Raw genomic sequence first — 72,089 nt, 5'->3', positions numbered from 1 at the left:
ACTGATGACAACACCGGGAAGTGAACGCAGAATAACTGGGTGGGAATACTACTAATAGAATAATGAGCTCAGAATAAACACAATTCGTTTCCTACTTGCTCCGCCCAAGTGAAGAGCAGTTCTTCTGGCTGTGTATAAGAAAAATATTCAATATTCAATTAGGAATCTTGATCATTATATCATCAAAGTGACGCCCGCTGGATTTAGCCACTTTGTATCCCTTTCTTACAAATGCAAGGGTAATTTTCATACGAGAGAAGTTGTTACAAATGCTTGGATTCCCCTTTGTCTTTTCAGCGTTGTGGATAAACAGCTTGGAATGACAACTTTCGCCCAATTAAGAAGATAAATATGGTTTCTCTTGTCCCTGAAACGGTACCCGCTGTCTTCACATCTCAGTGATTTACGACACATCACGGACAATAGATTGCAGCCAGACTGTAGTTTAGATTTCTTAAATTCCATGTTTGGAGAAGGGCATTCAGAAGCACTCTCCACCTGAGTGTGAGATCAATTTACGAAAAATCTACAGAAGATGAACAGCCCAAGTGTTGGAAGGAAAACGTGAGCGAACTGGAAAGCTGACCTAACATAACATTCTCTCCTGCTCTCTTTTTGAAGACATCTTCCCGCTACTCTGCAACGGAGATTATACTATTCTGGTCTCCGAAGAGCAAATGTGTGTGAAGGGAGTCACACAGGATTAAAATCAAAATCAGTAGGAAGGGAAGGATTACTCATCGCGATAGTAAGCGTGTTAAATCTCTTCATGCAGATAGTTTTCAACTGATGGATGTGGGTCTGCCACGTTAGTCTCTTAGCAGCCGCTATCCTTCCTGTAAAACTAAACAGTCTACACGCAGCGATGGAATACCTACGGACCCAGGAGAGGCAACTATGCAGTTGATAGCGATTGCGAGCAGTGTGAGAGCACAGGTCCTAATATTGAGAATATGCCCTCGAAAAGAACCAGAGGGATATTACTTTCTTAGTAGGCCATAAACGTCGGAAAATTCCCTCCGTGATCCCCACTCATGTACAGTGGAGATAATCCTTTAGAGATACGCAGGACACCCATCGGCGTCAATTAGAATGACCTGCATACGGCCTCTCTGGAGGTCATAAGCTATTAAAAAGATGGTATCGTAAGCCTTTCCGACGTAGGACACGAAGGACACAGCAATCAAGTGCTTCTTCCGAAGAAAGGCATCCTCAATGGCACTCTCCAGCCTGACCAGGTGACCGATTACAGCGAAAAACACACTGGTAGTTATCGCTAGACATAAAAATGGTACATAGGTACACTCTATCTTACGTTAACCCATCCTGATTTATTCTAATAATTAATAATGTTAAACTTGTATAGTTAACACCCTAGATAAAACTTTTCCGTGGTTTCCCATTTTCACACCAGGCAAATGCTGGGGCTGTACCTTAATTAAGGCCACAGCCGCTTCCTTCCCACTCCTAGCTCTTTCCTGTCCCATAGTCGCCGTAAGACCTATCTGTGTCTCTGCGACGTAAAACAACTAGCAAGATAATACTTTCTGGAAACTGCCGGACTGCGTTGTGCAAGCTGTAGAGCGCTGGTTTCCTGAGCTTTAGTTGGCAGCTCGACCCCAGCTCAGTCCGGTGGTATTGGAAGGTACTGAAATACACTAGCTTTGTGTCGGTAGATTTACTGGATTGAAAAAACGAACACCTGCGGGACAAAATTCCGGCACTTTGGCGTCTACAAAAACCGTAAGCGTAGTTAGGGGACGTTAAACAAATATCATCACCTTACTCTTGTTATATTATTCTTATTTCGTTATGCCCATTCATTGAGCGCGTTGGTACTTGTTCATTGACTTGACGACTTTCGCCTTTCTATTAATCTCTTCATGAACTCATTATGTTACCTCTTCAGTTCTTCTGGCCACTTTGTACCAGTCCTGCTGCTAGTTTTCAACATAATTTTGATATCTCATGATGTAGTATTATTATTTATTCAAACAGTTCATAACATGAGTGCTATTATTACTTTTACTGATTGTCTGCCGTAAAATGTAAACCGTTTAATTCTCTATTCATTATTTATTATAACTGCAGCAGTGGTTATAGAAATACAGAAAAAGCGAAGGTTTGTCAAGCCGTGAGTAGTAAGACGGGACGCTAGTAAACAAATGTATGATATAGCTTATACTTAATCTAAACATTTCCTGTTTCGCATGGACAAAGACAAACACAGATAAATGATAAAATAAAATAGGGGAAGAAAATATAAAAAAGGCGCAGGCACGTCTACAACCCGACACGTCCATTTGGAAATTGCGCTGAACACTAGATCAGCGTGCGACAGATGCTCACACGAAAATTGCCAATAAGTGTGCAGACTGTTACATTTAAAGGGAAATTTTCTCGTTAAATAAATGCCAATACCACAAACCATCGGACACGTATCTGTTTATATTTGATGTAGTTCAAGTTCAAGTTTGAAAAAAATCGGTAACCACATAACTTTCGCCTCTCCGTGTGTCACACAACATAATTCGATGAACTCGGTCATAGTATCCATCTAGTAGAATTCCACTTTCGTTACTAGATAGTAACACAATCTCAATGTCGAAATTCATAAGTAAGCCTCCTACATGGCACCACTTCAGGTCTATGATCCGGTAGCTCAGACCAAACGATCATCATACTTTTACTGAGAAAAAAAAAGTTCGAAGCCTCCGTGGCTCAGGTGGCAGCACGCTGGCCTCTCATCGCTGGGTTTCCTGGTTCAAATCCCGATTATTCCACATGAGACTTGTGATGGACAAAGCGGAGGCGGGACTGGTTTTTCTCCGGGTAATCCAGTTTTCCCTGTCGTCGTTCATTCCAGCAATACTCTGCAACATCATTTCACTTCATTTCATCTGTCAGTCATTAATGATTGCCCTTGAGGAGTGCGACAGGCTTCGGCAGCCGGCACATTATGTATCCATAACGCTATTCTATTACTGACCCGGTCAATGCCTGAAAACAGGCTGAGAAATTCCATTTTCACAAGTTTATTATTTAGAATTTGACTTCGGCTTCTTGTCTATTCATGTCACTTTCTCTAAACTTTGCATTTGCTTGCCTACACTCAATTAACTCGTTGCGAAACTTAGAGAATATTACAGTTGTTGGCAGAATGTAGGTGACGTTTAGGATTATTAATGCAATTTTAAGCATGGTACGCCCCAGTAATTATTCAACAATACAATGTTTCCTTCGTTTGCTTATAATAATTTTGTTGGCAATATACATCGCTGTTTATTAGCCTGTTCAAATGTGTTCCTCATAAAATGTTCAACGTTATTAATGTAGAAATTAACAGTCAAGGCAAATTACGATGTAGTTAATAAATAATGCTTTAATTACATCAAGCACGAACTGTAAATTATTGACGACAAGCATGCATACAGATTACTTTATTTAGTAATAAATAATTTATCATTTTATATATTGTCAGTGTTCGGCGACATGCCTTTAATTGAGCTGTAATTAATATTTAAACAAAACTATATTCAGCATAACTCTCTTCAGTGAATGGTAAACGACATACATTTATGTTCCAGCGGGGTCTCTAGAGCTTAGGTCGGTGGATGCAGAGAGGGTCTCGGCCCACAAGTGTCCACAGCTGGTCCGTCACTTTTGATTCAATTCCCATTGATTATGAATTATATATAACTAAATTTCTTTTCATATAAGGCAATGAGGTCAACCAAAAGTGTAGTTGTAGAGTAGATTGATTGTTGAACAGAAGAACTAAGATTAACCGACCTCCGATTAACCAAGACTCCGCATCATCCGAGGCTGATCTGTAGATGTAATGCAGTTGTTTTTTGCAGTTCATGAACATCTGTTCGTCAGTGGTATAGTATATACCTAAATGAAGGACCATAGAGCATGAAATGTGGAATTACCGTACGTCTGGCGATTGGACACAACACTATAGCCTACTTAATGAGACGGAATCCAAATTATGGAACACAATTCAAATAACATCTGCAATACGATATTCATTTTAGTGCCCTTTAAGTACTTAAAAGTCCGGTTCCTTGCTTGTATGATCAGCGTCTTGGGATTCAGTACAGAGGGCCCTGGATTCGATTTCCGGCTGGTGCGGGCATTGTAGTTGTGTATAATTCATCTAGTCCACCTCTGTGGTGTAGTGGTTAGCGTGATAAACTGCCACCCTCGAAGGCCCACGTTCAATTCCAGGCTCTGCCACGAAATTTGAAAAGTGGTACGAGTGCTGGAACGGAGTGCACTCAGCCTCTGGAGGTCAACTGAGTAGAGGGGGGTTCGGTTCCCTCCCCAGCCATCCTCGACGTGGTTTTCCGTGGTTTCCCAGTTCTCCTGCAGGCAAATACCGAAATAGTACCTAATTTAAGGCCACGGCCACTTCCTTCCCTCTTTCTTAACTAATCCTTACAATCTTCCCATCGTTCCAGAAGGCCACTGTTCAGCATAGCAGGTGAGGCGACTTGGGTTAGGTACTGATCCTCCTTCCCAGCTGTATCACCCCGACCCAAAATCTCACGCTCTATGGCACTGCCCTTGAGGTAAACGGATTCAGAAAGAAGAAAGAAAGAAAGAAAGAAAGAAAGAAAGAAAGAAAGAAAGAAAGAAAGTTCATCTGGCAGGGGCTGCCAGCCGAAGCGTGCTCGGTTCCTCCGGAAGAACATAGGTTCCATTCCCCGTCAGGAAGTCGACAAATTTAAGAAACGAGATTTCCACTTCTGGAGGTGCACATGGCTCTGATTTTCACTCAGACTATATAAAAAATGAGTACCAGGTTAATTCCCGGGGGCAAAGGTGGCCAAGAGCAGAGATGACCACTCCACCCTATCAAGCGCCGAGGTTACGGATAGTGGAAGCCTTTTCCTTCCATTCCTCCCCGTGCCTCAATGGCCTGTCCAGTGATGACTTTACTTTGCTTAATTCATCTGGCTAGGAAACTGGGTGTTAGTATCCGTTGTATTATTAATCTCTTCATACAATACACCACACGACCGACCACCACAGAAACAAGAAAACAATAAACAGGTACAATTGAACAATTAAATATTGACGCATGGGTATCATCGTCCTCGATGGAGGAGGTACAGCTAAAATAAAAAAAAATGATGCAAGACGCTTATTGTTAAACGGCACGTTCCTGACGAATTGTGACTGTCAGTACACAATGCAACTGTCCACATAACAGAATAATATATAAATGGACGAGAAACTGCCATCATCTATCTATATAAATAAAAATTAATGTTTGTTTGTATGAATGTTTGGAATGGACTAAAAAACTACTGGAAGGATCTGGCTGGAAATTTCACAATGCTATTATTACTCCTGAGAGGGTTTAGGAAGTGGTTTGAACGAAATCTGATGGGTAGTTCGGTACAGGGGATGAGAAGGGTGAAAAAAAGGAAATAGGGGAAGGTAAGTAAACTGCATGACAAGTCTGATCAGCGGGTTGCCGAACCAGCAGTGTTTGAAAATTATGATGTGTTTCTTAAAACGTATCTTCTTTTTCTGCTTCTATAAACGATATATAAAAATGAAAAGTCCAAGTTCAGTCCCCATGGCATAGGGGGTGAGAAGGAGTGAAGAAAGAAAATGTCGAAAATGGCAGAGATTACGGAGGAATGTGTGCGTATGTTTCAGCATAGCTCTCAACCAAACCAGATACAAATATAACTTACTATCTGGAAAAATTACTGTAAGGACAAGAAACCCCCAGCACCCCTAAAGGAAGGGGTGAAATGTAAAACTCTTCAAAATGACCAATATTAGTGGCGAATTCATAGTCTTTGGGGTAGCTGAGATGAACCGTGACACTTTGGATGCCGTCTGAGTCAAAGTTCATTCCCAATAGGGATGGGGGTAAGAAAGGGTGAAAGGAATGTCAAAAATGACCGAGTTCACGGATGTACGTGTGCATGTTCCAGCATAGCTCTCAACCAAACATGATTACTCATATGACTTACTGTATGGTAAAGAAAACTGTAGGGTAAGACACCTCTACGGGCGGGGGTTGGAAAGGGGCTGAAATATTGAAATAATAGAAAACGACCAATATTAAAAATGAAAAGGATATATTTTAATAAATGTAGTTTTTCTTTTGCATTTAATTAAACGGTTTAGAAACACCTAACGCGGTTGAATTAGTAAGCGTGGCAAGGGATGCTCGATATGAAGCACTTCAAGGCATGTCATTGTTAGTGTGTAGGCTGTGGTTTTCAACATTATTGAACCCATGGCTCCCCTCACCAACACATTTTTCCTGCGGCTCTCTTGCGGGATACGAAGTAAAATCTAAGAATGTACAATAAAGAACTCCTGGACACAAAGTGCAGTGTGAAAAACCTTTACTAAGTTATAAATAAACATACCAGATAATTCTCTTCTCTTTGTAATATTTTTGAAAATTTATAACTAAAACAAAAATGAACAAAATATGAAACACAAATTATTACGACTGAAGTACATTTCACATCAGATGCTATGTTGGTGTAAAACCTGAGCTTGATCATTGTTGTACAACTTGTCACACATTGACACCTTACTGAAATACAGTTACTCTCATTCCTTCTTGATCTAGATCTGTACTTGGTTTTTATTATAGCTACTACTGAAAACCCACACTCACAGGGATATCAGGTTCCATAAAGAATTCATATCTTCAATGTTCCCTTGCTCAAACTTGGGTACTCTTGTCTTACAGAACACCCAACATTTTGGCAACGCCATGTATCACTACTGAAGGGATTTTGAACCCACTGATACTTGTCGCACTTTTCGGGAAAGTTGGTTTCATAATACTGAGTTGAGAAAGTGTCCTTCAATTACAGAAAAAATATCTGCAGGAAAGTATATTTTATGTTATGAAATGCTGCAAACTTGGAAAGTAGTCCCTTTCTCCTCCTTCATTGGTTTTATTTTACCAAAGAAACACCTTTTCTTTGAAGGCCGGAACTTTGTCAGTAAGCTGAATCAAATGGGTTGCACTTCATTGCAGAGACCTATTCGGGTTCAATTTAAAAGGATTACCTAAATAAGTATATTTCAACAGGAAATCTGTGCCCAGAAAACACTTAGCACTGAGTTGGTTTTCTCCTTCTACATAAGACAGATTTTCCCTGTAAATAAAAAAACGCGCGGTAGTACATTTCCTCTGGAAAGGCATCTAGTGCTGCTATAAAATAAACTGTGAAGCAAGTACTTGTATACGGATAATACAGTGGATCCGAACTGCATCAGGAGTGCTTGTAGGCCACTGTAACGGTCCAAAATTGAACCTCACACCACAATGAGCCCAAATTATTTCATTTTCAAACATGAAGTTGTTCAAACAAATCTTCACCTGTCGTACCTTCACTTATGTCCTGACTTAAAAGACCCACCATTTTCGTATTTTTGATTATCAACAAATCTATCATAGCATATTAAATGAGCACCTCCACTAATGTCAACGGCTTCATCAAGACGCAAACCGAAGTCCTTCCCCATCAAATTTTTCTATAATCTCTTCATGAATATCCTCTCAAAAATCTTGAATTCGACTGCCGATTGTTACGGTCGGACCAAGAAATTAGTGAAAGCTATTTTCCCACGGCCTCACCAAACATATGCGATACCATATCAATAGCACACGGTAAAACTAGTAGTTCTGAAATCGTGTGGGGCTTCTTACATTTAGCTACCCAGTAATCTATCTTACAGGGAGCTGGAAGTCTCTCTAAATGGCGCTTCAATTTGCTAGGTAGCATACATTCAACTAAGAGTACGTTGAAACACAAAACGTACCGTGGACGCCCTTCACTGTTCACGAGATTGCACGTTAAACCAAAATCTAGGTAACCAACATCGTACTTTCTGTACTTGCGTTTCCTGTCCTCATTACCACTTTCCTTGTTATCTTCAATAAGCTCAAGCTTTTTACTAGTAGGCCTACTTGCCAATTAAAAAAATCATACTTTAAACTCAAACTCAATTGAATTCAATTGAAATCAAGTGAAAACAGAAAATCAATACTAGTTGTTTTGAATATTATTACAGTTCGATTTCCAAGTTGTGGATCATACAGGCTGACCAACAATAAAAGTAAACGTAAACGGCTAGTGATGGCGTAACAAGTCTCTTTAACTGGTGTGCGGTTGTAACGGTAACAGCATGCAATCGTTACTGGAGATATCCAGTTACTGGAATAACAGTGACTCGTCAATACTTGTGTGAACTTGGTTAGAAATGGTAGCGTGCGGCCGTGATTGATATGCAGTAGGTGCAGTGTTGCCAACTTATATTTTCAAGATCCACTAAATACTACTTAAAATCCGCTAAAATTCCGCCAAGAAATCCGATATCAAATAATGAGCAATAAAATGAGCAATTTTAATAATGATTTTTTTTGCTAGTTTTTTCTACGTCGCACCGACACAGATAGCTCTTAAGGCGACGATGGGGCAGGAAAGGGCTAGGAGGGGGAAGGAAGCGGCCGTGGACTTAATTAAGTTACAGCCCCAGCATTTGCCTGGTGTGAAAATGGGAAACCACGGAAAACCATTTTCAGGGCTGCCGACAGTGGGATTCGAACCTACTATCTCCCGAATACTGGATACTGACCGCACTTAAGCGACTGCAGCTATCGAGCTCGGTAATAATAATAATAATAATAATAATAATAATAATAATAATAATAATAATAATAATAATAATAATAATAAAAGTAAATGTATGCACTCACCTGATCTGTGAGTTTCACTGGGATTAACCCCCTGCCTGCGAGCCGGTGAGCTAAAACTTGTAGGCGTTTTAAGTGCCGGGTGCAAACTAGGTGAATCCCCTACCTCAAGGGCCACACACAAAAAAGGCCAGTTTATTAAATGGTCTTCCTTCAGAGCATGATTATAAATGTTACTCTCTCACAGTTTCATTATCTGTCGTCATTCGTCAACTAAGAGATAAGTAACCTTTCCCCACGCATTTATGACACCATGATCTCATAACATCAAATCCAAATAACATATTTTCCTCATGTGACTGCTAGCTCCTGACAAGAAATACGGAATAGCTCGGAGACAGACTGGAGTACAAATTTTTAAAAACGTAAAATGCATAAAACACTAAATAGGCGTTTTAAGTGCCGGGTGCAAACTAGGTGAATCCCCTACCTCAAGGGCCACACACAAAAAAGGCCAGTTTATTAAATGGTCTTCCTTCAGAGCATGATTATAAATGTTACTCTCTCACAGTTTCATTATCTGTCGTCATTCGTCAACTAAGAGATAAGTAACCTTTCCCCACGCATTTATGACACCATGATCTCATAACATCAAATCCAAATAACATATTTTCCTCATGTGACTGCTAGCTCCTGACAAGAAATACGGAATAGCTCGGAGACAGACTGGAGTACAAATTTTTAAAAACGTAAAATGCATAAAACACTAAATTCCGCTATAATAAATCTAGAATTCCACCAAAATCTCCGCTGTCCACTAAATGATATATTCCTCCGCCGACAGTCTTCTAATTCCGCCAAATTTAGCGGAAAATCCGCTAAGTTGGCAACACTGAGTAGGTGTCCCACAAGGAAAGTATGCCGAACATGACGATGTTTAAAGACCGATATTATTATAGACGACGTGATTTAATGCTCGCTGCGGGGCTCCTGAGAGTCACCCGACTGCTTATTACCGAGCTCACTGAAAAGGCGATGTTGGACTCTTTATACCGTCAAGTGAATTGTGCAGGGAAACAGCATGATTGTGGGTGTAACAGTATTTTACGTATATTACGTAGCTGAAAGTGTGTTTTACACGCGCTGAGAGCTCAGTCGATCACAGATCAGCCTAGCATGCAGTTCGTAAAGTACTGCCAGCAGCTAGAGCTGGGAGCGGAGCGAGTAATACCGATGAGCAATCCGGTTGTAGCGGTAGAGCACACCACCGTTCCCCACCGCTTACAATTGCAAGTACTCGCGGAGGACCAGTGCACAGCGTAGCACACGACACATGTTTAACAAGGGGAGACCACGACGTTCGTATCACGGATTATCTTAAAACTGTGTACACTTTTAGTAGTCCATTAGGACAACATAATGTGCAAGTTGTAAGGTGTACTACTCAGGCCTTTTCGAGAAAATCGCAAGAGAATTTTCACGACGAATATGTACTGGTGCGTTGCGGTCACGAGCACGAGATGGCGACGCTCGAGTGATTAGCGTTCCAGCTCCGTAATTGCTGGATCGCTGGTTCGAGTCCCGCTCATAGCATTTTTGTTTTCCAGCACTGGTCATATTCTTTCATATACGTTGCAGGTCAAAGCGTCCAGGTGCAAAGCAGTTCCGGGTACCTTACCCGAATTCACTGTCATGTATGAGGGATTTCGCAAATCACGACGGGCATACATTTTCAGGAAAACTTTATTCATTGGTCGTTTACTTGTTGATAATTATAAATAATATATTTTTTGTAGTCCACTTCTGTGGTGGAGTGGTTAGTGTGATTATCTGCCACCTCCGGAGGCCCAGGTTCTATTCCCGGCTCTGCCACGAAATTTGAGAAGTGGTACGAGGGCTGGAACGGGGTCTACTCAGCCTCGGGAGGTCAACTGAGTAGAGGGTGTTCGATTCCCTCCTCAGCCATCATCGAAGTGGTTTTCCATGGTTTCCCACTTCTCCTCCAGGAAAATGATGGGATGGTACCTAACTTAAGGCCACGGCCGCTTCTTGCCCTCTTCCTTGCCTGTCCCTTCTAATCTTCCCATCCCTCCACAAGGTCCCTGTTCAACATAGCAGGTGAGGCCGTCTGGGCAAGGTACTGGTCATCCTTCCCAGTTTTATCTCCGGCCCAATGTCCCGCACTCCAAACACTGCCCTTGAGGCGGTAGAGGTGGGATCCCTAGCCGAGTCCGAAGGAAAAGCCAATTCTGGAGGGTAAACAGATTAAGAAAGAAAAGAAAGAATTTCTAAAGAGCCATGTTCATGCAAATACATCCTTTTATCCATTATATTACATTTTAATTGTAATATATATATGAAAGAATATGACCAGTTATGAAAAACAAAACGACAAGCGGGACTCGATCCAGCGAGCCAGTAATTACGGAGCTTGAGCGCTAACCACTCGACCATCGCCACTTCGTGCTCATGATCGCAACGCACCGGTACATATTTGACGCGAAAAATTCTCTTGCGAATTTCTCGAGAATGCCTTAGTAGTAGACTACGCCTTACTATATACTTGCACATTTTCTTGTGCTAATGGGCTACTAAATGTGTACAAAGTTTGAAGATACTCCGTGATCCGAATCGTGGCCTCTCCTTGTAAGCGTATTGTACCCGTATTCAGTCTGTGCTCATTAAATTTGCGTCTATATCTGCACCGCTTGTTGTGTTCTGTAGATAATGCAAAGTATATTAGATAATAATTGTGGTATTAGCTTGATATTTAATCCTATTTTTAGATGGTATTCATGTTTTAGAATATTTAGGGGAATTTAATACATTTTTACAAAAATATGAACCACAAATGCCACGAAAACTGTCTGATGCATGGCAATTCTTTGAAATGACTGATGATAAAAATCAGCAAAATGCGAACTTTAGGCCGCATTTACGCGACGGGTGGTGGTGTATCAAATTTGTGGGATCATATCAAAAGGCATCACAAGGATGAAATGAGCAGGTCTGCTTCTGCAGCAGAAAACAACATTACTGTATTAAGCAAAGCAGATATGTTGTGAGAAAAAGGCACTGAATAGACAGGTGAAATACCTTTACGTTGTCATACCAATAACGTGTTTAAACGTGGCGCTACAGGACGTTCACTCGGTACACTTGGTTGATGACGTCACAACAACTGCTCCATACCGAGCGAGTTGGCCGTGCGCGTAGAGGCGCGCGGCTGTGAGCTTGCATCCGGGAGATAGTAGGTTCGAATCCCACTATCGGCAGCCCTGAAGATGGTTTTCCGTGATTTCCCATTTTCACACCAGGTAAATGCTGGGGCTGTACCTTAATTAAGGCCACGGCCGCTTCCTTCCAACTCCTAGGCCTTTCCTATCCCATCGTCGCCATAAGACCTATCTGTGTCGGTGCGACGTAAAGGCCCTAGCAAAAAAAAAAAAAAAACTGCTCCGCTCCGCACCACTCCTAGCAGGTAGCCCATTTAGCGGCGAGAGGTGGAGTGGAGCAATCGAACCTACCCGAACACTGCCGAAGGTTTGCGTAGAATTCCGAACCAAGCACACACGCGATCCAATTCACACAAACACACAATTCCTTGAGAGAGGGCGAGGAATGAAAATAACACTAAAGGGGGGAAAATATAAAATATAAATGTGTGACACACCGAGCTAGTGGCAACGGACGAATGTACATTATTGCCAACATATTATCGGAAGCAGATTGGATAAATCATTAACCCAATATTTTACTTCGGGACGTAGGCACGCAACTTGAAAATGATGACAAAGAAAAGACTGTAGAAGAGCCATTTCAAATAAATTTCATATTAACGATATTTGAGACGCAGCTATCAGATTGCATTTGGGACATTGGGGTTTAATTAATTAAGGCCATTGTCGCTTCCTTAACCATATCTCTTGGTAAAATATATCAATCCATAATTCCTTTTCCTATAAACGAGTTCATGCCCCAGTTTGTCCTCTTGAATTCCTTGACGGGACAATCACATTTTCGTCCACCCCTCAAGTTGTACCCCAGATTCTGAGGCACATAGAAAAGTGGACATACTGTCAGCGGCTTGTCATGACGTTCTCTCGTTCCTCGCTCTGTGTGGTCATATTTTTTCATATTTTCATAGTTTCATATTTTTGCGTTATTCTTTACCTTGATTTGATCTCTTCCTTCCGGTATAAAAGAGCGTCTAGTATCGGGTTAATATTAAAAAGTACTGACAGGCGTTCAAAGCCTCTAGAACGTTGCAGGAACCATATCCATAACAATTCTCTCTTTACAGTCTATAGCGGTAGTTGCCCGCTCTTGAATTCATATGACTCCCGGTGATATTTCCTTCATTTTTCACTGTAGTAGGAAAAAATATAGAACAAAAATTCGCTGTAAGATATTTTCACGTAAAACCAACCGTAGAAGAGATACACCGAGTTTTATGCTTTAGGTCCCTTCTGAAGCACTCCCTCCAGGTGGAAGTTTGGAACAACTTATAGTTAATATCCTAATCGACCTCATTCTAAACAGAAATACCAAGTTTAATTAAAATCCACCCATCAATTTTCCTGTGAAGCTACTATAACAGACACAGACAAATATTAAACTTAACTCGTCATAGATCATTACAATGATGTCAGCATTCTTGTCAGAATTTAATATTAACAGATTGCAATGTCGCGGTTAAAAATGACATTATCAAATTAATTGTTCGATCCAGTAAAACATGACACAGTTTCTAGCTTTTGCTTTACTACGCTGGCGTTCTAACAGTGCCAAGTTCCGGAACTGGCACGAGCGGCCCATTGACAGTGGCGAACACTGATTTGCCGTTTTCCATTAAGTATGCACCTCACAGCGGAGATCGAATAGCTCGAATACTATGAAGAACCAGTGGGTCACGTACCAGTAGTCACCAGAACATGTATGAACCAGAAGAATGGCATGTTATAAAAGGAAGTTATCTGATTCCCCAAGCTACTTCCTGCCAGTATACAGACAGGCTGTTCTAGTTGCGACGCAGCAGTATTCGCATCTTTCGGAGATGAGTGGCATCATAACAGACAAAGCACATCATTACAAATTATAGTCAATGCAATGTCATTGTCGATCACTTTAGTCGGCTTTCCATATTGTAGGCCTTCATATTCAGTTTTATTCAGTTTTCTTCCAACACTGTGATATTAGGGAATCTAATGAAAAGTTACTCCCTCTTCCTCTTCACGATTCCTTCTTCTCTTATTCTTCAAGTGATCGGTCCTCTACGATATTTTCTCAGTTTGTTAACAATCTTCAGAATTTTCCTTGTTGATATCGGCTGATGACCATGCTATTTTCATGTTAAGAAAATCACGACAATACCACCACCATCGCTAGTTAACACGATTGAACACTTTTTCCATGTTAGCGATGCTCGGCCTTGGAATGGACTAGCGAACAAAAGTCTAAATTCATGAATTCTGTTATCACACTCAGTATGGTAAAACCGTATAAGGCATAAATTATCTGAAATTGTATTCTTCATATCTTTTGTTAAGTAGTATTTATGGATAGGACCACTAAAAACATAGATATTTGATGATGATGATGATGATGATGCTTGTTGTTTAAAGGGGCCTAACATCGAGGTCATCGGCCCCTAATGATACGAAATGAAATAACAAAAAATTCAAATTCATCCACTGACCAAAAAAAAATGTCATGAAGAATGAATGGATGGACATGAACCCTACAAAGAAACAAAAAACAAACAAACAAATAAACAAACAAACAAAAACAGTGGATCAAACACAAAAAAAGACCGTGAATAATAGTATTACTGACCAAGGGACCACTTATAAAGCACAATGATGCTTGATGTCTAAAGGGGTGCAAAATCCATGTCTAAGGCCCCACAGAATTGTACATGTCGCGAGTAAAGTAGAACCAAGGTATTTGTCATGTGGGGTACTAATCAAAAGTAGCGAAGACTCACGGTGTTCCACACAAGATGGTACTACTCACAAGTATTGTACTTCGTATAGGTAACGCAAACCTATGGTGTTTATCACACAATGGAGCCAATCATAGCCAACGCAAACCGAGGAGGTTCCTCACCTAGGTGTACTAACCACAGGGACTCGCACTATCCCGTGGTGTTCCTCACATAGTGGGTACTAATCACAGGCAACGCAGACCCACGGTGTCGCTCATATAGTGGTACAACTCACAGGCAACGCCCAGACCCGCGGTGTTGCTCACATGGGTACGACGCACGGGTACTGGAAACCCACAGGAGAACCCCCTCTTGCTGCTACTAATCACAAACCTATTTCGTACCTAATGTAGTGGTACTACTCGCAAATACATGCAACCCATGGTGTTCCCCGCATGATGGTACGAATCAAAAGTAGTTTCATAGTCCTAATTCAATCATCCCTTGGTCGCCCCTTTTAGTCGCCTCTTACGACAGGCAGGGGATACTGCGGGTGTATTCTACATGTGCGTCCCCCACCCGCAGAGGGGTAGTGTGTTTGGTCCGCGAGAGGTATTTTATTTCCCTCAAGTCCGCCGGCAAGCCGGTTAGGACCCCCCTATCCGCCACCTGGGACGCGCCACGTGGGAGTATCACCTCTCCCCACGCTACGCCAGCGTAGTAGGTTCGTGGTAGATATTTGAGAATTAAAGTGTAATAATAATACTTGCTTTACGTACCACTAACTACTTTACGGGTTTTCGGAGACGCCGAGGTGCCGGAATTTAGTCCAGCAGGAGTTCTTTCACGTGCCAGTAAATCTACCGACACGAGGCTGACGTATTTGAGCACCTTCGAATACCACCAGACTGAGGCAGGATCGAACCAGCCAAGTCGGGGTCAGAAGGCCAGCGTCTCAAACGTTTGAGTCACTCAGCCCGGCAAACTAAATGCGTGAACAAAATTACTGTCAGTCTAGACTGTAGTGCCTTATTGTTCGATTTTACACACCGATTTTGTTGAATTTCTGTTCACTCATTTTCTCGTCGGTGGTGATACGGACTAATCAACAAAAGTCTAATTTCACGAATAACTCTGTTATCATAGTCGGTACTGTAAAGCTGTATAAGGCACAAATGATCGGAAATTGTATTCTGTATAACTTTCGTTATTTAGTATTTATCTATAGGACGACTAACAGATTTTTGAGAATTAAATTTTAGGCCTTCCCCTAAACTACCATTTCACTCGCCGTGAATAACATTATTTATATCCTAAAGCGTAGTGCCTTATTGTTCGTCTTTAGATACTGATTTTCAGTCAATTCTGTCCAGCCATTTTCTTGGGATGCGCACACATATATACATACATATATTACATACGTGAGTTGGTGGGAAATTAAAAATTGCTTTTCCTGCTTACTGTGGACACGGCCGATACAGAAATAGCCTACCAGTTTTTAAATTCTGAGCGATATACAGACAATACTTTTATTTTATATATACAGATACTTTTAAAAACTCGACAGAAAATTTTCAGATCTCAAGACTACGATGATGCTAATCATGTAAAAGTATAAACTTAATTGCTTACATTGCGACAGAATATATTGTTTCTTCTACGGACTGAATATTCGTCATAAAAGCAACGGATCACTAACTTATTCATAGCCCCCTATCTCCACCACTCTCAAACTGGTAGTGTGATATTCCATTCCAGTGGGTGGAGGAATTTATAACGACTCACCATGCATGACCACCTGTATTCTGACGCTTCGCGATGCATCGTTAATTCTATTTTGTTGATAACTAAGTCCACATTAATTTGCTGACAGAGTTTCAACCATGTTAATGTATTCATAAACAAGAAGTTGCATTCGTATACAGTTCAGTATGGCATAATTTGTATCACAACACAATTAGCACTCAACAGATAACATGCAATTACATCAAGATAATTAGTAAAAAATGGTACCATCGTAAATATCGTGTTAATGAGAGCAATTATAATAAATTCGATGCAAAGGAGTATATAATAGGGATAAATAAATTCCATATTATACTGCACATGGCAAGTCAACTCAAACTATCTCAACAGGTAGAAGTCCATGCAACTATTTAACTCCAAAATGAAGTGCAGTATTCAAAATTATTGGATATTTCTCCACACTGGACCATTTATCAGGGATTATTGAATATCGTACCTTTCTGAGCTTCTTTGTGACATTAATACTTCATTTATTGCTTCTAACCGATAAAACTGATTTTTTAAACATAATTGAGAGGAACGGTCTGTTTTAAAAGTGAAAATATCACGGAAGTTAGCACTCTCATGATTCTGAACCGCCTGTTGGTGTTGTAAATATTAAGAATAACGTAAATCTTGAGCTTAGTTTTGGATCTTCAGTGAAAAGTGACATTTCCGCACTTACCAATGATTCCAATAAAGAAAAAACAAAAGGTCAAATTGAAGTAACATTTATTGATAAATACAATAGTATACCTAAACCGAAATTTTGTGTTAAACGCTGTGGTGTAAACTTTTCGGTGGAAAAATCAGCGTGCCTGAAAACTCATCTGCTTTTATTTGGGATGACGATTGGAGTTTTGTTTAGGTACCAGTGCCCACGCGTGAGCGTGTGTGTCTCCGAAGACCCAAATTGAACAACATTGTTTGCGACGGATATTGCTCCTAGATCACAGGCTGACAACAGAGATTTGAAGACGTTGTTATCGAATGTAGCACCTTTTACTTAGAAAATCTATTGTTCTCTGGACGGTGGTCATTGAAATAGATGGTAAGGTCTTTGTTAGCTATTCTATTGTTAAGATAAAATTTTGTGAACACAACTTTGTTCGTTTCGGACTGATGTCCCCGCTGTCGAAAATAATTCTCAAATGTTAATACATAATTCGTGAGCGTGTAATCGATGGTCTCTATGCTTAAGTGTTGAATAGCTACTGACAGTTCATCAGCACATACACTTCCTAGAAAATGTAGCAGACACAGGTGCGCGTTGTATAGAGACTGAATGGTGGGGGAGCCAATGTAGAGCCTTGAGGCAGTTAGAATTCCTTCCTTGCACACTTGTTGCCATGGATATATTTTTGGGTTGGGGGTCTGTGTATAATTAGAGTAGGCAATGTTGTGTGGACAAAAAACCGACATCGTAACAAGGCAGCCAGTGTACGTCATATGGATGGAAGAAGGACGCCATTTTGGTGGACGGAAAGGCATGCTTTTGGAAGATGTTGATGTAGGACATATTAGACCTATAAAGATGTTGATGTAGGACATATTAGACCTATAAAGAGAAGCAGTAAACAAAGCAATGTCGATCAACTTTAACGGGAAAACATTAAGCACAATTCTGAACACTGTGGAAAGAAGAAAAAAATTATTTCTTTCTTTTGATTTATCGGAACTCTTTATCTCTCCTTTAGGTGGAGTGAAAGGATGCATTCATTATCTGTACCCCGTGCATGTCGTAATAGGCTACTAGGTGAGAAACAACCAAAGAATCTGCACTCACCCTCTCGTCTTGTAAGCCCAGAAATGTATCCATGAGCCTATGTTTTACCGTGTAACGGAGAAATTTATATATAACTTTGTGTTGTGATGTCAAGTAGAAAGAAGTGTAAAATTAAATTCTTAACTTATTTGTACTTTCTTGAAAACGAAAATCCACAGCCTGTTTCTAGTCATTCCACCAGGTCAGGGATGGAATGAATGAAGCCCCATCTATCGACTAGGATAGGGATTGTGCCGGCTGGCGAAGCCTGTCGCACTTCTCTGCGGCAATGATTAATGACTGACAGATGAAGTGAAATGAAATTTATTGGAGAGTGTTGCTGGAATGAATGATGACAGGCAAAACCGGAGTACCCGGAGAAAATCCTCTACCGTCTTCGCTTTGTCTAGCACAAATCTCAAATGGAGTGACCAGGATTTGAACCACGGAACCCAGCGGTGAGGGGCCGGTGCCCTACCGCCTGTGCCACGGAGGGTCTTGCACTTTCTTACAGTGTGTTTTATTTAAACGTAACATCTCAACTAAATTCAAATAAAAAGGTGATATTGACAGATAATGAAGCCTGCAGTAACTTGTAATCGAAGCAGCACATATTTTCGACAGGAAATAGCGCAAGAAATATCTCGAAACTAACGTGGAGAACCGAGCGACTTGTCCAGGCGATACCTTACTGTACCTTAAATAAAGCAACCATAACTTCCTTCACATAAAAACAAAAACACAAGAAACGAAATTGGAAGCAATGCCGGACTCGGCTTCAGCACCATTTACATCTCACAGTCTTCGAGCCGCGGGTGTAGTTAGGTGATCGGCCGAGTGATTGTACTGTTTTACAAAGAAATGAGGAAAGGGTGGGGAAATATTGAGAGGGCGGAGACGAACTAGCCACCCTACCGTCCGTGAAAATTTGACTGGTGGTAAATGGCAAGTCTACGGATTAGATTACAACGATAAAAGACATCTGTCTCATTTTTAACGCGTGAAATAAAATAACGTGTTCCAACTATTATTATTATTATTATTATTATTATTATTATTATTATTATTATTATTATTATTATTATTATTATTATATCCTTTTCTTTTCTTTCTCTCTTTCTTTCTTTCTTTTCTTTCCTTCAACCAAATTTTCGTCCTTCTTTATTCCTTCTATTCATTTTTTGCTTGTATACTGCTAAACCCAGTCAGGTAGAAAATAGATAACCCACGAACCACTTTATGAAGACTGGAATTTTAAGTAAAGAGGAAGAGCAAATAAACTTGCGTGGATATTTGAAATAGACTACGAGATTACTGCCACACGCTTGAATTCTATCATAACAAGTAAATATTTTAAAAAGTCAGACTCAAAGCAAAGCGAATTTAATTTACATACACGCTAATCTCCAAGCCGTATCCAGTTTATTTGTTGAATTTACGATATAAATTGAGGTTTTGCTTACTTATGCATCGGTTCCCTTTTAAGTCTTGGTTGTATGCCAAGAAAGTACATAACCTAAATCATTCATGATAAAATATAAGGTATATTTCTCGTCGGCAAACCAAAGGATTTTAAATTATTTTAAGAAATAAGAGGAGGTATAAGCTAATCCTCGAAAACATCTGACTGAATTATTTCAATTGAAGTCCTCTTTTGATAGAAGATTATCCATCACTACCTAGTGGATATCTTTTCGTCGTGAACATGCCGCTTCGTATAGAAATGCAAAATCTTACCACTTGCTTAGTGACTTTTAAACTGATAAATGAATCCTTTCGTCCAAGGTTTGAATATAAATGTGAGGTATTTACGTTCCTGTCAATTAAATAGCTTCAGTGGAAAGTGAATAGTAAATTTTGTAGAGTAAGAGCTCAACAGGTGGCAATTATTTTCCTTACGTGCCGCAGCTCCACACGAAACCACCTCACATTTAACAGCAGATAATCTGGCTTCTCAGCTCATTTCTCAACTTATCTGAGATCTTTCACCAGCTTCTATTATGGAAAGAAATATTGCACCGTTAAATTTCTATTGGCCGGCATGATACGTGAACAGCTTTCTGTTCCCCCTCCTGCTGGTGGTCGAGAGTTCAACGCCAGCTCATAGCATATATCCTTGAGAGAAATTCCTCAATGAGGTACTACGGATAATAAGACGAAAGAAAATCGCCACTATACTGCGCATAAAATTATCAAATTTATTACTTATCATCAAGAGTCTCCGTGACTCAGGCGGCAGCGCGCCGGCCTCTCACCGCTGAGTTCCGTGGTTCAAATCCCGGTCACTCCATGTGAGATTTGTGCTGGACAATGCGGAGGCGGGACAGGTTTTTCTCCAGGTACATCGGTTTTCCCTGTCATATATCATTCCAGCAACACTCTCCAATATCATTTCATTTCATCTGTCATTCATTAGTCATTTCCCCAGAGGAGTGGGACAGGCTTCGGCAGCCAGCGCAATTCCTATCCTCGCCACTAGATGGGGGGTTCATTCCATTCCTGACCCGGTCGAATGACTGGAAACACGCTGTGGATTTCATTTCATTACTTATCATCATTGCCATGATCATCATCATCAATTTCAAGGAATTAATACAAAGCTGGAACAGGTAGATAATTTCAAGCATCTAAATGTGTATTCGCCCACAATGGTAGTATACTGAGTGAAAAATGAATCTAGTTATACGAAAGCAAATGCAGTGATATCGCAGTTTCCACCAATGTGTGTTCTCGATCGAAATTATTTTACGTCGGTCTGATTTGAAACCGACTTTGCTGTATGGAAGTGAAAGCTGGGTTTACTCAGTGTATCTTATTAATAAGCTAGAAGTAGCAGACGTGAAAGTAAAGAGAATGATTGCTGATAGAATACAGGTGGGAACTAGGGAAAGAGGGTAATCGAAATGAGGAGACAAAGGCTAAATTAGGAATGAATTCTTAGGATGAAGTTGTATGTTTGAACCGGCTTTGGTGGTACGATCAAGTGAGATAAATGGAAGAGGACATGTTACCGAAGAGAATAATGGAGTAAGCTGTAGAAGGAGACCAATATGACGATAATTAGACTCAGTTTTTAATGACTTCATGGCAAGAGGTATAGATCTACAATGCAATCTGCTTCACGTCACACCGACACAGATAGGTCTTATGGAGACTATGGGACAGGAAAGGCCTAGGAATGGAAAGGAAGCGGTCGTGGCATTAATTAAGGTACAGCCCCAACATTTGCCTGGTGTGAAAATGGGAAACCTCGGAAAACCATCTTCAGGGCTGTCGACAGTGGGGTTCGAACCCACTATCTCCCGGATTCAGGCTCACAGCTGCGCGCCCCTAACCGCACGGCCAACTCGCCCGGTGGACAGAACTCTTAAAGGTATTACATTCTATAATAAATTGGTATACATTTTCTTAATTATAAATTCCTCTTTAACTTTTATTTTTTATTAATTACGGTTTGTCAAGGAAATAACGGTAATGGACAGGAAAATTCCGCGACAGTTCCTATTCAGAGGCTGCACAGATTTTCGACAGGAATTAGCGCTAGAGACGCCTTTATGTAAGCTAGCGTGGGGAACCGAGCGATTTGCCCAGGTTTTATAAGTCTTCTACTTGAATGCTTGCATTCAGGAGGTATTTTCTTCGAATCCCACCACCAGCTGACCTGACATCGATTTTCTGTTTTTTTAATTGTTTACCTCCGCTTTACAAACTTCAAATTGTTAATGGAGATATCTGTCACTTACACGATGAATCTTCAGAAATCTTCAGCGTTATACACTTACTACCCAGGATAGTAGCGGAAGAGGGTATTGTTTCAGAAATTTTTTGAAGAGAATTTAAATCATTGCTGATGAAATTAATGTTTCTGACTTGGTTATAATTCTCCATCGAAAGCTAAAAGTACGAAGAAATTAAAACTAAAGTATGAATCATTATACCAAGAACACCAAAGGCATAGATTATATCAGCGTTAGCAGGTTAATAACTGAAAAAGAAAGAGAACTAAGTTTCTGACAGAATTTTTAAACAGCTTGGAATTAAGACGGTTATCCGCCACTAATGGCCAGTTGAATGTTGCAGTATCTTAAGTGTGTTTCTTCAATAATTTGAGAGTGCCAACAGTACCTATAGGTCATACTACTATCACTGCAATACCAAAGAAGCACAGTACTTAAAAGAAAATTCGATGCAAGGAATACGAGACCCGTAATTTATCACTTAGGCTTATATAAAAATTATTATAAATTAATTCTGTCATTACAAAAGTGCAATTTAGTTTTAAAATATTAAAGAAAACTGTAGAATGATAACAATGATAATAATAGTAATAATAATCGTGGAGACATTCTGATTTGATGCCATCAGGACTACCTGCATCTCAATTTCGACGTTCAGATATACTCTACCAGATAGCAGAGAAATGGATTTCTGTTTGGCGATTTATGGTTGAATGCTAGTAAACTTTTCCGGGTAAACACCACGTGTGTCACTAGAGACCTTTCAAATGCCACCATCGTGCAACACGTTTTCAACCCATAAAATATTCGAATACATCCGCCAGGTATGGTCCCGTGAATTTGTGATCCACCACCCAACAGGGATAACAATGTAATTTGAGTATCTGTTGCTTGCTACACGCATATCTCGCATAACATTCTTATCAAGCTAATTTCGAACTGCAGTGACCTGAGCTATTCAGCTCAATAATCCACACTTGTGGTGTACTGAGCCGCACCGTTGTAATGAACATTGTGATCATCACCCATAATCATACAGCGAAGCTTTGTATTGGATTAACTCCTGTCTCTCCATAGTACTGGAAAGATCATGGCAGACATGACCGTAATACCACTCCATTCATTACTACCATTCTGAAAGTCCAACAGAGTATGGCATAAAAGTGTACAGATCTTTTGATATTCTGATGAATTATCGAATAGGAAAGAAACAAAGTGGATCCCATTACAGAGAAGCAAATAATAAAAAGATCATAAACATTACGTTACAAACAAAAATTAACAGAGGTACTGGCAAGTAAAATAACTCCTGCGGGAAAAATTACAGCACTTCGGCGTCTACAAAAAGCATAACAATGTAGTTAGTGGGTCGTAAAACAAATAACATTATTAAACTAACAGAACATTTCTTATGTCCATAAAAGAGTACGAGGTGCTAGCTATCTGGAAGCATACTAAAGTTGGTGGTGATTGTCTTAAGAGAAATAACTGGGCAACCATCCTTCTTTAACAATAACCAGAGGAAAAACGTGTCCGTCCCTTGAAAGAAAGAATATAATGGCGAAAGAATGGGAAGGAGCTCGCGAAACTAATGTCATCGAAATCTAAACAGAACAAGAGTTGACCGATGGAGGTCGCATGGGAAATACAAAAGTAAATAGTCTGTTTAAGGAAATTAAAGCAATGCCATACTCAGCTAAGAGGCATGTGGTCGCCAACCCACTCTTCCAAGTTGAGAACCCCCTGAGGGTTACTCCTACTGGTCACTTATTTCGACAGACAGAGGATACCATCACCTACATGGGAAATTAGGAGATCAGTCATGACTTTAATAATAATAATAATAATAATAATAATAATAATAATAATAATAATAATAATAATAATAATAATCACTCCACTTTCATGGTTTTTTTAAAGAACCCGGACAATTTTTCCCACAAACGATCATTTACGTGCCGGTAAATCCAGCAAACACGAAGCTGGTATGTTTGAGTACCCTCCAAACACTACCAGATAGATTCGGGACTTAATCCGACAACTTATTCTCAGAAAGCTATCGCTGTATCATCCGAGCTGTTCAACCCGGCTAGGATATACTCCTTTACCTTTCTAATTTTATTCTATCTTCCTTGTAAACATATCGTAAAGCTATATCGATTCCAGGACAAAAGAACTAATCAGTACGTTACAAGCTACTTACATTAAAGGACTAGTCCGATGTAAAATGACAAAACTTGAAAGAGGGACTTTGGAATACAGGAACACAACCATGTTTTCTGTATATGAATCTTATCATGGGTTTCGGACGTAAGCGGGTGAGTGTCGAATATGGTGACGTCACTTCTATATTTCCTAGTTCAGTACTGATTTAGACTAGGCGAGACTTTAACCAGTCAGCAAACATAATGCGAAGGTTATATTCGGCGGGACGTTTCATAGCGGCCCTGCCTGCCCCTGACTATAGGCTATACGGCATGGCTAGCAGAATACTGTACAATCGAAATGCAGTGGTAGAACGTAATGTAACCAACGTGGACAAACATGCATAGAAGTGATGTTTCTTCTCTTGCTTATATTAGTTGAGTTTATTTCGTTATAAGAGACCAATTCCTAAGACTAACTTTACTGTTGTGCATGTTTCTTTCCATCTAGTATAAAATAAGAATTTTGTTCTAACGTGGGTGGTATAAATCGACGATTTGGACAGTTTCCAAGGAAATCTGTCATTCCTAACTCGTTACTCTAAGATTAATGTTAAAACCGGTCGGGGAGATCTATTCTTGTTTTAAAATAACTCGATAATGCACTTCTTGTATTCTCGCTGTATTCTCACAGTGTTAAAGAAAATAATCATATTAATATACAACGTGTAACTATTGAAAGAAAATGTTAACACTCTTAATAGGAATTAAAATAGAAAACCACAACATAGCACGACGGTGGTGGTGGTGATCGTGGTTGTCATACGATTCTATGTCAAATGAAGGAATTATATGAAGGGGCAGACTTGACACAGAGAGAAAGAACCAAACATAAACACATCAGGCCGGATGTTTCATACTCTGCTAGTGGCTTTACGTCGCACCGACACAGATAGGTCTTATGGCGACGATGGGATAGGAAAGGCCTAGGAGTTGGAAGGAAGCGGCCGTGGCCTTAATTAAGGTACAGCCCCAGCATTTGCCTAGTGTGGAATGGGAAACTACGGAAAACCATCTTCAGGGCTGCCGACAGTGAGATTCGAACTCGCTATCTCCCGGATGCAAGCTCACAGCCGCGCGCCTCTCTCCGCTCGGCCAACTCGCCCAATTTTCATACTCTGTGGTAAGATACAATACTGATTCACTATGCCATTGAAACCTATGGTCTTGGGCCGATAAACCTAGCTCTTAGGCCCCTTTAAACAACAACCATCATCATCATCATAATAATAATCAAACCTGTGGTCTTCATACTCGGTCATGGAGGGCTTTATTCAGTATGAAGCATTATAACATGTAAACGAAAGAAAGAAAGAAAGAAAGAAAGAAAGAAGGAAAGAAAGAAAGAAAGAAAGAAAGAAAGAAATAAAGAAAGAAAGAAAGAAAGAAAGGAAATAAAAAAGTCGCAAAATGCTTCGGCGTTGTGTGTTTGGCTGAACTTCCAATCCAAAAAAATCTTCTTTTTCATCGGCTTCCTAATCATGAAAAGTCACACAAACGGTTTAAATCCTGAAAAATTTAAATCGTTAGAAAAATTTTTGAACCTTCTAAAACAAATGTTTTTAAAACATCTCACAATGGACGACTTAGAGCCGTCAGCAACGCAAATTTTAATGAAAGTATGCAGAGTCTGTATTGAAAAGAAGCCGTCTATTTATCTGAAGGGAAATTATTCCTTCTTCTTCAGCTTCTTCCCCATTTGTTAGGGTAGCACTTGATATGGATTGGTCATGTTTTACGACTGGGTGCCCTTCCTGACACAACTCTATGTAAAGGCATGTCTTCGCTATTCCATGTTTTGTTTGCTGGTTGGTTGTATGATGTGCTCTATGCTAACGAAGAGAAAGATAAGACAAAATCATACACCCAGTAGATAAGTCAGAGGAATTAGCCATACGCAGTTAAAATCCTCAGTGCGGTCGGGAATCCAACTCGGGGCCCTCTTAAACGAAGACCAGTACGCTGACCATACAGTGAAGGAACCAGATTGAAAGCTAAATCTTCTGACTGTCTAAATCTAAACATTATACAAGTACTTGCCTGTGAACATGGTTTGTTGCCGACGCATTAGCTGAAACTGTTATGGATATTGCGTAAACTAATTCGAAATCTATGGAAAATAGTCCATCGTTTCAATGCAAGTTGGGTGGGACGGTTTTGCGTAACATAGAGGACAAGCTAAGAGGGGCCCGTGATCTACATACATCTTTACGAATAGAAGGCTAAGGATTAAAAGAGGAAAATAGCAGAAAAAATAGCCATATTTTGTGACAAGATGAGATGTGTAAAGTGTTTATTAGCTATAGTTATTTATTTTCTCAACGTAAGTGTTTCTGCTGCAAGCTCATATCAGCGCAACGCTCGCGTTTTACATCTGCCTCACCAACTACGCTGTGTGGATCGAGATATAATAACCTGCTGACCTCTTTAACACCATAGAATGTGAATGCATTGAAACCATATTGTTTTGAGCCCAACAAGAACATTACACAGTCAGATAACGGAGAGGAATTGCCATTTTGAAAAGAAATAGTTGTATTAGGAAGAAGGAACAGTATTTAATAATAATGTTATTTGCTTTACGTCCCACTAACTACTTTTTAAGGTCTTCGGAGACGCCGAGGTGCCGGAATTTAGTCCCGCAGGAGATCTTTTACGTGCCCGTAATTCTACCGACACGCGAAGCTGACGTATTTGAGCACCTTCAAGTACCACCGGACTGAGCCAGGATCGAACCTGCAACGTTGGGGTCAGAAGCCCAGCGCCTCAATCATCTGAGCCACTTAGCCCAGCAGGAGTGTTTTTCTGCTATACTTTAACACTCTAATGTCATGTTAACTGCCTGTTCATACGGCTGGCAGTGAGTAAAGTAAGTGAACTCACGCCTATACTTGGGATAAAATGTAGCATTCTTGAAATTTTTACTTCCATTTTTAGACAGTCAAGCTGAGAAGTAATTTTCAGCAGCAACAGATTGTCAGGCTATAGGGTCTAAATCTCTTTTCAGTTTCCATTCAAATTACCGAAATCACGGACCGATTTCAATGTCTTCACACTGTTCTAAAGGGAAGTATCGCTGACAGTGAAGTCTCCCAGTTGTAAAGAATGCACAAGAAAAGCAAACCAGTGACAAACGTAACTCATTAATGTCAACGACTTGCAGCCAGCCGAACTGTAGATATTGGATGGCAACGTATTCAGCGTTTGACATCCACAGCCAATTGCTTCGCCTCCATGATCGGGTCTGCTGCCACTCCTATGATATAGCTCATTAGTTAGTCACAGAAGACTAAGAGAACACTGAACATATAACTTGCTACGTCTCACTCTGTCATATGTTTGTTGCTCATTTTCTGTAAGTTTAATTTTTACACCAGGATTCTTATAACTCTTGTTGTTATCTCACGAATAGTAATGAATATTATTTGCTACCAATGTAAAAATTTGTTCACGTAGCATTTATTTCTTAAGCAATAAATATTTGAATTTTACTAAATTTAAGTTAGCAAAGGGTGTATCTCCTGCTCCTCAAGTTGTATCAAAGCAAAATCTCTGAGGCTATAAGATTATTATTATTATTATTATTATTATTATTATTATTGTACCGGGCGGTACACCTCTACGCCGTAATTTTAAATCTTCCGCCAATAAAGTACTTCTCTACCGGAGAAACGCTGAACTTTAACAAATGAATTAATTCAACAGTTCCTCAGAAGATGCCACTGTCTGCATTTCGATTTGTTTTTGTTCTTCTGGTGGATCAAGAAGTGTGGACATTCTCTCATAGATGTCACTGCCTAAAAAACTAGGATCATGCACTATGGTGCGAAGGAATGAACTTTCTCCAAGAAATTTTGTATTCAAAAGTTTTTGTCTTTACTAAATTTTGTTCTTTCATTTGTGGGTTGGCAATATTAAGCTTTCTTTCCGCCAGTTTTGAATTTAGCCAATCAGTAATTTCTGTAATTAATTTTCCTCCAATCATAGCTTTCTTCTTCGAATTTCCATGTGTAACTCTTAGCTACCCAATAAAGTTGAGTGGGTGTGTCTTTATTATTCATGAAAGGTCTCGAATCTTCCACGAGGGTTTAAAACTGCTGATTTTCTCGGCTCTTCGCCACTCGAACAACATCTAGCTCTGTGTGTGAATATGTAGCAGGGGGCGGGAAGCGCCCTTTCTTCTCACAGCAGTTCTTCAACAAGGTAATGGCCGTTTAACATCTTTATTTCTTGCCAGCTCAGCAGTTTATCTCTCGGGGCAGGTCCGAAAACTTTAATATGTAAACTATCCTTTGAAATATATAAATCTCTCCGGTCTTTTCATATAACTTTAACTGTAAATCGGGGATAGAGAGTGCTTTACCCTCTCGAGCTCCCCTTCATCTTGAATTTGAGATGACTACGTTTTCGTAACTGCTTCTCAACTTTTCCTTCTGTAATATCTTAAAAATTTGCTTGTACGAGTCACCTCCATAGTATGGGAATAGCCCCTGCTTATCGGACTAGCGCCACTTAGGTTTGAATAAGTTTCATGTAGGAGTGCAAGTACTCGCCTCCATTCATCTTGGTTTGTTGGGCCATTTAATTAATCTGCTTTTTTTTTTTACTAAGGCCCCGTAGGTTGGGTACTAGTTACCCCTGTCTATTTGTAAGTGTGCCTTGTAAGGCAGTTAATAGGAAGGTTGTTGTAGCCTTTGATAGGCGTGAAAAATTGAGAGCGAGTTAGCTCTGTCTGAGGTGATTGTTGTGCCTCTAGGAGGCCCGATAGGTTTTTTGGAGTTTATACTCCCTGTATGAAGGGGTTTTCTGCCCTTTTGATCCAGTGTGTACAGTGGTAAAGTGGAGCTAATAGCTCAAGAAATGTAAAACTGGGGCTAGAAGCCCTGAAAGTGTAAAGATCCCTGAACTTGTGTTGGAGTCTGTAAAATTATACTTGTACCTGATTTTTCATTGTTATTTCACTTAGTGAAAAATTGTTAAATCTTGTTATCTGTTGAAAATATAACCTTTATTTAAATTTTTAAATTCATCTTTCGGACTTGTAGTTGGACCCATTTCAGCCCGCACCTTCTTTCACCTCTGCTGATCCACCAAACCTCGGAACAATTATTATTATTATTATTATTATTATTATTATTATTATTAGTAGTAGTAGTAGTAGTAGTAGTAGTAGTAGTAGTAGTCGTAGTATTATTTCACACTATACCTACGTAAATATTGAGCAAACATGGTATTTGAAGTTCTAAAATACCGGTACTTGTCTAAATTCTAGGTTGATGGAATAGAAAACACATGTAATAGTATGAGACGTGTGTATTTCAACAAAACCCGCAACATGTCTGTATTCCTCAACGTGCACGTCTGCAACATTGATTAGTATTAACAATCAATTACTCTCCTTTTGCGATAGCGACTAGATAAGACGTGCACTGCCTGTTCTTGGCTCATCACATTGTAACAGGCATTTAAATCAATTGGCTAACAAATCAGAAGAGATTTTATCAGCAAGTCACTTCTATCTTAATTCTGGAAACTTTCAATAAGGTTATCGAACTCGGAGCCTTTGAAATGTTTATCATCTAGTTCGTTAGCAGATAAGAGCCTGAGATTGCAGAGAGCTTTGATATGGAGATAGTGAGGTAATTTATCCACTGTACAGTATTTCCGCGACTAGCTATCTGATTGGAACTCAGGATATTGGCAACAGCTGTTGTAATATACTACAATACTCAACATGTGGTCTTATCTGCAGCCAACTTCAAATTATAAGGGACTGTGAAATGTAAGTTACTGATACGTACTAACGCAAGGAATCATGATTTATGAAGTATTTACCACATTTCCAGCTTGTAGCATGAGTATCAGAGGCATACAATCAGGTAAGGCTTTGAGACTGAGTCTATAAATAAAATAAATACATAAATAAACGATCCAACTAGCTTATCCTTTGTTAAGTCTACTACTACTACTAAGACGTATTAATGTATTACCTTTTAGCGCTCAGTGCTGATTGCATTCACATTGGCTCCCAGAATTAAGTTTGGAGTCCCGATTGGCACCCAAATATTAATTTTAATTGGCTTCCAAGGAAACAAATTTACGTACGAATTATCTCCCAAATGCTGCATACATCCACACAGTATCTACATTTCCGTTACAAATTCAATAGACTTTGGACTATCTACATTACATAGGTATGGTTAAAATGCTTTTAGAGTTGAGCAGTACATTTCACTTACGATGTAGCAATTAGTATCATTGAACATTTGCTGGTAATCGAAGTAGTAAATCCACAAGTTTCCCATCAGAAATATGGGCTGAAGTTTCGGATTCTACCTCCCATACAACTACTACACTCATGTTCATAAAGAACAGAACACCTTGAAATACTAGATATAGGAAGTTCATATTCAAAGGAAATGTTCACTACTAGCATGTTTCGCAGAAACGATTAGCATTTCGGACACGAAGGTTCAGCATGTGTCCTGTTGCCTAGTAGGCACTGGGTTCTCCATGGGCACTGATAACTTGTTCCATGCGTGATGGCATCGACGCGTATAAGGCGCGAATAGCGTTCTGGGATATAGCCATCCATGCTGCATTCACCTGGTTCCACAGTTCATCTTTGGTGGTTGGCATGGAGTCACAGCGCCGCAACCGTCGTTTCGCCATATCACACGCATGGTCAATTGGCGACAAGTCCGGTGATCGGGCGGGCCAGGGCAACAGCCTGACATCTTGTGACAACAAGAAGGCACGTGATCTTGCAACAACGTGTTATCGCGCATTGTCCTACTGAAATATGGCGTCTGGGGTGTCGTGTAAGGAGGAGGGTATGGCTACGGGTCGCAGGATGTCATTCACGTAGGTCAAACTGGTCACAGTGCCCTGGACGCGCACCAACTGTCATTTGTGGTTGTACCCAATAGCACCCCACACCATAAAGCCTTGAGTTGGTGCTGTATGTTTTGTGCGAATGCAATAAATGTGATACTTCTGCCCCTATCTGCGGCGAACCAAAATGCGGCCATCATTTTCAAACAAACAGAAACTGGTTTCGCCTGAAAACATTTCCTGCTACCATTTCTATCCTCAGTGACATCGTTCAATACACCATTGCAGTCTGGCATGTTTATGCACATTAGTCAAAGGTAGGCGGAGAACTAGACGACGTGACGGTAAATTAGACCGTAATAAACGGCGACAGACTGTCACTCCTGATAGTGTACGATGTGTTACACTGCTCCACTGTTGCGCCAGAGCCAAGGAGGATGCAGATCTGCCCTGCAATGCCGTTCGGATCAGGTGTCGATCTTCTCTGGTGGTGGTATGTGTGGTGCAAACAGACCCATCTCGTCGTGTTCTACGGAATTCTGTGAACCATTCTGTACACTCCCGTTGCACTGCCGACACACTTCGTCCCACATGAACAGCATTTTTCCGGAGGGATGCATCACGTTCTCTCATGCCAATAATGCGCCCTCTTTCAAACTCACTCATTTGACGGTACGGTTCTCACATACGTCTGCGAAGCATCCTGCACGTCTGCTCAAGTCACACCTTCGGTTTATAGCGACAACGAGAGCCGAAGGCACATTTTACCATTCGGTGGTTGTGGGCCGAGATATCGATGTGGAATTTGAACTTGATAGCCTAAATGGTTCAAATGGTAATCATATCTTCAAAACATACTAATACACATGTTTTTTTAAATATGAACTTCCTATCTCTGCTGTTGTCTTTCAAGATGTTATGGTTTTTACGAACATGAGTGTAGCTGCTATTAATCTTTTAATTCCAAGAATAATTCCCATTTTTATTCCACTCAGCTCAATATTTTGATGATATTTTAATTGGTATCCAAATTAACGCATACATCAAACTGAACAGTAAGAAGCAATATAGAAACACACAAATAAAAAGACGAACTTACTGGCTGAAGTACTGCATGACTGCAATAACATTTTAAGCAGCTCTACAGTTCATGCAAATAGAGGAGAACATTGTAGCAGTAGGCCTGGCCTACAGGTATGGGTACTCTGCTCAGTCGGTCGTCAACAACTGATGAGTTGTGATTGTGTCAAAGCCCTCGACTAGTACTAATCTGTGAGAACACATTCGTAGCTGAAGATGCCGCCGAATAAAGCAAGTTAAAATGACAACCCGTGAAGTGGTTGCTGATGCATATCAGTTTATGAAAAAAGAAGCTGTACCTGGAGCTCCATTGAAACTCAAAGTAACTAGTGTATCATTTGTTTCCCTCTGACGAATGCAGAACGACTTGGAAAGAGTCCAGGCAAGTGATTTCTCACCATTCTCAACACCTCACAAGGAAAGGCCCAAAATATCCTCGAACGCAACTTTAGACAATTTTTATGAGCAATTTGTTCACCGCACGGTAAAATATTTCTACATTACAGATAAAACAATGCCCACTTTGAAGAAAATTCATGCAAAATTACAGGCTTCAGTCATAGTATAGACATTTTCCGTAAAATTATTCGCATCGGGAGGATGCAGGTGGAAGAAGATAACAAACCTAAAAGTACTCCAGGAACAAAGCGGTATCAGGCCGAACGAAACGCTTACTTAAGTATCCCAAAGTACAGGAATGAATGTCGGCCAATTACCTATGTACCAGGGTACCCCTTCCCCGGTTAGTTAAACTGCGCGTCTTCTCTAAGGCCATCTATGCGAATGGACTTCAACTTGTAAACTTCCGAAGATTTTGTCGTCAATCGTTAGATAGAAGGAGTTAAACCATCGATTTGTAATTACTTCACAGAGTAATGTTTATTCTAATGTTTGTAAACCTGGTTCTGAGGATTTTTTTAATGTACCGAAGTTGTCAACATTTCAGCTGGTTCCTCCTCGATTGTTATCAACCTATCAGATACCTGGAAATATGTTCTACCGAGCTCAGTCGCTTAAGTGCGGCCAGTATCCCGTATTCGGGAGATAGTGGGTTCGAACCCCACTGTCGGCAGCCCTGAAGATGGTTTTCCGTGGTTTCCCATTTTCACACCAGTCAAATGGTGGGGCTGTGCCTTAATTAAGGCCACGGCCGCTTCCTTCCCAGTCTTAGCCCTTTCCTGTCCCATCGTCGGTGCTTATCTATGTCGGTGCGACGTAAAGCCAATAGCAAAAAAAATGTGTTCTCTAGCCAATTAAAACCGAGAGTGTGTACAGGAATCCAGCCTATCAGTGAAGAGTTGTGGAAGCTTCCCCTTAGGGTACTATAAAAGGAAGATCCATCGACACATTGTAATGGGGGAGTTTAACTTGACATGTGATAGCTCCTGCAGGTAGTTTGAGGGGAAGGTTTCAACCTCTTTTCTTTTTTTTAATGTCATTTTGTAAACTGATGGTTTCGATGTAGAATTTTCGGCAAGTCTGAGGACTCTGGTTCTATTCGCTACCGAGAAACATGTAATGTACGGGAACAAAGAGAGCTGACCTGTTGTTTCCCATTCAGCGCTGCATTGGGTGACTAAAGTTTTTGAAACTTCAACATTCCATAAAGTTGGACTCGGGCTTAGAGATTCCTCCTTTAGGCACACATTATAGTATAGGGTTAGAGTCTGTATCATTGGCCCATAAGCTCACTTCGGGTTTTAACAAATTATAGAATGGACGCAGGTGTTTCGCCTCCTTGCATTCTGTTTATGGCCGGTTATGTGCACTCATTTTCCTTTTTCCATTGAGGCCATGTAGTATGGGCAATTATGCCTCTCTTTATTCGGTATCTGTTTCTGCGTCTTCGTTCCCTTTAGGAACAATGCTTAACGTTATTGTAATTGTGGGGTAACTGATGAACACTCACACTCTGAAGTGTGGTCACCCGATGGGTTTTCTAGTGTAATTTCTGTGTATCAAAGAAATCTGACTGCCTCTGCGAGGTTAGACTATGGTTTTTTCGGAGCTCAGACTTCTGAGTAGTGTACCTTCTCGTAGCAAATTGTACTCCTGTAAAATATTGTACCTGTCAAGAGCAATGGTGCTCTTTTCTATGTAAATTAACTGCCTGGTAATTATCGCTAGTCTTTGTACCTGATTTTCGGACTTCTAAGTCCCCGATATTGCTAGAACTGACGAGTTCATTAATGACTTGTTATATTGACTGTTATTCATTCAGATTTTCTACCTCTTAAAGTAGAAAAAGGAAAGAAAAAAATTCTAAAATTTGTTGTGCTAAGTTGTGCTCTAGTTAATTCTTTGTCCAGACTATTCAAGCCAGGAGCTTCTTATGCCTCTGTGAACCACCAAAAACCGCATATCAGTCTATATGGATGTGAATTATAGCAACACTTCTCAGACTCAACCATACGGATGAAGTGACAATTAACTGTAGGGTCAAAAGGAAACAAAATTACCATAATTCATGCTGGTTGGGTGCTGTGTTTTGTACCGAATATAAACGCGTAAGATTTAAATCTGGCCAGAAAACTGAGGATTTTCACAATGATATGGATTTCCCAAATTATAAAAGTGGCTCAGGTGGAGATGTACTACCTCATACCACCCTCGTTATAAATAATGCTCCCGACTACAAGCAGTTAACTCGTTCCCAAGTCAAACTTCGCGAAAAGAGGAATGATGTTCTGGTTAACAGAAAAGGAAATTCTTTTTCACCAGGACATGATAAGATCCCAGATATACTCATCAAAATAAACAAATCAGGACAGTTCCCATAGACAGTATTTTAGCGGAACATGGTCATACCGTTTTACGTATTCCTCTTCAACACCCAGAAATGAAACCTACTGAGCTGATACGGGCAAGTGTTAAGAACCGCGTTTGTAAACATAATGTCCTATTTAGAACAGACGCGCTATTAAAACTTACTGATGAAAAATTGCTTTCATTACAAAAGAGGACTTAAAGTAACGCAGTGAGCACGCAAAGGAAATTAAAGAGCAGTACATTTCAAGCAAGGATTTCGGCAATTTCTTTTTACAATCATCCCTACGTCGCACCAGCAAAGATAGGTCTTGTGGCGACGATGGGATAGGAAAGGCCTAGGAGCGGAAAAGAAATGGCCATGGCCTTAATTAAGCTACAGCCTGATGTGAAAATGGAAAATCATGGAAAACTCTCGGCAGTGAGGTTCGAACCCGCTATCTCCCGAATGCAAGCTCACAACTTCGCGCCCCTAACCGCACAGCCAACTCGCTCGGCGATTTTCTGTTTTATATGGCTTGTAAAAGCATCCTCGTTTACACTCTCCTATGCATGCTTGCGCCAGCGGGTGCCTGTCCTCTTTGGCCCCATCTCAGTTCCCTGCCATGCTGTTCTCTTTCTGCGCATTCAGATTTTTCTATCCGCATGGGCTTTATGTAATATAGACAGAAATTTATTAAACTAGGAAGAAAAATGCTGATGCGATGGGGGTGAGTGGGGGTTGATGTAGTGCTACGGAACCAGTTACGATGTAACTCAGGGGCCAATTCGGGCAGCGAAATATGCAATGGGAGTGAGTATAAAAACAATTAAGTTGGATGACGCGACAGTACAGTTGAACTGAGACTGGAATGGTCGCAGTCTGACAAAAGTGTGAGCTAGCCTTTCTACTAAACTTGGAATTAGTCGGTGGCTTGAGACTCAGCATAGACTTAAAGGTATTTCTAAAGTTCAAGTCTCATATACCTGCTTCCTGGAGGGGAGTGTTGATGATGACGGGGGTTGGGGGACGGGCAACAGGGTAGGTCAATATTCATTAGTCACTTGCTGGACTTGCTGACTGAACTAGATGCAGTGGAGATCGCGTCTCGGGAGTGCAAGTATTTACTTTTTAATTGTTCTGGAAGTTATTGATTTAGAACAACACTCTTAATTTCAGGAGATTATATGTATTTATTTACTTCAATTTTGATTAGACCTACGTTTTTAATATTTTATTTTAAAACACAAGTTTAAGTCGATTTAAATAATCATAATAATAATAATAATAATAATAATAATAATAATAATAATAATAATAATAATAATAATAATAATTGCTGGACTTGCTGACTGAACTAGATGCAGTGGAGATCGCGTCTCGGGAGTGCAAGTATTTACTTTTTAATTGTTCTGGAAGTTATTGATTTAGAACAACACTCTTAATTTCAGGAGATTATATGTATTTATTTACTTCAATTTTGATAATAATAATAATAATAATAATAATAATAATTATAATTATTATTATTATTATTATTATTATTATTATTATTATTATTATTATTATTCCGGGGTTACCCGTGGAACGCAGAGGTGAAAGAAGGTGCCTGGGTGAATGGGTCAAACTACAATGTCAAGAAAAATATAAAACTCAAACTGAAGGTTATATTTTCTTAAATAACAAAATTTTCAAAACAATGAAATGTCAGGTACACTGACGAATTCTAGACAAGACAAGAAATCCAAAATTTAGTGACTGTTTTTTTTTTAAACAGGGCTTCAAGCCCCTCACTTTACAATTCTTGAGCTCCTAACTCAAATTTACAAAAAGCACAAATTTACACAAGGGCAGATTTCCCTCAATACATGGAGCACTTGCTCCCAACTCACAATATCAAGCCTCCCAGAGGCACTTTTACAACACTAGAAAAGAGCTGACGTGCTCTCTGTTTTCCAAGCCTATTAAAGGCGATATCAGAAAATTACCATCACTCGTCACCAAGGCACAACTTACAAAATTTGAAACAGGGGTATCTAGCACCCAACCTATTGGGCCGTAGCAGAAAGGAACAGTTTAAGTAAATGGCCCGAAACACAAATTGAATGGAGGCGTGTACTTGCATTCCTAGATACGAATTCTTGAAACCTAAAGGACACTAGGCCGATGGAACAGGGGCTATTCCCAAACTATGGAGGTGACTCGTATAAGAATAAATTAAGACATTACGGAAAGGAAGAAAACCAGTTACAAAGCGTAGTAGTCACCTCAAACCAATATGAAGGCGATCTCGAGAGGGTTTCTCCAGTAGAGAAGTTCTTTTGGGCGCGAGATTTAAATGCGCGGCTTTGAGGTGTACCTCCCGGTTCAATAATAATAATAATAATAATAATAATAATAATAATAATAATAATAATAATAATAATAATGCATACCGCGAAATGCAAAATTAAGTTATTACAATACTGTAATCAAACCTGAGGCACTATTTGCATCTGAAATACTGATCATTGAAGGAAGGCCATTGATTAAAGATGTACAGTATAAAAGCAAGGAAGAAAAATGTTAAGGACAATTTTTGGACCAGCCTGTACAGGGAGAATCTGGATCATAAGGAAATTTCATGACTTGTACGAACACTCAGAGAAAATCTCAGACACATTTAGAAAAAGACGTTTGAAATTTATATGGGCACATTCTCAGAATGAGTAGTTAGAGATTGACCAAAAGAATTCTGGACCTTGCGCTACCGTATCAATGAAAGTAAAAAGCAATTGGCTGTTCGAAGTTGGAAAACATCTTCAGGAAACAGGCATCACAGATGGCACTGTGTTAGACATATGTAAGTTCAAAAAATTAATCGACAATCACTGCTTTGCAACCATCCCAGCGCTAGGCCTACCACCAACAAAACCACGTCAGAAGGTCGCAAGAAAAGCCACAGCGAGAAGATAAAGATACTTTGGGAGAAGGAAAAGGCAACGACATCAGCTAAATAAGTTCAATCGTACTCGTTAGTCGGGCATAACGAAGAAGGAATAATAATAATAATAATAATAATAATAATAATAATAATAATAATAATAATAATAATAATAATAATAATAATAATAATAATAATGTTATTCGTTTTACGTCCCACTAACTACTTTTTAAAGTCTTAGGAGACGCCGAGGTGCCGGAATTTAGTCCCGCAGAAGTTCTTTTACGTGCCAGTAAATCTACCGACACGAGGCTGTCGTATTTGAGCACCTTCAAATACCACCGGACTGAGCCAGAATCGAACCTGCCAAGTTGGGGTTGGAAGGTCAGCGCCTTAACCGTCTGAGACACTCAGCCCGGCAAATAATAATAATAATAATAATAATAATAATAATAATAATAATAATAATAATAATAATAATGTTATTCGTTTTACGTCCCACTAACTACTTTTTAAAGTCTTAGGAGACGCCGAGGTGCCGGAATTTAGTCCCGCAGAAGTTCTTTTACGTGCCAGTAAATCTACCGGCACGAGGCTGTCGTATTTGAGCACCTTCAAATACCACCGGACTGAGCCAGGATCGAACCTGCCAAGTTGGGGTTAGAAGGTCAGCGCCTTAACCGTCTGAGGCACTCAGCCCGGCAAATAATAATAATAATAATAATAATAATAATAATAATAATAATAATAATAATAATAATAATAATAATAATAATAATAATAACAGCCTACAGGTTGATAGATGAGAAGTCAAATCAAAATGCAAGTAGTTATTTATAATAAGACCGTTAAACTATTGAAATAATATTTATTGATCTCATCTAAGTAAAAGAAATGAAAAATCGAACGGTGTTGAGTCTGGATACAGCTCCAAGTTCTAACGTAGAATAAATCTTGCATGATAGGTATTGTTGAAATGACGTATCTAGGCAGTATGGCTTTGAAATATATTGTTGACATACTATTTCTTAATTTAAATAAATTCATACTTCTTCAAGACTATGAGTGGTGAATTATTTTGCACCACTGGGGCAGTCCGGTCAAAATTCTCGATAATTATCAATATCTATAGCAATTCAAGGGGCATTAAACAAATAACGTTATCACATAATGGTTTCCAGTGAGCCTAGTACTAGTGTAAATCTTGTGGACTTTCCATAGCCACAAATCTCTAGTACTACATTATTTTGTGAGCAAGTACAATTCATGGAGAATTAACTTCCGAATAAAACAGGATACGTTATCCGTCAGCCTGAAAGGTTTCATAATTCCCTGTCGCGGTTCAGCTTTTTACGTAATGCCATCAAAGAAAGTACTGCCTAAGCTGACGAAGAGCAGGATTAGTGTCAAAGCCGATTACTCATCAAGGACGGTGAGGATCAAAGAGAGGCAGGTGGTAGCATATAAAGATGCAAATTAATTCCTCACATCTGACCAGTCCTGGTTAACTAACATCTCGTTCCTAGGCAGTCCGATACATACTGACGATGTAGGATGATGGATAAGATTGCCATATTAAAGCAAGAATAATCGTACTAAATTATATCCCAAATTACAAATTAATTATCCATTCCCATTAAATAAAATCAGCACACCCCAACGGCAATGCCTTGCTGCTTTTAATTAAGCAACGTTGGGTGTGGTCAGTACCAGAATGAGCAACTGCTTGGGTTTACCACCACAATCTCAATTAATTGAAAACTACTTCAGCTGTTTTTCACAACGTGTGCGAAACAGAAACGATGTAAACCATAATTTGCAACTAAATTATTCGAAACATCAGTTCCCTAATACACTGACAATACAATTGAAGTATTCGGAAAGGGAGGATAGACTGATTCGGTTGGGAAGGTTGTCATAAAACGGTTGTATTTCCTCGTGAGGTAAACTGGACCAAAAGCGTTGTAACGGGTCCTTGATATCTAGGATACTGTCGCTGGGATGGAGTTGACGTCCGAGTTGGTCGCACACATGTTCTATCGGGGACAGATCTGGGGATCTTGCTGGCTTCGGGGGGGAGTACCTAAGCATCGCGCAGACTGTTCATAGACACATGTGTCGTGTATGGACGAGCATTGCTCTTATGAAAACCGGCACCACATTACTGTCGCATGAGAGGTAACACAAGAGGACGCAGGATATCGGCGACGTACCGTTGTGCCGCCAGATTTCCTTCAATCAGTACCAGCCATGACCTGAAGTCATACCTGATGACTCCCCACAACATGATGTAAGGTGTGACGCCGCTTTGCCTCTCCAAAACATTGGAAGAATGGGACCTTTCCCCACGTCACCGCTATACTCGCAGACGATGGTCATCTGGATAGTGCAAAACCGCGACGCCATTCATCAGCAGTCCATGTTCCCTATTCACAGCACCGCTCCAAACGCAGTAGTTGTGGTGTTAACGGCAGTCTACGCATAGGACGGTAATTCCCTAGCCCGGTTGCTGTTAGTCACCGACTAATAGTGCATGATGACACAGAATGTTGCAAGGAGTCAATTACTTTTTCTCGGATGGCAGGCGCAGATGTCAACCGGTAACGACATGCTTGGTGCACAATACGGCAATACCCCCTTGTGGTGGTTAGACGTGGTCGACTGGAGCCTTGAGGACGAGAATGCATCCTCATGTTCCACGCAGTTCAACATCGGGCCAATGTCACATCCGAATGCTCCCCAAATCTGGATAATGCACGATTCGACCAGCCGGCCAAATGAAGACCCACGATGAGGCCCATTTCATACTCGGTCAGGTGCTGATAATGCTGTCTCACACGAGTATGTGGCATCTCCGTGTCCTTCGCAGTGACCACTCAACATCTTACGTTTTTCGGGCGGGAGTGGAGGTGGTGGGGCGAAGCCCGTTCCCCCCTGTGGCAATCAGTTCAAATCTATGTACATCCTCAGACATGCCGTTAGTTCTAAGAAGAAAGATATAGTAGGGAAGATTTTAAGTGTGATACTATGGAAGTATCGACCTGTCCCCATGTCAGACATGCTACCAGACTGATAGTTATTAGGTTCGCGGTACTAGAGGTTGGTAGTAAGTGTCAGGACAAAACCACATAAGCAGTAATAGAAAAATACCTACGTGTAAAACCAGACATATTGTAAACAGCATACGAAACAATGTGGTTCTGGAATTGTCTAGGTATTGTTGATAGTTGGGAACAGGTACCTTGCACTATTTTCCCGTTCCACGCCAGCCCAGTTGTTGAAGGGATCAGTATTTCTGGACACTGCTGTGACTAACCTTGGCCTTGCCAGTTGCAGAGCCATTCGGCGAGGAATCTTAGGACCTGCCGCACAGCCCGATCCCATTGGGGTCCCTGGTACCCAATCTCCGATTCTAGATACTGAGGTCACACCCGCTGAAGCGGGGACTTGATGGATTTTTACGGCGCATGTCGCCGGGTTTTCCTTCCTCTCTGCCCGGGCTATGACCCTGTAAACCGGTCAATAGCGATGGGAGGGCGGATGGCTCCCTACGCAGCTGGAGCAGACAGTAGTTGCAGCGCACTTGGAGTTCACATCTAACCTGACGGTGCCCAACCAGGGCTGTGAGTAGCCGGCACTGTAGCGAGCCCCCTATACCCCGCGGTCCTCAGGCTGGAAAGAGGGCCATCACCAAGGAGAGGCCTCTTCCTTCGCCGAGAAGACGCCATCGGCAGGAAGCAGACGCCACCTCACAACCAAGAAGAAGCACATGCCGGCCCATCACGATAAGACCACACAGCCACAGCTCAAGACTACTCCCAGGAGCCAATCAGGAGAGGACCTCAGCGGGAAGCGGCAGTCGGGTGAGATCGAAACGTCCCCCTCTGCAGCTCTTGCATTGTTTCCACTGTATGCGATGGGTGACGTTCCTGGTTTTCGTTCACGTCACAGGACCTGGCTCGTCAAGTTACGGCGCCAGAGTGCGGCCACCTCCACCTCCGTGCTAGCGTCCTTGGTCTCCGTCGGAGCTATGGGTTGTCCCTTCTGGGTGCCCGCGTGAAGGCAGCTCTGGTTGTCGTCCTTTTGATAGTGCGGGTGTAGTCTGTGTTACGGCGCCCCTCTCTAGTAGGCGAACAACCTGAAACAGATTGGAGACCTTGATATCGATGTCACGCATCCGCTCCTGGACGTGATGCCTTATGAACAGGACTCCCGGTAGGACATGGTCGTCGATATTCTCTTTTCTCCGAGATGGGGGCGGCGCATCGTGTCCAGGATTAAGTCCATATCAGTGCCTGTGGTGTTCTCCGGCCGGTAGTAGACGAGGAGTGCCTGGTTCTCCGGCTCTGAGTAGCCGCGAAAGAAAGAAGCCGTCAGGGGGGGTTCACACTCGTCCCTGTAGGAGTCCGGCTCCACCATGATCTTCGTCATCGGGGTCTCTGGTTCCCTGTTGTTTGTCATCGTTATATTTCGCACGATAAACAGTGAGCGTGTTAAAATCTTTCATAAAGAGTAGGTTGTGTGGTGCTCAACGTAACTGTCTTACTCGGTGGTGGTTGTAGTGGTTATCTTTAAAGGGAAGTACAGCTAAACAACCCTCTACTCTTAGCTCTAATTAGAAGCGGAAATAGAGATTTCGGACAATTCGATAAACGAATCCGTGAATGGAAGGTAGGGGTCAGCAAAGGAGTGAAAACTACAATCTCTCAAGGCTTTGCAAGTCTAATACCATCCCTGCCGGAAGAGGAGAAGAGTTCACCGCAGGAGACTGGATAGGAAATATGACAGAGTGGAGGCTGTAACAAGCAAATGAAAGCAACGTCCAACTCGGCTAAGGGTCCCATGATCACTATAATCCATATTGCTTAACAATGAGCCCCTGATGGTCACCACCTTTTACTCCCTCTTTAGACAGGGGATGTCGTGGATGTATAATAGATCCCCACCCATAAAGAAGCCATTCTCCGTGTGCAATGTACGGCTGTGTAATATTTATACTATTTATATTTTCCACTAGTATCAGCAACATTTACCATCCCATTTTTGACCCTAATTCATGAAATCTACCGTACTGCTTTTTAACGCAAAAAAAAAAAAAAAAGTTTACACATACAAGGGTCACTGCTGAATTTCCTGTTATCCATCACTAATTCTATCATAGTCTGTTTCAAAAACGCCACACTTGAAACGTGTAAATATATTATGTTTTGGACCATGACCTACTGCATCATCGGCGTCAGAGAAAAATTACATAGCTGGCAACACTTCAAGATACAAAGTAGATTACATTACGAACAGCAGGAGTGGGAGCGATGACATGTCGGTTTTGGCTCGTGCGTGGGAAATAGCTTCTGGCACCCTACAGAGATCTGTGCGCTGTAGTGATGTTGACAGACAGTGGATCACGACCTGCCTACCGATCATATCTGGAGCAGGGATGGCAAACAGTAAAATTCTCAGATTGGTATGATATACGATATTAGGTTGTACTAATCTGTCAAAACATACGATAATTTTAAAACTGTTGATACTACCACACATGTTTTCTAATTGTGCGATTTTTCACTTATTCGTATGCTTAGAGTGCTCACGTCATATACGATTAGCATGATGTAGATGCTGTGAATAAAACCAGGTGGAAGTCTAATTCCCAACCGCAGCAATCAGCTTTCAAGCTTCTCTAAGGATCGAGTCGAACACACGGAGGTGGTAGAGGAGGAGTTTCGTAAACAACCTATTAGGAAATTCCCACTTCTGAGACAAATTTAGACAGTTACCATCTGGCTCTGGCGCCTTGCATGGTTTCGTTGACTGAATGCCCACGTTGTGCCATCTGCGTATCCTCGTTTTCATCATCTTGACAGTGAGTAATAAAATATACTTCTCTTTATTAAAAGTGTTTTCTGCCTATGCCCGCCTGGTGACGTTAAGACAATTTCTAATTCCCAAACTGCGTGTCAAAATCCTGGATTCAATTCCAAATCTCTTCGCAGTGCTCACATGGAAGGAGGACATATTATGACGCTGTTGATGGTGATTCGTACTGTGGATGGAGACGTTAAGCCTTGGGCATACTCCTTGATGTTATTCGACAGGAACAGGCTCTGTGCCGACACCTTATTTCATCCTCTCCCTTCTCATCATCTCATATCCAGACGCGTAGGTTGCCCATGGGCGTCAGATAGAAAGACCTGCATTAGGCGAGCCGAACGTGTACTCGGACACCCGGATTTAAAAGTCTTAAGCTAAATTTAAGCTAAATAAATAAATAAATAAATAAATAAATAAATAAATACAATGATAATCTCTGACATACGAAGATACTGATAAAAATCTATAACTTTGAAGACTTGCAACGATACATTTATTATTATTTATTATTATTTGCTTTACATCACACTGACACAGATAGGTCTTATGGCGATGATGGGATAGGAAAGGCCTAGGAGTGGGAAGGAAGCGGCTGTGGCCTTAATTAAAGTACAGTCCCAGCATTTGTCTGGTGTGAAAATTGTAAACCACGGAAAACCATCTTCAGTGCTGCCGACAGTGGGGTTCGAACCCACTATCTCCCGGATGCAAGCTCACAGCTGCGCGCCCCTAATCTCACGGCCAACTCGCCCCGTACGATACATTTATAATCCGAAGTTTGAAACCCTGATATTGAGTACTTGCAACGTACTTTACCCTTAAAGTTGTTATTGGCCCGGAAGGAACTTCTCTCCCGCATCAACGTAATGCCGACAGTAAAAATGACTGCTGGGTGTGCAAAATTTCACCTTACAGAATAACATAGGCCTACTTGGAAAATCACACCCATTAGGTTAGGAATATAAAATATGATTTATATGGTTCGTGTGGCCTTTTATGTTACTTGAACAAATAAACTGAATCAAATGTTCAAGTAGTGAAAGTTACTCGCGTAGCCTATTTACATTTTCTTTTCATCCTAGTGACATCAAAATGGACCGAAGCGACGTACGGTGCAAAATATTACTTGGATGACTTAGAGAACGAGACTGAAGAGAAGTGAAGAAAATAAAATGTATGAGAGCATCATTGTCGTAAGCTCGATGGTCAGTTCTTTCACCACGCCAATTGAAACAGCAGTCGGTGGAGGCTGACACAACATACCTTTTCTGGTTTCACGCACTAAAGGGAATATAGATATCATTTTTATATAATAATAATAATATTAATAATAATAAGAATAAGAAAAATAAGAATAAGAAGAATAAGAATAGTAATTGTAAAACAGGGGGCACCCCATTTTTTTTAGTTGAAATTTGGCCACAATGGAGGATCTGCTTTATTTTATTATTATTATTATTATTATTATTATTATTATTATTATTATTATTATTATTATTATTCCTCGATACAGTCATCTATGGGCTACGAAAACACAACAGCCCTTCATTCCTTCTTCGAGATAATTTTCCTTACCTTTCCCATTCCTGCCAATGATTCTTCAACATCTGACAGCCGTTCTTCAACAGAACTCATAGGCCTTCCGTGAGGATTGCGAGCCTTTACCCCTACAATTTTTGCTTTATTATTATATTTATTACTGTTGTTGTTGTAACTGTAGCCTGACTCGTTGGCAGAATGGTCAGCGTAGTAGCCTTCGGTTCAGGGGGCTTGGTGTTCAATTCTCAACCGGGCCAGGGATTTTAACCATGTTTAGTTAGTCCTTGCAGCTCAACGACTGGGTATCTGTGATCGTCATAATACACATATTCATCTACACAAAATATATCACAGTACTAACCACCACAGAAACACGAAGTAGTGAATATACGGTTGTCGTCAAGAACGAGACCCTACCGTAAAAATGAGCTTGTCTATGTTAGATAACTGGCATAAAGGCTAGGAAACAATTATTAATATTATTATTAGCGGCAGTTTAACGCCACGCTATCACGTTTAAGTTTTTCAGCAATGTAGAAATGGGAATGGGCTAGGACTGGGAATATAGCGGCCGTACAGCCCCAGTATTAATTCGTGTGAAAATGGGCAACCACCATCTTCAGGGCTGCCGAAGGTGGGATTATTATTATTATTATTATTATTATTATTATTATTATTATATTTTAATGCAGCATATGCTTAAATACAGGGTCTCAAACAGAATAGAAACTCGTTCATCAGGATACCCTTTATCCAGATATTCGGTTTTTTCGTACTGATTATGTATATAATCTCCTATTTCTACACTAAACTCACTCTTATATCAACATTTCAAATCTATGATGAATTATCTCTTAATCTGGAAAGGGCTTCATCGACAAAACGAAAATTCGGTAATTCTAAAATGAGTATTCTGAAATCATCTTCAGTTATTATTAAAATTAAAAATTTTTAATTAATACCGTGTCGATGAAATACTCTTGATTTTAAGCTTTATTTAAGTTTTATTGTGCTTGTTTCTGAACTCTAATTTAATTTTAATTCAAATGATAATTCCTTGAAAGAAAGATACTTTCGGCTCAGTAGGCTTTTGTCAGAATGGATGTTTCCTTAATGTCTTTAGCTTTAAACTGTCAGTAATGTTGTAAAAGTTGACTGTGTAACAAATGTGTATAGACTTAGTTATTTATGCAGTTAACGAATTTTTCGCGTTGTCCAAATATTCAAAATCCCACATTATCAACCTAGGTCCCAAGTTTGTTGGCGGTATAGAACGATGTAACCATCGAGCACTCTCATTTCTGCTGCCGTAATAATGTGTACACCTCCAAACGATAAAAGTAGTAATTACCAACCGTACAGAAGCACCGAACTGAGAAGACTTTGTAAACATTTAGGACAGTAACAGATCTCACTTTCCTTATTAAATAATTTATTATCAATGTAAAGGAAACATATTAAATATTCAGCATCCTTAAGTCTATGATTCGGAAGATTTTTTAAAAAAATATTTAAAATGAGATGTTCTTTTCTATCCGTATCCTTGATAATGTTCTAAAACTACACATTATCAAGGATGGCTCATAATGATTTCAACTCAACTAAATGTCGGCAGCCCTGCAGATGGTTTTCCGTGGTTTCCCATTTTCACACCAGGCAAATTCTGGGGTTGTACCTTAATTAAGGCCACGGCCGCTTCCTTCCACTCCTAGCCCCTTCCTCCCTCATCGTCGCCAAAAGACCTATCCGTGTCGGTGCGACGTAAAACAAATAACCAAAAAAAAGTGATGTTATTAGATTTCGTATTTTCTATGTTTAACCAGTACCGTTTGACGAAACATTAGAAAGTAAAAATCGTACTAGTAAATTTTGAATGAGTGGGTAAGAAAATTCTAGACGGGGAGTTTTAAATTTAATCCCAATGTTCTTGGTTTAATAGTCTTATGAACTCGTGAGTGAAAAGTTCTAAAACTGAGCTGTGCTGTAGTGGATTTTGGAGTAATATTAGTAACGGCTGTTATTTTAAGAGGAAAATTTATTATCCTAAAAGCATTCTGAGCGCGTTCGCTAAATATTTGTGAAGAACGACGCTAGTCGTACTTACACATAGTCCCAGTGCTATTTTTTTCTCTCGCTGTTTAGTTACGGCCGGTTGATTTGATAAGCCTAGTCGTCTGAGCACAAGGAGGGCCACAACTCAATCTCCAAGATGCCCACTCCTACTCCATACTAACTGGTATATCGACTCTCACGAGCACTCACTACGGCATTCACCCGTTGCCGATGGTTCATAAACTTGAACGTATACAAGTAACTTAATCCACAAACCATTCGGTGGAACAAACATGTGGGAACAATGGGAAGACGTTATTTGAAATGAGGAGATAATGACTACGTTAGAAATGAGCATGACGGATGAAGTTCACTTGTAAGTTACCTTTGGTGGTGACGCCACGTGATGCAAAGGGAAGAGAGTATGTTACCTAAGAGAATAATATACTCGGTCATGGAGACCAAGAGAAGCAGAGGAAGATCCAAGTGACAATATTTAAACTCAGTTTCTACCGAGTAAGTAGGTGCGCGGTATGGGTCACATAGCTATCAGCTTGCATTCGGGAGATCGTGGGCTGGAACCCCACTGTCGGCAGCCCTGAAGACGGTTTTCCGTAGTTTCCCGTTTTCACACCAGGCAAATGCTGGGGCTGTACATTTATTAAGGCCAAAGTCGCTTCCTTCCCATCCCTACCTCTTCCCTATCTCATCGTCGCCATAAGACCTATCTGGGTCGGTGCAACGTAAAAAGAAACTCTGCTTCTAATGATTTAAAGGTAAGAGGTATTAAACTAGACGGGCCACAGAGCTAAAGTCGGCGTCAACTCAAGTCCTAAGCAGCCCCTTCGATGTTATACTGGCTATCAACTGAACAATATCCTTCCCCATGTGAGAACTTCCCCTATTTCCACCCACACCCACTCTCAATCGCAGTTCACGTCCTGAACCTGCCGGGCTAAGTGGCTCAGACGGTTAAGGCGCTGGCCTTCTGGCCCCAACTTGGCAGGTTCGATCCTGGCTTAGTCCGGTGGTATTTGAAGGTGCTCAAATACGTCAGCCTCGTGTCGGTAGATTTACTGGCACGTAAAATAATTCCTGCGGGACTAAATTCCAGCACCTCGGCGTCTCCGAAAACCGTAAAAGAGTAGTTAGTGGGACGTAAAACAAATAACATTATTATTATTATTATTATTATTATTATTATTATTATTATTATTATTATTATTATCGTCCTGAACCTGGCGGGTAACGTAACATTTATATAACATCAATAGGACTTTAGTTGACTCCGACTATACTTGCATATACATGACTGCTGATATGCTTTGTTAATTCACGGAGGCTTTCAACAGATCGTAGGAAGGCATAACAGTCTCCATATAATGAAGGTGTATCAACTTTATGAACTTGGAACATACTCTCAACATTCGCAAGACAGAAGAATGTCATAAAACAATGTTTCTTTCTTCAGAAATGCAGAAACACACGAGTAGTTGAGTAACAACATGACACCTTACAACAATAAAGAAACTATTTATCATCATTTCTCTGGACTTGTCAGTACCCCTGTGGCACTGGGAGGAGTTGAAATCCCAGTCATGCTGTGCTGTAGTCTCCCAGCGGGAGGCAATTTGTTCTCATCTCGTCAGGAGCCGAGCCATAAAACACTCAAGAAATATGTCAACAAATGAGAGTTTCAAGAACTTTTTTCAACAAGTCTTATTTCTCTTCTTTCCAAACCACCGCAGCGCAATGCGACCTGAATGATAACTGGCTCCCAATGAGGTGAATCAAGAACTCCCCGTTAGGAGACCCGAGGGATTCATTCCGAGCCACTGTGAGGCTCTCCACGTGTGCGGTATCTTTCAATAAACGTTTCGACAAAGGACAACTTGCCTCAATATCAAACAACAATTGGAAAAGAAAAATGGAACAGGATTTAAGTTCGTCTTCACTTATATAGGGTGATTAAAAACTACACCGACAACACTTTTGAATGTGGGACGGCAAGGATATTTCAAGAGGGGAACCGATGTCCAGAAATGCGTGATTTAGTTACTGTCAAAATTTGACAACACTTCGTATGAGGTGGTGGGAGTGAAGTCCATAGTTTGTCAGTAAACTTTCACAAACAGAACAAGAGCATCACATCGAGCATTTAACTACACAAGAGCTTCGAACTGTCGACCTCAAACTCGGTTACCGAGTCTTCATCGGTATTGCAGAGATTGGCGCCATGGTAAAAGGTAAGGGGTTACTTAGCCGAGGCAGTAAATGCGTGCTCAGTTCACCCGGAAGGACGTGGATTTGATTCCCCGTCAGGAAGTCGAACATTTTAGAAACGATATTTCCACTTACACGATGCGGCACATGGCCCTGCGACTCACCAGCCTACATCAGAAGTGAGCACCAGATTAATGTCTGGAGGTAAAGGTGGCCGGGAACAGGGGGTATTTATGTCTGTCCCAACACTCCCCTCTTCATATTCAGACAACACACCACACTATCAACCACCACAGAAACAGTAATTACATCCCTGCATGTGGGGTTGGCGTCAAGAAGGGCATCCGGTCGTAAAATAGGGACAATCCACATCCGCTACACAGTTCGCACCTGCACGACCTCACAAAGCATGGGAAAAACGGAAGAATCAGAAGAAGAATAAGAAGTAACGCAACTTAATTACAACGCAGTCAGTCATAAATAGGCCTACATTTAGAATTAAAATATTCCTCTAAATGGGGTAGGCCTTTAGCATGACAATAACAAGGCAATCACATACAATTCACATACAACTTAAGTATTTCCAATAACATAACTCGAGGATTTACACCAGATTGTCGGGCTGAGTCGTTCAGACGGTTGAGGCGCTGGCCTTCTGACCCCCACTTGGCAGGTTCTAAAACTGGCAGTAAGGATTGGCAATCACGATCTCTCTAGTTAAGTTTGAAATTGCTTAAACTTACTTGTAATTTTGTCTGTGTGTCCTCCCTTATCCAAAATTTGCTCTGTTCCAACCCTGAACGTATTAGCTTCATGAAACCTGTACATAGTCCGTCCGTTTTTATTGACGTTCTCTCAGTCCGGTGATATTTGAAGGTGCTCAAATACGTCAGCCTTGTGTCAGTAAATTTACTGGCAAGCAAAAGGACCCACTATCTCCCGGATGCAAGCTCACAGCTGCGCGCCCTTAAGGGCACGACCAACTCGCCCGGTCAGAAGTAGTTAGCGGGGCGTTATTATTATGATTATTTTACATCAGACTGATTGGTAAAATGACTTACTACAAGCTTAATATTATAAATACAACCGCATTACGTAACTGTACGTATTCTATGCCCCTGTCCAGAGGGGGTATCATATAAGGCTGTTAAGCCTACTGAAATACACTGACTAAGCAAATGTCATTGGATAGCGGAGCACTGATGCGCAGGTGTGTTGTCTGCGCACCACATGCCCCCTGTGCCAGCGGCAGTTGTACAGGAGACCTTGTGAGCAGTGGTTGTGCATGCGACAGTTGTAACATGGAACGTCGTTGTGAGCAGACACCGTTCGAACGGGGTATGGTAGTCTGTGCTCGACGGATGCGAAGTGCGATTTCGGAAGTGGTGCGGGAATTCGGCTTCACACGGTCAACCGTCTCCAGGGTGTATCGTGAATGATTGAATGCGGGTGTCACCGTCCACAAAAGACGAACGACCGGCCGTCCATCCACTCTCGATGACCGTGACCGGCGACTGGACAATCCGTAGGAACATGGGTTCTATGGGGTATGGGAGCCGGCGCCGCACACGGGTGTCACTGTTAACCCAACGTCATCGAGCACAACGACGTGCATTTGTCGCCAGTCACCAGGGATGGACACTGGAACAATGGCGTAACGTGATATGGTCGGACGAATCACGATTTCAACTGCACCATCCGATGGGAGGCACCGTATATAGCGCAGACCACATGAAGCGATGGATCCCGCCTGCCACGAAGGTGTGGTCCAGGGCGCTGGTGTCTCTGTTATGGTCTGGGGTGCATTTTCCTGGTATGAAATGGGCCCCTAGTTGTTCTAAAAGAGACTTGGAATGGTACGCGGTATGTTGAGCTGCTCGGAGACCATCTCCACCCATTTTTGGCCTTCTAGCGCCCAGACGGTTCTGCGGTGTTTCAAGATGATAACGCGCCGCCACATCGCTCCCACGTCGCCCGGGAATGGTTCCAGGAACATGCAGCGGAGATCCAACGACTGCCATGGCCACCCAGGAGCCCCGATATGAACCCTATCAAGCATATCTGGGATGTCCTGGAACGCAGGCTCCGTGCCATGGATCCCGCACCCACGAACAGACCAGCATTGGTGGCCTCTCTGCAAACGATTTTGGTGTCAGCTGCGTCCAGAGGACTACCAGGGAATTGTCGACTCACTGCAGTTCGCAGGGCCAGAGGAGGCCCCACACGCTATTAGGTGACTATCCCATGACATTTGCTAAGTCAGTGTACTTACACTAACGGAGCCTATACGTCATATTTTCATATTAATCATCACAGGTACTGGATAAACGAGGGATAGTGTTTCTTCGTTCATACGTATCACTTTCATATATTCGAAGCTAAAGTTGAAATTTAGACTAGCGTTTATCAGCAGCTTTCCAGTGCTGCCTACGAATAGTAAGTAAAGCTTGTCAGTAGGGCGTAGCTGGTGGAAGAGATAAGTACCGTGTATAACAATCCCTCAACCAGACTCGAAGAAATTCGAGGAAGATCAGACCTTGTCCTTCCTAACTCTGTACCTTCGTCACCGTGCAAGTAAGGCGATCCTTCCGTCTCATCTCACAAGCGACCTCAATCTGCTGTACAAGAAGCGCGTGTGCTTTCTTTAACACTTCCTAAAGCGAAAATAGATATTGCAGCATATATTATAGATTCACTAAATTATATTACTTAGTGTGTAGTTTATTTTAAGAGTACCTAAGAGATTTTTTCAATATTGGTCCATGCATTTTATCTACAACTTTTCCTACTTCACGCAGAACTTTCGAGCGCCCTCGAAAGGATGCTAATAATTTTCCTTCAAGGCGTAATAAAAGCGATTTTCTGGCAACGAAAAATCGCATATAATCTTTGTATAGCGAAGTGTTAAATCCTGTATACTCCTTTTGTTTTTAATGCCAAGAGTTTTCCCATTATTTAAGTCTATATTGGATAATGCATGGCCAAAATCTTAGAAAAAAAAACATTTTTCTTCCTCTGTAAAACTGCCATGCATATGCATATCGATTATTTTCTGTAGCAAACTGACTTCTATGTACACTTCGAGGGTTCCATTCTTTAATGTGAGTGACTAGCGTATTCACTTTTATGGGTCCAGGATGTACAGTTCTTTCTACTAGATTTCTAATTACATGCCCGTCACACTGAGAAGCTGGAATAGTTACTTTGGCTTATAATAATCTGGAATAAATCAGCTTTCTCATGGCGAAAGAATTACCGAAATTGTTTCGAGATTAGCTTCCATATACCCACTAACACAAAATTTCTCATCATCATCATCGTCATCATCATCATCTGTTTACCCTCCAGGGTCGGCTTTTCCCTCGAACACAGCGAGGGATCCCTCCTCTACCGCCTCAAGGGCAGTGTCCTGGAGCTTCAGACTCTTGGTCGGGGATACAACTGGGGAGAATGACCAGTACCTCTCCCAGGCGGCCTCACCTCCTATGCTGAACAGGGGCCTTGTGGAGGGATGGGAAGATTGGAAGGGATAGGCAAGGAAGAGGGAAGGAAGCGGCCGTGGCCTTATGTTAGGTACCATCCCGGCATTCGTCTTGAGGAGAAGTGGGAAACCACGGAAAACCACTTCCAGGATGGCTGAGGTGGAAATCGAACCCACCTCTACTCAGTTGACCTCCCGAGGCTGAGTGGACCCCGTTCCAGCCCTCATACCACTTTTCAAATTTCGTGGCAGAGCCGGGAATCGAACCCGGGCCTCCGGGGGTGGCAGATAATCACGCTAATCACTACACCACAGAGGCGGACCACACAAAATTTCTCTCTTTATAATATCAGTTTACTTGGCATAGATTTCTATATATAAATAACGTACAGTTCTTAAGTGCTCGAGAACCCATCTCAAAATATTTTTTTCATTTTATTTATGATTTTAATAATGCGTCTTTATATAACTCGTATGTTCATTTCCACAAGTCATGCTTTTGAAAGGAAGGTAAGACGTCGAAGTACGCCTTGTAGAGTTACAAGAAGAATGAATATCGAGGTAGTGAAAAGAGAAGAGGTGGGGAAATAATTGCTTTGGCTATAGGTCGGTTCAAAGCTTCCATCCCCGTCGGCTTATACTATACTTGTATACCGTGAAGTTTTTAATCACTTCCGGGCGAATCCAATTTTGAATCTAGTTCACCACTGTAAAGGTTTCGCAATGTCTATTTAACAAGCCAGTTCCCTTCAAAGTAGCTGTCTACCTGTGCTCGCAATCGATATTCCTGCCGCTGTAGTGTTCTTCAGCAGAAATACACAAAAGTAATAATTACCCCAGGCTTGTTGTTACTGTATATACATCAGCCATTCCAATATTATTTCGAGAACATACAGTTTCGTGAACTAACGCGTGTGTCGCAGATATTCGTTCTTCTAACGCAGGAGTTTCGAAGAGATGAAAAGACAAACTTTAACCTTCTCCTTCCACTGTTTTTTCCCGCATCCTGGTGAGGTCGCGAGTACGAACTGTGTCGCATATGAGGACTTGGGTATGTTTTACGGCTGGATGCCCTTCTTGACGTCGACGCTAAATGGAGGGATTTATTCAATATTGCATGTTTCTGTGGTGGTTGATAGTGTGGTATATCGTGTTTGTATAAATAGAAGTGCGTGGGGACGAACAATAACACACAATCCCCGAATCAGAGGAATTAAATACAAGCAATTAAAATCCTCGACTCGACCGGAAATCGAACTCATGACCCTCTGAACCGAAGAGCTCGGTGTTGACCATTCAACAGAGAAGCCAGATTAAAAGATAAACTTCAAACATATCATGTTATAAATTTGCCTTTGGGGCTACACTTCAAAGTCTGGTCTCATACATCCTTTTTATCTCGGAATGTCCAGCTCCATGGCTAAATGGTTAGCGCGCTGGCCTTTGGCCACAGGGGTCCCGGGTTCGATTCCCGGCAGGGTCGGGAATTTTAACCTTAATTGGTTAATTTCTCTGGCTCGGGGGCTGGGTGTATGTGTCGTCTTCATCATCATTTCATCATCATCATCATCATGACGCGCAGGTCGCCTACGGGTGTCAAATCGAAAGACCTGCATCTGGCGAGCCGAACTTGTCCTCGGACACTCCCGGCATAAAAAGCCGTACGCCATTTCATTTCATTATCTCGGAATAGATATCCAAAGATCGAAAGTAAGATCACTTCAATGTTCTTTCCTTCATTTGTTTGTCTACTGCGATATTCCGGGGAAGCGGCTGTACAGAATCTCTCTAAATTCCTTACTTGAGATACAGTAATTAAGATGATATATTATTTGACTTGTATACAGTGGCATAGAAATACAAAATAGTAAAAACACAGGAAATGTCATCTTACTCCGTTAGTATTGGCTATATCAAAAATAATAATAATACCCCCCTCCCCATCATAGTGCTATAGCCTTGATGGGCCTTGGACTACCAAGCGCCCACTGCTCAGTCCGAAGGCCTGCGGATTACAAGGTATCGTGTGATCAGCAAATGGATCCTATCGGCCGTTATTCTTGGCTTTCTAGCTCTGAGCTGCTACCTCACCGTGAGATAGCTCATCAATTGCAATCACGTAGGCTGAGCGTACCTCGAACCAGCCCTCAGATACTGGTCGGGAATCTAAGTCAGGGCCTCTCAGTGTGTATGCACAGATATACTGCGCGGTGCAAGGTGCAAAAGACGACCTCGCTAGGTTGTCCAGAGTGCAGACCCTCACTCCTCGATTTTGAGCAGTAGTGCTATCTCTATCTATTCCCGAACGCCTGTCTCGCTGCCTCCGTCTGTCTCCTCCTTCCTCACTTGCTGTGCAGCGCTCCACCATCCGAGCAGAATTGAATCGAGCTTTTTTTTAGCACTTCATGATTTTTCTTATACGCTTACACATTAATTTACATTATATACATAAGCACTTAAGAAGGGACATAATACATTGGAAAAGAAAATTTCTATCGTTATCTATCAATCTTTAGCATTTTTCTTGCACCTCAGTGTACTGTACTTAGGTTTATCCTTTTACCCCTTACCTTACTCAACATAATACATGCGATTCACTGAAGAACACAGTCTATGTAATATTACTTTTCATTAGCCTCGATCTGCACTGTAACACTGCATGTCGCTTGACACTCGCATCGCTTTCAAGCACAACTATAACGCACACGAGATGTCTTTGTAAAGCCAAGAATGAAATAGAAATGGCGTATGGCTTTTAGTGCCGGGAGTGTCCGAGGACAAGTTTGGCTCGCCAGATGCAGGTCTTTTGACTTGACTCCCGTAGTCGACCTGCGCGTCGTGATGAGGATGAAATGATGTTGAAGACGTCACATGCACCCAGCCCCCGTGCCAGTGAAATTAACCATTTAAGGTCAAAATTCCCGACCCTGCCGGGAATCGAACCCGGGACCCCTGTGACCAAAGGCCAGCACGCTAACCATTTAGCCATGGAGCCGGACGTAAAGTCAAGACACAGCTGAGACTACAACACTGAAAATATCACAGTATAATTTGGAGTTATTTTATGAATGGACTGGCGGCGAGAGTACCACATCTTGCTATTTTCCGCTTACATTCTTTTAGGTAGCTTCTGAAGGAACTCAGGAATTCCTCGTCGTTGGCTCGAATGTAAAAGAGATACCCCATACTAAGCCAAGTGAGTGAATGTCTATGATAACGTCTGCTGATGTCGAAAGTCAATACTGCACGACACACAGTGCCGTTTTCATGTGTGACATATGCTACAGCGCGAACAAAACTAACTAGCACGAGGTCCAGAAACATGGCGCCGGAGCAGTTTAGGCGAGGACTGGTTTATAAATATCGAATACGCAATGGAGTGATTGTGAAGAAAGGACTTTACTTTCATCTCTAAGCGGAAAAAATGTGTATATATGTGTAAATATTGTTAGAATTAAGCCAAATGTAAAATGTAGAATGTATGAAAACAAGACGAAACCAAAGATTGAACACATAGGGTAATGTTACGGAGTATAAAATATCGATATTTGTTAATAAGAACGGTAGCGACATCTAGATGTCAGTAGATATATGTAAACACCTAAGATAGAGTTCCACATTTAGTATCTAATTTTGTTATTCTATGACTTGTGTAAAACGTTAAAAGTATTCTTGTTCATTGTTAATGTCAATGTGATGGTAGTATGGAAATGATACGTAAAAATTAGAAATTGTATGCAAAGGAAGTTAATAGGGATATATATGCAGTTAAGCAAATGCACCTGGCCTACAATTACGGTGATACGCTTATGATTGTATAAAGGCCAAGCCATTACAGAAGGAGCAGTACGATATATAATAGAGATTGTCCGTATCGTAAATAACTTCGTATAATTAGAAGTAAATGCGTAATTGATTTACTAGTGGCTCTGTGTGTTGTCAAAGAACTAATATTAACCTTTTTCAGGTGTAATCTGCACGAGTCTAAAAGGACGTACTAAATCAAAGGAGAATATGGAGTTCTAAATTATGTACAAGTAGGTCCAGCTGAAACGATGGGGTGGTTACCGGGATGGATAACCTAAGCCAGTGATTCATATAACCCTGGCCATTCAAGTCAGTAACTGCTTTCCATTATAATGATGTCTTTTTACTGTGTGCACTTTATTTGATGCAACATTCATCTGTATTTTATTTTAGTTACTAGTTTATTTAATGTAGGTAATAGTGTATATATAGTACATGTCCTGAAGTAGTTCGCCAAAACGTAATAGTAATTACACCTCGAGCGGCGTGATATTATGTTATTTGGTATATAGGAATTCTCATATGCGTTTGGCGACTCGGCATTCGAAATGATACGATACCATGCGAGAGAATGAATGGTTTTGTTAGTGGATGACTCCGACATCGCTTATATTATGTTGTAGTGCCGTAATTACTGGAAAACATGAGCCTATGTATACATATGTAACAACATCAACATAGAATCAGCATATTTATCGCGAAGCTAACCTTGGTATTGCAGGTGACACAAATGTAGTAATGTTGTGAGTAATGACACTAGTGTGAATCAACGTGAGATAATAATAATAATGATAATGATGATGGTGTGAGTGTCAGATATATTAAGTACTTGCGATGATGGTGGTCATTGTGTTGATGAATAATTCAAGTGTATTAAGTGCATGTGGTGGTAATAGTTATTATGATAATGAATAATAAAACGTGGGGATGATATCGTGATGTGCCACCGATGTGTGGGTTAGCTCACATAAAATTTAGTGGTTGAAATAATGAAAAGTGCTGTGCTGTGTGGATTATTTAATAAGATGGGAGGTGACAATGAAGATTTATCTTGATATCGCCACATAGAACGTATTATTTAATTGCGTTATGCCAGTGTGAAGATAGATAAAGCAAATATAAGCAAATGCTGAAATTGTAATGCCCTAGTATAACATGATGTTAAGGTTATAATGCTCTTACATGAGTGAATGCTGGGATTGTAATGTTGATATGTAAGTGTAGGCTAAGATGGTAAGGCAGATAATTATTAATTGCGATGAGATGTCGGTCACAATTGTCCTATCGATTATCGTTACGTTTCGGGTGTCATATTCAAAATTTATGTCAATCATTAGGGTTTTTAATCGGTATGACGGCGACGTGTTTGAGGCGTGCATAAAGCTTACCACGCGTACAGCTTCGAGGATATATGACGTGATATTAATAAGTTAGATGTTTACTTCATGGACATGGTAGTTTAGTAGATGTAGTAGAGATGTCGTATGTGGTTTTATTAACATTTAAATGTATATATTCTTGTCCTTATGTATATTATCTTTGATTATTTATTTTATGCATTAGCATTAAGGTAACATGATCCTCGAAGGTATGCGCGAGGGTGGACGTGTAATTATTGCCGCGTTGAGGCGAACCTCATCAGGACGTACGAGTTAGTTAAAGTGGTGACGATTATTTATTATAATTAGGTTAGGCATCACATATAAAAAGACATTATTATCAGCTGAATTTGACAAGAACGAGATTCTCCTATTGAAAATCTGACATTAAATCAAAACTGAAGGAATAAGAATACCTAAAACTTGTGGAATAAAAGAAAGAACACGGTCATGATGGTAATTTTTCAGGTTTAGGCACGTTAATGAATAAATATAGATTTAGGTTCGGAATTTCAAATAGTTATTATAAATGAGGAATGATCAATTTGAAATCACTGCATTATGTTGAATCGGGTATGAATTAATTCAATTACGACAGCCGTTTTATGTCATTACCAATTTGTTTTTTCGGTAATATTTAAAATCAGGGATATACTTTGGTTTCGTCTTAACTAGTAGGATCATTTAAATTAATAAATATAATCCGATCCAGATTATCTCCATCTTTCATTATAAAATGGATATTTATGGCCTTACTTATGAAATTAATTCAAATCCCAAGATTATATTTGGTATAATCAATTTTAATTCAAGACAAGGTCTCGATTATGATAAGCATATCATAAATTATGAAAAAAGGTGATGCAAACACAACAGCGATTGGCTTAAAAACATTAATATAGGAATTTGATAATAAGCCGCCCGATAGGATTCCGAATCCAATTTTCCACCGTTGACGCGATTTTTATTCACCGGAACATATTAGCTAGCTGAGGCACATACAAAGTCCTGTGATCCTATGAAATAGCCCCACAACAATAAAAGAACCCGTCAAGACCCTGGTGTAGAGTGCTCCCAGTGCTAATCTATGGGGCAATGCCACGCGGAGGGTGAAACACGTCATTCGGGTTCATAGATCCCGTCAATCTGTTGAACGCTACTCTGAGCCACTGCCAAATATCCTTGACGGCTTCACAACTAGTCAGTCTATGAACGTGAATATCAATTACCGAGCATTTCTTACACAGCGACGTTGTGTCATCCTGCGGCGGAATTTATTTTCTTCTGTCGGAAGTAACTCGTTTGTAACCTTATAACTAGCTACTTTCCGTTCTAAGGGATGCAGGATATTTGGAAAGTTGTCCAGTTTTAGACCAATTGTAATTGTGGTATTTCACCATAATGTGTTGGTAGATGATCATGCTTCTCTAGTAATTTATTATAAATTAGTTTAACAATGAGAATGTTGTGATCATGAAGTGGCAAGCTGTGCAAAGTCTGCAGATGAGCGAAAATATTGATTATTTTGCACAAGAGGAGAAAATTGAGTGTTATTTTTCTAGTTAGAATACCACAGGTTTGACCTTGTTTGATGACTCTTACCATGAAAAGCATTATACGACCTGCAAGAATTTTCATAAATACCTTATAATCGGCGTTGAGCGATGTTATTGGACGAATGTCTGATATTATTTTGGGCATTTTGACCTTGGGTATGAGTTATTATACCATCACTTAATCCACATTTATACACTGAAATTTTCATTTTAGGCAGACAAACCATAGGCCTACCTACCACGGGACTGGCTGTTAATCAAGGATCCATAAAATGCTACAGATATTAATAGAAGCTGGTGTGTCAGAATTCAGCCCTGTAGGAGTTCGCTAACGTGCTGGAAGCAAAATATCGGCGTGGTCACATTTATACACTTCCAAATGCTAAAAACTTCAGGGGATAGAACTTGTAATCTTGGAAGAGAAGGCCAAAGAGTACTCGATTTCACCACTGAGATCATCTACTGTTACATTATGTAAGAATGCTTCTGTTCTGTCACCGACATCTTAGTTGTTCTATTGAAGATTGTAGACAGTTTTCGAGGGAAAAGAAACACATTTTGTGTGCATAAAGGAGGAATTAAGACACACAATTCAGGTGGCTGCGTAACAAAGACGATGTGACATTAGAATGAGAGTAAAAGGTTCATTCATCTCTCTTCCTACACAAATCTTATTAGCATGAACGACACAAGCTTAATTGATCTATTCTTAGCACGCACTGATTTCTAAACACTGGTTTCGTTCCCGAGAACGGTCACACGTGCGTACGCGACCAACATGTACAAGTGTTCAGACTATCATGATACGTATAGCTGATCATCATTCTTTCACCTCTTTCGGGATAAGTCTAACTGAAATTGAAGAAAATAGCCTTGGCAAGTATTTTTTATGATATTAAATTACGAAACTTCGACAAGGGAGAAATATGAGATAATTAAGAGACAAAAAATGAATACGAAAAATCATCGGATGCGTACAGAAGTTGTAACACATGTGTAAAGGCCTCATTTAGGAGATTTCAGTGATTATTATTCCAGTAAATACGCACACGAAATACTGTTAGGGATGACCGCCATACATCTGTAACACCTTGACTACCAGCACACATTTCGTAAACTTCGTGTTTTGGCCATGTTATTTTTATTGCATTTAATATTGCAGGGTAATGAGATGAAGCAAATTAATTTTATTTACAAAATATGTCAAGGACACTAAAATGTTGTGGGACTCCATGTGATGCACGTAGCTAATTCAACTTGGCCAAATGCGTGAGGCAGTTAGCTTTTGGAAGGAATTATTCAGTTTCTTACGCAGAATATACTCACTTTAACCTTCATTATCAATCCCACTAAAATGTGAAACTAGATGTTCAGGAATAAATCTACTGCATGATCCAAAAAGTGAGTATAATCACTGGCAGAACTACACTCCTCCAAGAGGCACATAATTTACTGTTCCCATTAATCAATTGTCTACATCGGAAGTAAATACCCACAAGAATATATCCTCTGTGGTCTATTTTTAGTAATAACATATCGTGTAAATAACAGACATAGTAAAGCTACTGTAGGAGTAAATATACGTCACATAACTACATTATCCAGATCCACAGAGGCCATGTGTTACAATAAAAACAACTGACAGCCATAGTGGTGTGTCGACCCAATACCAAGAGTGGAAAACTTTTCCGAATGATTTTCTCTCCTTCTTCCAGTCCATATCCGTTCCGGATGTCAGCAACCATCTTGGCTGTACTTTCTCTGTTGTGAATTACTTGAAATAATTATGCTGCCGATGTGTTCGGAGTCCAGTCTCCAAGGTACATTAGCCAGGGGCGTAACCAATGTGATACAGGCCCGCCTGACTAAATAAAAATTTGGGCTCCCTCAAAATGTAAAGCCTATGAATAAGTAATATAAATTTAATACTTTCGCTGTTACCTTTACGTCGCACCGACACAGATAGGTCTTATGGCGACGATGGGATAGTAAAGGCCTAGGAAGTGGAAGGAAACGGCCGTGGCCTTAATTAAGGTACAACCCCGGCATTTGCCTGGTGTGAAAATGGGAAACCACGGAAAACCATCTTCAGGGCTGCCGACAGTGGGGCTCGAACCCACTATCTCCCGATTACTGGATACTGGCCGCACTTAAGGGGCTGCGGCTATCGAGCTCGGTAATGTAATTTAATAACAACATGTAGATATTATGCAGTATATTGTCAAAATATATAAACATAATGTTTAATAGGTTTTATTTTATTGGTCCGACTCGTTGGCTGAATGGTCAGCGTAATGGCCTTCGGTTCAGAGGGTCCAGGGTTGGATTCCTGGCCGGGTTGGGGATTTTAATCGCTTCTGATTAATTCTTCTGGCCCGAGGATTGGGTGTTTGTGTCCGTCCCAACACTTGTCCTTTCATATTCACACAACACACTACACTACCAATCACCACAGAAACACGCAATAGTGATTACATCCCTCCATATACGGTTGGCGGCAGGAATGGCATCCGGCCGTAAAACAGGGCCAAATCAACATGTGCGCCGCAGTTCACACCCACGACCCGACACGTGTGGGAACAACGGTAGGAAAAGAAGAAGGAGGTTTTATTTTATTGATTCCTGCTGAGCCGCCTCTGTGGTGTAGTGGTTAGCGTGATTAGCTGCCACCCCCGGAGGTCCGGGTTCGATTCCCGGCTCTGCCACGAAATTTGAAAAGTGGTACGAGGGCTGGAACGGGGTCCACTCAGCCTCGGGAGGTCAACTGAGTAGAGGTGGGTTCGATTCCCACCTCAGCCATCCTTGAAGTGGTTTTCCGTGGTTTCCCACTTCTCCTCCAGGCAAATGCCGGGATGGTACCTAACTTAAGGCCACGGCCGCTTCCTTCCCTCTTCCTTGCCTGTCCCATCCAATCTTCCCATCCCCCTACAAGGCCTCTGTTCATCATAGCAGGTGAGGCCGCCTGGGCGAGGTACTGGTCATACTCCCCAGTTGTATCACCCGACCAAGAGTCTGAAGCTCCAGGACACTGCCCTTGAGGTGGTAGAGGTAGGATCCCTCGCTGAGTCCGAGGGAAAAGCCGAACCTGGAGGGTAAACAGATGATGATGATGATGATGATTCCTGTTGAACCATACACCACTTAGTTCTTCGTAGTTAAAATAGGTTTCATTTTATACTCTGTAGCCGATACCGAAGTCTCAGTTATAATAATTTGTTCGATTATAACACAGAAAAATATGCTAACAAAATTAAATCAAACACTGTTCAAATAAAGTTTGAAAAATATGAAACAGCACATTTGATAAGCAAAGACAGCTCGTTCGAAACTGAACTGAATGAGTGTTACTACACATACACCTACTTCTTAGGCTATTTGCATTAAACATTGCCATAAAAGTTAAATGTTCAACAAAATTTGTGCAAAATACAATGTCAGTTGCACTGAACATCAAGAACGTATCATTTTATAACTAAAATATGATATTTTGGTAACATTTTTCATTACTGTAATTATGTTTTAATTTGGTGCAGCTCTGTTATGAGGAGCGCGTCGCGGTGTTGCGAGAGACGGCGAGGGCTAGCTGTGCTGTGTTGCGCCTCAAAAGAGTTATAACAAGTGCTGCTACATGCAACCAAGTGGGAATTCCTCTACGTACAAACTACTATATTTAGGCTGATTCTCGTGACATAAGGGTATATATAAAATCGGTTTTTTTAGGAGTCTGTGGGGCCCCTTAAAGGACACATGTTTTATATTAAATTACCTCACAAGAGACCTGACTGCCATATTTTAAGTATACCAAATCATATTATCTTAATTTTTTTTATTCAATAAGTAAGACCCATTTTTATGTCTTCCGAGTGCTGATGATGGCCCAATAGAGCAGCAACATGTAAATATAATGTTAATTGAATGATCTTTAAGATTATGATGTGTGGAATGAATGAATGAATGAATGAATGAATGAATGAATGAATGAATGAATGAATGAATGAATCAATCAATCAATCAATCACTGATCTTCATTTAGGGCAGTCGCCCAGGTGGCAGATTACCTATCTGTTGTTTACCTAGTCTTTTCTTAAATAACTGCAATGAATTTGGATATTGTTATTTTATGAACATCTCCCATGGTAAATTATTCTGATCCCTAACTCTACTTCCTGCAAACGAATATTTGCCCTGATTTGTCCTCTTGAATTCCAACTTTATCTTCATATTGTGTGTGGTCTTTTCTACTTTTAAAAACACCACTCAAACGCATACGGGGCTGCCTGGCCGAGGCAGTAAAGGCGTGCTCGGTTCTCCCGGAAAAGAAACGAGATTTCCACTTCTGGAGGTGCATATGGCCCTGAGGTTCACTCAGCCTGCACCAAAAATGAGTACCAGGTTAATTCCTGGGGGCAAAGGCGGCCGGGCGTAGAGCTAACCACTCTACCCCATCACGTGCCGAGGATACGAATGGTGGAAGCCTTTACCTTCCACCCCTCCTAGGGCCTTCATGGTCTGTACGGAGGCGAAGAAAATTCAAACGTATTCGTCTACCAATGTCATTCCACGCCATCTCTCAACTGACAGCTTGGAACATACCATTTAGTCGAGCAGCTCGTCTCCTTTCTCCCAAGTTTTCCCAGCCCAAACTTTGCAACATTTTCTTAACGGTACTCTGTTGTAGGAAGTCACCCAGAACAAATCGAGGAGCTTTTCTCTGGATTTTTTTCCATTTCTAGAATCAAGTAATGCTGGTGAGGGGCCTATACCCTGGAACCATACTCTAGCTGGATTCTTACCAGAGACTTGCATACCCTCTCCTTTCCATCCTTAGTATGACCTCTAAATACCCGCTTTACCACGTACATAGATCTGTACCCTTTATTTACAATACCGTTTATATGATTACCCCAATAAAGATCTTTCCTTATATTAACACCTAGGTACTTACAGTCATCCCCAAAAGGAACTTTCACCAAATCAGCACGGTAATTAAAACTGAGAAGACTTTTCCTATTAGTGAAACTCACAACCTGACTTTTAACCCCGTTTATTATCATGCCATTGACTGCTGCCCATCTCACAACATTGCCGAGGTCGTTTAGCAGCCGTTCACAATCTTGTAACATTTATTACTCTATACAATATAACAAGAGGATGGTTGCCTAGTTGTACTTCCTCTTAAAACAATAATCACCACCACCACCATACAATATAACATCACCCGCAATATTCCCTATCTCTGATTCTAGTTCTTTACTCATATCATTTATATGTATAAGAAAACATAAAGGTCCAATCATACTGGCTTGAGGAATTCCGCTCTTAATGGTTACAGGATCAGATCATGGTCAGTATTGAATAGATGAAAATCTTATACAAAGTAGTACGCGCACTTTTTCTTGAGCCCTAGTTCCCATTCGTTACTATGGAGATCCGGGCTCAAGATAAAGTGCGCGTATAGTACTTTAATTTAGTTACTACAGACAATACGAAACTTGAAATATGAAATTAATGTTTATTATTAATTTTTTATTGATGATGATGATGATGATGATGATGATGATGATGATGATGATGATGATGATGATTCTGGTTGTTTAAAGGGGCCTAACATCGAGGTCATCGGCCCCTAATGGTACGAAATGAAATAACAAAAAATTCAAATTCATCCATTGACTAAAATAAAATAAAAAATGTCACGAAGAACGAATGGATGGACATGAACCCTACAAAAAACAAAAACAAACAAACAAACAAACAAACAAAAACAGTGGATCAGACTCAAAAAGAAGGTAGTTAATTAGAGTATTACTGACCAAGTGACCATTTATAAAGCACAATGATGCTTGATGTCTGAAGGGGTGCTAAATTCACGTCTAAGGCCCCACAGAATGTTACATGTCGCGAGTAAAGTAGAACCATGGTATTTGTCATTTTGGGGTACTGATCAAAAGTAGCGAAGACTCACGGTGGTCCACACAAGATGGTACTACTCACAAGTATTGCAATTCGTACAGGGAACGCAGACCTATGGTGTTTCTCACACAATGGCGCCACTCATAGCCAACGCAAACCGGTAAGGTTCCTCACCTAGGTGTGCTAGTCGGGCGCCGGTGTTCCCGTGGTATTCCTCACATAGTGGGTACCAATCACAGGCAACGCTGACCCACGGTGCCGCTCATATAGCGGTACAACTCACAGGCTACACCCAGACCCGCGGTGTTGCTCACATCGGTACAACGCACGGGTACTGGAATTCACCAGGCCAGGCTTTTTACTGCAACTAATCACAAACCTATTTCGTACCAATTTAGTGATACTACTCGCAAGTACATGCAACCCGTGGTGTTCCCCGCATGATGGTACGAATCAAGAGTAGTGTCATGGTTCTAATTCAATCATCCCTTGGTCGCCCCTTGTAGTCGCCTCTTACGACAGGCAGGGGATACCGCGGGTATATTCTACATGTGCGTCCCCCACCCGCAGGGGGGTAGTGTCTTTGGTCCGCGAGAGGTATTTTATTTCCCTCAAGTCCGCCGGCAAGCCGGTTAGGACCCCACTATCCGCCACCTGGGACGCGCCACGTGGGAGTATCACCTCTCCCCCTGCTACGCCTGCGTAGTAGGTTCGTGGTAATTTTTTATTACCATTGGATATATTCCATTACAATCCAAAGTTAAAAGAGTACATACTTTCTTTGTTCCCCAGCAGTGATGAGAACGAATACATTGTTTCCTTCACGCCAGTCACTAATTGTTTGCAGTAGTTGGCAGATGTGTCTGTGCTTCAATAAGGCTACCCATTGTGTGATATTCGCTCATGCGCACCGCGGCTCAGACTGCTCCTTTTAAGAGACACAAATAGAGCAGTATGCTTCAGGGTAAACAGAGATAGACAGTATGTGTCCACATCTTTAACTCCAGTGGTAGAGGCTTCATCACACGGCTTTGAACATTTCCCATCATTTAATTCTAATTTGTTGTATCTGGAAGAGGAATAAGCACGAAATTGCCTTGAAACCCCCAAAACTGCTTATCGTGAGAATAGGAGACCATGCGAAGTATAACAACGCTTGGTTTTCTCAATGTATAGTGTAGTTGATCAACCGTTCATCTCATACGCTCCAATTTGTGGGATCGACAAAATCGGTAGGTATTTAAGAGTGCCTCAATGCGACAAACTCATATCGGCTGTGTTAAAGACCTATTATTCTCCAGTTCAGAGGGCTCCGGGTTCGATTCCCAGCTGGATTTAGATTTTAAGTACGTCTAGATAATTCGCGTAACTCGCGGACTGAGTGTTTGTTTTCGTCTTAATATACTTCTCTTTGTCGAAATACGACACGCACTTCCAACCACCACAGAAACACGCAGTAGTGAGAACATCCTTCCACCTAGGGTTAGCATCAAGAAGAGCATCCAGCCGCAACTGCGTCAATTCCACATTGTGTACCAGTCTCAATAAAATGGGAAAAATGCCAAGAAGAAGACGACGTTAAAGAAACATTGTTCAGGGAGTAATTCTGGCAATACGGAGTCTTATAGGACCGATAATAGACGAAAGGATTTGCAACTAGCAGTAGTAGTAGTAGTAGTGAAATGGCGTCCAGCTCCATGGCTAAATGGTTAGCGTGCTGGTCTCTGGTCAGAGGGGTCCCGGGTTCGATTCCCGGCAGGGTCGAGAATTTTAACCATAACTGATTAATTTCTCTAGCACGGGGACTGCACCTGGTGAGCCGAAGTCCTCGGACACATCCCGGCACTAAACGCCATAGGCCATTTCATTGAAGTGGCTATGAATGACCCTTTATGAGTATGAGATAAGAAAGGGCTAAGAGTGGGAGGGAAGCGGCCGTGGCCTTAATTCAGGTACAACCTCAGCATTTGCCTGGTGTGGAAATAGGAACCTACGGAAAACCTTCCTCGAGGGTGCCGAAAGTGGGGGGGGGGTTCGAACCCACTATCTCCCGAATGAAAAATAACAGCTACGTGATCCAAACCGCGCAGCCACTTAGTCGGTGAATGGACTTTTACTGCCCTCCAAAACCTCGAATAACTCTGCCGGGATTGAACCGTGATCTTGGGACTCAGGGACCAACACTTTACCACTGATCCACAAAGGAACTGATTCCAGGGACACTATGGACATTCATAAAATGAATCACAAGCTTCGGGTATTGCATGCAACAGTTCCCCTCAGGCGCAGTCTGCTGGCAGGGAGACTGCCCATAGTTTGCTCTCCAGTGCATTTAAACACAGCGGAGTCGGAGACATATCCGAAACGTAAGCCTGGTGAGAACTTTCCTTCTCCCTGTGGGTAGGGGTGGTTGTACAACACGTACAGTATACCGTGCCCGCCATAAGAGGCGAGTAAAAGGGGTCCGATAGGCTCTTCGCTTGAGAGCGTGAATTGGCGACCATGGGGCCCTTAGGTGAGTCCTGGCATTGTTTCCTCTTATTTGTTCTAAGTTCATCACTTTCATCTATTCCAATCGACCTCTCTTGGTCAAATCTTCTTCTTTACTGACCCCGACAGTATTAGTTGACGAGGCTAGGAAGTCTCATTTTTACGCCACTCGTGGCCCGTTTATTTCTTTGGTCAATACCTTTATTTTTTAAGTGTGGGAACCCTTACATTTTTTTCCTCTGATTAGTGTTAATAGAGATGGTTTCCCAGTTGTACTTCCTCTTAAATTTCCTTTTCACTTTTCTTTTGACCAGGAGGGAGACTGTCAGATGTTACGATTCACTCTACAACATCATCGATTCTGGACCATCACGACGTCAACTTGAAGTTTGGAGGTGAGAAATGTGAAAGGATTCTCCTCGAAGAGAGTGAGAATTCCTGCATTCGTGCGTCCTGTGGGCAACAGTTATACTTTGATCCTTTCATACCAGGAGCATCATATCCAATTGCTGGAACTCATTTTGGGAAATGAATACTCAGAATAGCCGATGATAACCGCCACATCGTCCTCCCGGGGTCACAACTACTTGATGTAACCACGGGATCTGAACTGAAATGGTGGTCCATCCTATTTCTTTTCCCAAATTTTGGTGTGATACTCCTTCCCATTTCCCTTGGTCTCCAATTGTTCAGTCCGACTCGTTGGCTGAACGGTCAGCGTACTGGCCTTCGGTTCAGAGGGTCCCGGGTTCGATTCCCGGCAGGGTCGGGGATTTTAACCTTAATTGGTTAATTCCAATGGCACGGGGGCTGGGTGTATGTGTTGTCTTCATCATCATTTCATCCTCATCACGACGCGCAGGTCGCCTACGGGAGTCAACTCGAAAGACCTGCACCTGGCGAGCCGAACATGTCTTCGGACACTCCCGGCACTAAAAGCCATACGCCATTTCATTTTCCAATTGTTCACTTCCAATGCCAAAGGTATCAAGCGTGCGAAGCTCGAGTAACTCTTCTCTTTCTTTCAAATGATGACAATTTTTCTTTCTTCATCCGGTAACATATACTCGATATATATATTTAGCGAGAAAGTGATAAAGCTGTTAGAGAGTTCCTTTCAACGTCAACAATCGCCACCACAACGAGCACGGTAGGTGATCTGGAGAAAGTTAGTAAAACCAAACAGTGGTGGTGGTGATTATTGTTTTAAGAGGAAGTACAACTAGGCAACCATCCTCTATATAACACTAATAAGAGGGAAAATATGGAAGGGGTCCGACACTTCGAAAAATGAAGGTATCGGCCAAAGAAGGACAAGGGCTACGAAGAGCGTGAAAATGAAAGACTCCCTAGCCCTCGCAAACCTAATAGCGTCGGGGTCGGAAAAAACAAGAGTTGACCAAGGGAGGTCGGATAGGATAGATGAAATTGAGGAGCCTGGCACAAGTAAGTGGAAGCAATGTCATAAAACCAAACACACAAAGTACGTCAGTCCCGATGTAAATCCTGCAGTGTACTAAGAGAACGCATTTAATTTTAGTGATGAAGATGTTTCATAATGAATTATTTATGTTTTTCCAACTCTAGCGATCAGAGTTGACGGACGTTTTAGCCTCTAGTTATGTGAATGATCTTCTTCTTCTTCTTCTCCTTCTCTTTCTTCTTCTTCTTCTTCTTCTCTCACCGAGCTCGATAGCTGCAGTCGCTTAAGTGCGGCCAGTATCCAGTATTCGAGAGATAGTGGGTTCTTCTTCTTCTCTTCCTCCTCCTCCTCCTCCTCCTCCTCCTCCTCCTACTTTTCACGTAGGGTGCGTGAAAGATGATCGGCGAATTTATTGTAACGTGGATATCACCAAAGTGAATGACGTGTAAATCCCCGTTAGGGAATATGGGATCTATAAAATGAAATGATACGTCCCTATTATTTGAATTCCGCGTAGGTAATACTGGTACGGTTCATGGTGTCATTTCTGTGGCCATCAGCTGCCTAGGCAGGTTCGCAACGGTATGCCGGGTCGTAAGGGTTGCTCTAGAGTGAACCTGGTACGAACTCCAGCAAAATTCTGGCTCATGACGCCATCTTACAGTATTTTGGTGACCAGAGTTCAGTATGGAAAGCGATTACAGAGCCAAGACCTAGGTTTGACACAGGAATTTGAAAAGGCTTTTCCTCTCATCTACCAAAAATGAGTGTTGAAAAATCAGAGAAACAATACATATGGCATTATACGGTGTGTCCGTAGGAGCAAGACTTGCCGAGCTTGGCAAGGTTCAAGAAGATAAATAAAACTCGACTATTTCAAAATTAGTCATTCACTATTCTGGTATACAGCTGGTTTTATCGAGTAAAAAAGATGAACAAAAATAACGAAAACAAGGAACTACTGCATGCTATGATATCATCACAGCATTATTGATCCGCATTCCAAAAGCTTCATCAACCCTTACGTGCCGAAGGTAGTGTCTATATTTAGGTCCCTCCGACTTTATCATACCCAGAAACGCAATCGAGTTGGAGGGCGCATGTAGAGAGGAATGGATTCAAAATATACAAATAGCTTTCATAAAGGTCACTTTATTTCATTTGATTTGTGGTCTCTCGAGTTGTTTTTATCTGCTGACGTAAAGAGTTCAATAAGTAATAATAAGCACGATTAATATAACGTACATCCCTTCGTTCACCTAATGAAGTAGACCTGCTGAAATTCCATTTGCAATTACAGTAGATAATCTAGGTCTCATTATAATGCGAATGTACTGTACACCGGAATGAACATTTAATTTGTATCAATAAAAGGGTATCTCCTGAAATAACATTGAAACCTATTGCCACTAAATATGAGAAAGGCTTATAAAGGAGTTATTTCTTCCAACATTCTACTACTGTGATGCTGTATTCATTGTTGCAGCTAATGAACAAATTAGGATGATACAACGGACCTTAATCTCTTAAATAAGATACGTGTTATACGCTGTTACGAATACAAGAAATTTCCCTTCTGAAATTTGATAAAATAAGACATCTTCAAATAGCCGTCTAAGTGTTCAGATCCCAAACTGAGGATTCTTCCCAATACAAGTCCTCAAAATGTTATTACCAGCCATTTCACCAACATAATGCACAGTCTATTACCATTCTGGTCATTCCTTTTAGCAAGCCAGCTGGCAGTAAGAGCTCATTTAATGCGACGGAAGCCAAATTACGTAATTCAATTCCGAATAACACTCCTCACTTGAATTCTTTATTGTCTATTAGGTCTTCATACAGGAAGTACCTGTTAGATGTATAAACAAAGGATGTGAATTGTGACGAGTGAATGATAGTGGGTGTGTGAATTAGACAATTAAAATTGTTCTTTAGTATGTTACTTTGACTAACTGAATGTTTATAGTTCTTACGTTGTATGTGATATGTAATCTTTCTCAGTGATTTCTTTTTAATACTATTTTTAGTGTAATGAGATTAAGAGTAAAAGCGGGCCGGCAATCCTAACTTTGCCATTGTCAAGTAACCATATTTATCACGTGAATACTGTCTCTTGTGTCTTTACCGACTGCCGACAAACCAGGTCGGGTAAACCATTGCTTCCCATTACAAACGTTACACTCCACTTCATTTCACCTGTACTGTCCCAAGGTCAGTTACATGATGGCGAGGCAGGCAGAAAATGATAACGTTAACTCTTTGAACCGTCATGTCGTTAACCTCCGTAGCATAACAGTCAGTACTATTAGATGCCGCGCTCGGATGCACGGGTTCGATTCCCGGCTAGGAGGGCTGGTACGTTGTTGGAAAGGTACAAAGAGCTTATCTCCATTGAGGATATGACTAAAAAAATAGCTGCACCATCTGAGCAATATTGATTCTGATACCGATTCTGAATGGAGTGGGAGACGAGTTTAATTTACTTTTACTATTATGTCGATATTCCATCGCTGGTTGTTATACGATGCTGCGGTTCCGATGTCGACACCTTACGTTTCTGTCGTTTGCTCCTATCTCTGGCCAGTTTGAGAGTAGGTTATTCTTAAGACTCCTTGCTGGTAGAGATTAAAGAATTTATGCACTTTCATCGTAATATTTTT

The sequence above is a fragment of the Anabrus simplex genome, chromosome 7 (genome assembly GCF_040414725.1).
Source record: "Anabrus simplex isolate iqAnaSimp1 chromosome 7, ASM4041472v1, whole genome shotgun sequence".
NCBI classification, from domain to species: Eukaryota; Metazoa; Arthropoda; class Insecta; order Orthoptera; family Tettigoniidae; genus Anabrus; species Anabrus simplex.
Note: the sequence above shows the minus strand (reverse complement) of the source record.